Consider the following 72,089-nt stretch of genomic DNA (forward strand, 5'->3'; position numbering starts at 1 on the left):
TAATTATTAGTAAATATTAGTAAATAATTTATAGGTAAATATGTATAGGTTGGGAATGTAAATTCAAAAAGGTCTTTATTGATAAGGATGCTCAATCGAAAAAGCTTGGAGACCACTGTTCTTAGACCCAAAGCCAAAGATGGGGTGCCCACATGCATTGGTAGATGGATTTTCTACATAATGTCCACTTCAAAAAAAATTAATACCACCTCAGTGGGTAGATATGAGGCACGTATGAAATATAGGCAGTGGCCTTTGAAAACCTCAAAAGGCTCTAGGAATAGCAGCTGTTGTTATAATTATTTTTTACAAATTAATTTATAAGGATGTATCTGAGAGTTATCATAGTCTAATACCAACACCTCCACCAGCAACAAAAAAAAAATAATAATACTAGAAAAAAAACTGACACCTGCTGAATACCCAGAAAGACTCAAGCAAGGGGACAGGATGATACCCCAAAAGCCCCACATTCTTCACAAACTAACATATTACAAAACTATCCTTGAAAAAGTTGCAAATATGGTATTCTGCAACCAGAGACTACCATCGATAAAACCATTGTGTACAATTGCCTAGACATAACCTTGACCCATCAAAATTTAAGAACTTTAATTTTAATAGTCAATATTGTCCCAAATATACAATCTCCAGCTATGAGTAAATGAAGCTCATAAAATTTCTTGAAAGATACCAAAACCACAGGGCAGCAGGATGAGGTGCATGTTAGCCCCATTGTCCAGAGGACAGAGAAACAGACCATATATTTTTCACAGCTATGGATGAGTGAATTTTTAACAAAAAAAAAAAAAACAGGCAATTAAAAATTATAAAAGAGTATGTAGATCATTCCAGTTACATGGAATTGAAAAGCTTTTGCGAGAATAAAATTAATGCAAGTAGATTAAAAATGAAGCAGCTGACTGGGGGGAAATCTATCAAATATTTCTGATAATTCAGATACTGAATATATAGACAATTGAAAGAAATCTATAAGTTCAGAAGGAGTTCCCCAATGATGAGCAATCCCAGTTCTTCCTGAAGTCATTTTTTAAAGACAAATGTTGTTGGCAAAGAGGCCCTAAGGCACATAGTCATATGGGGAAGATAATCCAGAACACTATCCCAAAGAAAGAGACCTGTGGGCAACCCATGCCAAGGCCATGGTAGTGGGATAGGAAAGAGAGGATGGAGATTCTGGGCCATAGAGAAGGACCCACTTCAGATGCAGCCACCAAACAGAATGGAATGGCAATGGGCTAGACTAGGGAGGAAGTTCATGATTTGGCAGATTCTTGTTTTAACTAATTATTCTTGCTAAGGTGCTAAGCTCAGTTCTTTCTAAGCTGCCAAAGAAATATAAGAGCTGTCAGCACCCTCTCAATGTGAGTCCCCTGAGGCAACATTCTGTCACCCATCCTAGTTATGCTTCTGACTACTAGACACAGCACAATTCATACGCAATCCATAGCGCAATGAATTCTGCTACAATGTAAGTCCATAATTTGGAGCTATAATTCATCCCTAGTAGAGTTTAGGAAGGTCCAAAGATGGACTATTGTCTAAGCAGGTGATTAGTGATATCAAAAGCCCTGCACAACTCCCTAAATTCAATTCAGTTCATTCTCATCCTACTATTCAATCCTGGGCTTAAACCTGCAGATGAAGAAACTGAGGCACCCAGTCAGACTACGTTGATGGACTTCCCATCCTGCAGCATGCCACCATCTAGGCAATGATCACCTTTTAAATGCATGTTTTTTCCAGGGTAGATTGCATGACCAAAGTCCTTTGCCCCGCTACAGATTTCATCAATTGGGCTTTATAGAGATCTGGGACTTAATGCATTACTCAAATGTCATCTTGGAGCAGGTACATTTGAAGGACCTCCCCACTGATAAGGAGTTCTTCAATTTGAACTCTATGGAGGATACGCTCCCTAACAATGGAAAACACCTTAGATAGGGACATATGTATTCTCAAGTGGTGACAACAGTCATGAACCAGTCCAATCAACAAGCATTTCTTAAGTACCTACTGTGTAATGGGAACTGTGTGAAGCACTGAAGATACAAAGAAAGGAAACAACAAAATAAAACAATCTCTACTCTCAAGTTACTTACAGCCTAACATGGAAATCTATGCAAACAATTACGCACAAACAAGATGCAAACCAGATAAACTGGAGACAATCTCAGAGGGAAGGCACTAAGATAAAAGAGGAATAGGAAAGTCCTCTTGAACAAGGTAGGGCTTTAGCTGAGATCCAAAGAAGCCCTAGAGCCACAGCCAGAAGAGGGAATGTGCTCAAAGAACAGCAAGGAACCCAGGGTCATGGGATTGCAGAGTATGTGAAAGGTAGTAAATTATAATCGTACTAGGCAGCTAGGTGGCACCATGGTGGATAGAGCACCAGGTCTGGAGTCAGGAAGACTCATCTAATTCAAATTCAAATCAGATCAGATTCAAATCTGGCCTCAGACACTTACTACCTGTGTGACCCTGGGCAAGTCACTTAACTGTTTGCCTCTGTTTCCTCATCTGTAAAATGATCTGAAAAAGGAAATGGCAAATCACTCCAGTATCTTTGCCAAGAAAACCCCAAATGGGGTCAGGGAGAGTTGGACATGACTGGAATGAAAATGACTCAACAACATAATACTGAAAAGACAGGAGTAATCCAAGGTTTATAAAAAGCTGTATGTGTGTTCTCAGAATGAGACATGATGCATATTGGGATAATAGATTCATGGGATAATAGACTTACAGTTAGGAGGGATCTCAGAAGTCTAGTGTAAGCCCCTTCCCCCCCGGTAGATTTACACTTGAGGAAACTGAGGTCTGGAGTGAGCAGGTGATTTCCCCAATGTCGCACCAGTTTTAAGTGGTGAAGCCAGGATTTGAACCCAGGTTCTTTAAAACCACATTGAGCAATCATTTCATTGAATAGCGGATGAGCCATCTTTTTATGTAGAATGTAGAATTCTCCTCTCCCTTAGCTCCAGGGAAGGGAGAATACAGTCAAGTATAGGAAACTTTCTCTTTTATTGATGCACCTACCCCCACATGGGCGATGGAGAAGGACAAACAGGCGGGTAAGCACTGACACCCAGAAGCCCTTCTAGACCCTTGTCTCTTAGGGCCTTGATGTAGGTTTCTAGCTAGGCTTAAGCTAGGGCTTAAAATGCAAAAATGTTATCATCCAGTAATTCATAAATTTATCACAAATTGGTCCATATTGGCTTCCATCCCATTAGGATTCCCAGCTCTTTCCCAAATTCTCATGAGTCACCCAAAAGGAAAACACTCAAATTATAGATTAAAGTACATTTAGAGATAGAGACTAGACCAGTGACTTTACTGATATAGAGAACTCCCAAATGAGGAAAATCAGCACCTTCTCTTTGACAGCTGTCTGTAGAGCACTAGGTAATGCCCAGGGTCATACAGCCAGCATTTGTCAGAAGTAGGATGGTCTTCTTGGTTTCAAGGCCAACTATTCACTACACTGAGGGGTTTCATCTTTCTTGTGTCAAGCTACTTTGGTAGTCTGGCAAAGTATATACATACAAATGTATGCATGCATATTGTATGTATATATACATATGTGCGTGTATGGAGTGTATGCTTGTATGTGTGCATAAATATACACACATGTATATATACGAGTGTGTGCAAAGATGTGTGTGTGTGTGTGTGTGTGTGTGTGTGTAAACGGCAAACCATTCCAGCATCTTTGCCAAGAAAATCCCAAATGGGGTCACAAAGAATTGAACATGACCGAATAACTACACTTACTAAGCAAGTGACTCTGGGAAAGACATTTAACCCCTATTTGCCTCAGTTTCTTCAACTGTAACATGGAGATAATGATAGTACCTATCTCTCAGACTTATTGTGAGAATCAAATATCTGATTTTTTAAGTTCTTCGCACATAGTAGGTGCTTAATAAATGCTCATTTCCTTCCTTCATTGCCTCCCTTCCCCCTGCTCTGAACCACCTCTTCTTAGGGCCTCTCCTTTCCTTTTCTTTCCCAATCATCCACAATCCACACCAAACAATAGTGACCTCCCTCCCTTAGACTATCCCTGAGGGAGAGTGGTTTCTAAATGAATCCAGAGAGAGCCCTCAACCTCCTTAATAGACCCTGGAGCATGTGCTGCAAATACCCAGGACTATCACTTAATCCTTTAATTAGTCCCTGAGGTATGTACCCCTGAGAGCCTTAGTTTCTGCCAAAGAGCTAGGAAAGTCTGGGCCACAGGCTTTTGGTCTAAACTTCTCGGGCTGGCATTCAAGGCTCTCAGTGTTCTGATCTGCTCCAACTTTTCAGTGTTCTCTCCCAGTTGCAGAGGGGCAGATTTAGGCTTGATGTAAGGAGAAATTTCCTAAGGATTAAAGCCAGACAAACATGGGATGGAATGCTTGGAGAGTTAGTGGCTTCTGAACTGGAGGTCTTCCAAGAAAGACCAGATAACTAATTGTCAGGGATATCAAAGTAAAAATTCCTATTCCTGTATGGTTTGTACTAGAAGAAGGAAGAAGGCAGAGTGAAGAAAGAAGAGAAGAAAAAGAGAAAAATGAGAGAGCAGGGAGGAGGAGAAGGAAAAAAGAATAAGAAAAAGGGGAAGGGGAGAGCTCAAGCGTGGTTATGTTTGTAAGATGCTTTATAATCCTTAAAACACTATAAATGCTAGCTATGATTATTACTAGCCCATCTGGAGACCGCTTTATCACTCTGAGATTGAGCAGAAGTTTTCCTGGAAGGACAGGGAGAATGTTTTCTTGATCTCTGTAACCTCTCCCCAAACCCCCCAGCACTGGATAGAGGGATGGATGGATGGATGGATGGATGGATGGATGGATGGATGGATGGATGGATGGATGGATGGATGGATGGTAGGGATGGTATTTTGCCTTTTTGTATCCTCAGTGCTTAGTATAGTGCCTGGAACATAGTAGACAATAAATGTTTGATGGGTGGATCGAATGGACAGAGAGATGGATGGATGGATTAGTTGGAAGATAGATGGATCTACAGATGGAGGATGAATGTGTGAATGCTTTGGAACTGGGAAGTGTAATGGGAGTCTGAGCATACATGGTACAGAAGGAAAAGACAACACCCTCTTCTGAGTGACAGGCATTCAAACACTTGAAGGGGTTGATGAATCCTTCCCCTCCATCCCCACCATTCTTACAATGACCATCTTCTCCTATCTAGACTAAGCATCATTTGCTTCAATTGCCCTTTGCATAAAATGTTTCCCTTTCTATCTTTTTCCGGCACTAACCCTTACCCCTCTCCATTTGTCAAAGTCATTCCTAAAATATGGTGTCCAGAAATAGACAAAAACCTCCAGATGGGGAGGGGTTCCCTAACTAAGTGTGATTGGAGCAAAAGTTCTTCAACCTCAAGGGGTCCTTGGATAGATTTCAAGGGATCATGAACATGGATAAGAATTTTTCCACTAATCTTTGGTTTCCTTTTTATTTTATTTTATATATTTAAAAATATGGTCCTAAAAAGGGACCTACACACTTCCCTAGGTTGCCCAAAGAATCCAAGACACAAACAAAGTGAATCCCTGGCTGGATGATCTCAGAGGTCAAGGACTAGGTCTCATCATTTTCCTATTCCCATCACTACCAACTGGGGCACAGATAGGTCCTCAGGAAGCGGGGCGGGGGGTGATCTGGAGGAGGATGACCCAAGCTGTCCAGGAAGAGCAGCAGCATCAGTCCCCAGCACTGCATCTTTCTTCAGGATATGGAAGAGATCTCCAGTTTCTGGGAGGAGGCAGGAAGAAATTCTTTTGAATTTTTCTCCCAGGGCCAGAGGCACAGAGCTTCAGAGATTTTTCACTGGTGATTATCCAAGACAGTGTTTGTTGCCTGCCCAGGGAAAAGAAAGGAAACCTTTAATCAGAAATCTGCTCAGCAAGACACAGGAAAGGGGTAGAAGAGAGAGGTAATGAGAGGAAAGGGGAAGAGGAAAGGGAGGAAGAGGAAAAAGAGGAGGGAGGGGGGAGGAGGAGAAAGCAGAATAGGAGGAGTAAAGAATAGAAGAGAGGAGGAAGAAGATGAAGTGAAGAAAGAAGAGGAGAAAAAAGAGAAAAGATGAGAGAGCAGGGAGGAGAAGGAAAAAAGAATAAGGAAAAGGGGGCGGGGAAAAAGAGATCGAGTGTGGTCATGTTTGCAACATGCTTTATAATCCTTAAAACATTATAAATGCCAGTTATGATTATTACTAGAAGGATAGGGAAGGAAGCGGAGAATGAGGAAGACCATCAGATAAGGAGAGACTGAGGCAGAGGGAAAAGAGAGAAGGGGAAAGTGGGAGGGAAAGGGGCAGAGTGAAGAAGGGGGAGAGGAGAAAAAAAAGGGGCAAGAAATGAGAGACAGAGGGGCAGCACAGACATAGAAAGTTCTAGTTTCACCCCATCTGATCCCAGGTCCCTGAGAGTGAGGTTGAGGCCAGGCTTGCACTCTACAGATCCCCAGTTTCAACATCTTTCCTGGTCTTGGAGTGCCCCCACGGCTGTTCCCAGCTCTCAGTGTAATGCCCGCCCTCACTATCATCCACCTCCCCATGTTCCCTTGGTCTCAAGTTTTCTACTCCCTCCCAACTTCTCTCTGTCTTTAGACTCAGTCCACTCTCTACCTTCACATATTACTTTTCCTTCCTGTCCCTCTACCCCCACCAAATCTCCCTAGAGCTCCCATAGAGCCAGAAGGAACCTTAGAGGTCACTAATCCATACCTCTCACTTTACAAATAACGAAACTGAGGCTGAGTGAAATTAGATATCTTGTCCAGGGTCACACAACCAGGGACTACAGGATTTGAACTCATATCTATCTCCAAGCCCAGCACTCCACCCTCTAAGTGCATGACTGTACCACTCAGCCGCCTTGCTTCTCACCTGCCTGCCATTCTTCTGCCCCCCTGTGCCTTTATTCCCTTCCTCCTAACCCTATCTCTACTTCCCATCCTCCCTCTTCCTCTCTTCTTCACTCTCGCCTCACCTCCCTGACTTTCTCCTACTCTGCTTGGCCACCTGTCTCTGAACCTCCCCCTCACACACAATCTATCTCCCCCCTCACTCATTCCCTTCCTCCCAGCCCCCATCCAGCTGCTGGCAGTAGGTCTGCCAGGAAAGCGAAGATGATCAAAGGCCTTCAGTGCTGCCTGGGAGTGAGCCAGGAGCAGGGCTTGGCAGATTGGGCTCTTCTCATCTTGGCCCATCAATCACTCCAGCCCCCAGTCCCCTAATCAATCTGTTGTTCTTCTCCAGGCTCCCTCCCATTTGTCTCAATCCCTACAGAGCCACAAACAGCAGGGCAGAGTGGGCAGAGCCTCTGGGCCAGCAGGGGAGAGGGCTCAGCAGTGGCAGGCACAGACAGCCCTGTGTGCCCTGTGAGGCATGGACACTGCCCTCCAACACTGTCCTCTGCAACTTTCCTTCCTCAACACACACGCTCACACGCACACGCACACGCACACTCACATCCACCCCCACATGTTCAAACACACTCACAGGATCTGAGGATTTAAGCTGGAAGCCCTCAGAAAGCATCTAGTCCAACCACCTTATTTTACAGAGGAGTAAACTGAGACACAGAGGTGAATAACATGCCCAAGGTCACGCAGCAAAGGCTAAAAGCTCGTTCCCTGACTCCTAATCCAGAACCCTTTCCACTCTACCACACAACCTCTCCCTCATACACACACACACACACACACACACACACACACACACACACATGCAGATCCATGCTCAGGTTCTCTGAGACATACCCACTGAGATACATACACACATACCTTCAATGCTCCATAATCCCCCTACATAGAGCTCTCATCTTCTGTGCCAACAACCTTCTCCCTGAAGACAGGGGCCCATAGCAGGAAAGAAAAACCTGGAGAAGAGAGAGGAAGAGCTGTCCTCTCTCCTCCATCCCTCTAAATTTCCAGATTCATTGTAGAAAGACTCAAATGCTTGGGATCTAGTCTTTTCCCTGTTGCTAACGTACTCTGGGACCTTGGATTTTAAAGGATTGAACTAGAGTCAGCCTTCTGAGCCTGGAGTTCATAAACTTGTATTCTGATAATTGTATTTCACTATAATTGATTTCCTTTGTAATTCTGTGTGCTTCATTTTATGCATTTAAAAACTTGATTCTGAAAAGAGATCTGTCCATAGGCTTCATCACACTGACTGTCCAAAGAGGTCTAGGAAAGCTTAAGTAAGAATGCTTGGACTAAATGGTCTCTCCCTCCTAGTTCTGACTTTCCACATTCTAAGGTCTCCCACCAGCTCTGATATCCCTGTTGTAAGGTTCCCCACTCCCAACTCTCACAGTCTAGTTTAAAGGTTTCCTCCAGCTCTGACAGTATATCACTTGACTTTTTTAAAGCAATGCATCCTTCCCTCTCCTATGGCCCCATAGAAGCTCTGATTTCTCATAATACCCATTTTACAGGTCCAGAGACATCATAGGGTCATAGAACTAGAATTGGAAGGAACCCCAGAAGTCGCCTGACCCAACTCCTTCACTTTGCAAGTGAGGAAATTGAGATCAGAAAGGTAGGAGTGACTTTCCACAGTCACATAGGCGCAGTAAGTGGCAAGACTGGGATTTGAACTCACCTACTCTGCATTCAAATCCAGAATTTTTTTTACTGCATCACACAGCCTTCTCCTAGCTCCCCAGACATATTAGGAGCATTTGTCTTCACTGGTATGCCCCCAGTATTACCCTGACTCACTGGTCCAAGCACCTTGTTCTAAAGGGACATGCCAGGGTCCCATGCCCAGGAGCCCCATCCAGCCAAATCCTAAGGGGTAGAGGTGAGGGTGGAGTATGTGAATTTTGGCAGTGGGAAGGGTGGGGTGGGGCACAGTATGTTTATCCTGTCTCAGGTTTTCCCAAACCAGGGGAGGGGTCCAAGCTGGCTGGAGCCTGCCTGCTTGCCCGCCTCCTTCCCTGCCTGGCTGTTTCCCCCACGGCTGAAGCTGCTGATGCTGCTGTTGGTACTGCTGCTGCTTTTTTATTCCTTCTCTACTCTGCTTCTGCCCTCCCTCCTGGCTTGCCCCCTGCTGCTTTTTTATTGCACCCTCAGTCTGAGGTTCCTCCTTGCTCCCCCTCCCACTTCTTCCTTTTATTTCTCTTTGGAATAGCAGCTCAGAAAGTTCATTTCAGAAGAAATCGATTCCCAAACTGCTCTGAGCTGAGACCTGGCTTTTTCATTTTGGAGAAATGAGCGTTAGAGGAAAGTTTGGAGACTTAATCACTTGGGGACTCTAGAAATCAAGGTCAAACCTCAGAGACCCATTGTCCTCTTCTCCCCCTTTATATCAACTCACACACACACACACACACACACACCATCTCCTCACAGGCAGCAAAGAGTAAGCCAAACCACAGAAGCATCAGCAAGGAAGGGAAAGAAATGAGTAGTTGAGGCCAGCCTGTGTAGTACCCCTTGGCTAAGGATCCTGTCTAGAGTTGAAAAGGGTCCCAGAGGCCATCCAGCCTCCCTATTTGATAGATAAGGAAACAGACCCAGAAAGGGGAAAGGACATACCCACTGTCATACAGGTAGTAGTAGTGGATGAGATTTGAACCCAGGTTCTGCCACTCCAAATTCAGTACTTTTCCTGCTGTACCGCCATCTCCTTTTCAATTACACATTTCCCTTATGACATAATTTATTCATCTTCTCCACTGAAATTCTTGCAAAATGGGGAGAATAATCTTTTGACTTCCTCTCTCATAGGTTCACAAGTCTAGAACTGGAAAGAACCCTCAAGAAATGGCACCCAAGAAAACTTAAGTGACTTGACCAGGGTCACCCACCTAGTAAATATGGGAGACAGAATTTGGACCCACATCTGTCTTCCTGACTGAAAGTCCAGCACTCTACCCGCTACCCCATTCTGCTTCCCTCATAAATAGAATTTTTGTGAGCAAGAGGTTTTGTGAGTCATAAAGCTCTATAGAAATTAAAGTTTTATTGACCTTCTTCTGGGTTAAACTAATCTCAACAGAATGATGTTTCTCAAGAATTTCTCTGACTAGGGCACCCTCCTACTCAGACCTTCAGTGCCTCTCCACTGTGTCATCCTTATAGAGATCAGAGGTTGTTGTGATCTCAAAGCAGGAGGCTGTTCCCAAAGCTTATCCCAGACCACAGGGTCCTGTCACCATGGTGTCTCTCTTCTGGAGGACCTTCTTGCACTTTACCACTGGGGTGGTAGGAATCTCTCTGGAAATCCCTTTATCTGACAATTGCAGTCAATGTTGGACTGCCCTCTACCCTACTGCTGCCAAAATCCCTCCAACTCCATTCCATGGCTCCATGGGACTATGTTCTACTCTGAAAATGACCTGCCCCAGGTAAATTAATTTTTAATTATGGCTTTGTCAGGGTAAACACTGAATAGACACTGACTGGAAGAAATTTAGCAACTGGAAGTTATAGGAAAATACATGGATTTTCTGACCCTAAGTCAATACAGGACAGAATTGCTATCCTTGGTGATTCAGAAACAGAATTTTAAAATAATTTTCCAGTACACTTAAACCTAAGGGCACTTGTTTGGCAAGGCAGTTGTGTTCCAAAGATCTGGGCATATCAGGTGAAGCATCTCTTCCCAGAGAGGAAACTCAGTCCAACCAGCAAAGTCTTAGAAAAATAGACCCCATGTTGGACATATAAAAGTCACTGAGAGTTTTCCCATTGACCAGCTATGTTAGATCTTCTGTCTTTTCCAAAAGACCCAAGGCTTTGGGATTTAAACCAAAAAGCCAGGAGAGAGCCTATTCCTCCCGATCTCAAGACAAGCTGACTAACCAGAAGATATTGGCAGTCATGAGAACCCAGAGTTGTCCCTCCAGCTATGTGCCTTGGGAGAGAGCAAACAAGCATTCATTAAGGACCTAATATATTATGTCAGGTGCTGTGCTAAACACTTTACAAAAATTGTCTTATCTGGTCTTCACAACAACCTACAGAGGTAAGTGCTTTTATTATCCTCATTTTACAGTCGAGGAAATTGAGTCACACAGCTTAAGTGACTTGCCCAAGGTCATCCAGTCAGTAAATGTTTGGTTTTTTTTTTTTGGATTTTTGAACTCAAGTCTTCCTGACTCTAGGTAGTTCAATGGATAGAGCACTCATCTCTATGATTTTTCTTCATAGTTCAAATATGGTCTCAGACACTTACTAGCTGTGTGACCCTGTTTGCCTCAGTTTCTTCATCTGTTAAAAACTGGAGAAATAAATGGCAAACTACTCCAATAACTTTGCCAAGAAAACCTCAAATGGGGTCAGGAAGAGTCAGACAAGACTAAAACAAGTGAACAACAATTGCCTCACTCCGGGTCTGATGCTCTGTCCATCGTACCACCTAGCTATTCCTTATTAGTGTTCCCACCTCACACACTGGACACACGGCTCCTTAGGAGCATACTCATCCATCTGTGTGCCAGGGCCATTGTCAACTAATGGCCTGTGTATTTATGGGACAGTGTGTCCCAGATTTACAGGTGAAATATTTTATTACTACTTTTATTTCTATGTCATTGCATTAAATAAATGCTTTGCCTTTGAATTAATTGTGCCCTGTAGCTCATCAGAAAAGTAAACACATTGTCTGGGACGTGTAAGCTATGGTTTTAAGTGGGCACGAACCAGCACAGTAACCTGAAACTGGAATTATCTGGTCTGGCGGACAATCAATTTTGATGTCGATTCTATACTTAGAATCTCAGAGCTGGAAAAAAACTTCAGAAATCATCAAAGCCAATCTGTATCAAAACAGGAATCCCCTCTATGGTGTCACGGACCAAAATAACCATTCGCCTCTTTGAAGACCCCCTAGTAGGGTGAAATTGTTACCGTCTGAGGTGACCCATTTCATTTTTGGACCAGCTCTAATTCTTAGGAAGTTTTTCCTCATATCCAGCCTAAATCTGCCACTTTGCACATCCCACTCACTGTTCCTAGGTCTGGCTCTGGGACAAAAAAACAAGTCTAATCCCCTTTCCATGGCACAGTCATCCTATATACTTAATCTTCTCTTCTTCAGGCTAAATGTCTCCATTTCCTTCTAGTCAGTTCTCATATGGTATGGTCTCCAGGACCCACAATATTTTCCTGTTTACTCTTCTCTGGGCTTGCTACCCTCTCCTGACCTAGCCATGTCCTGTTGGACTTATAAATCCTTTCAGGGTGGGTATCATGGGGAATGATGACAAGGAAGAAATGATAGTGGACTGTCCCTGAGATCCCAAGCTTTCAAACAATGTGGTACAGAGCTGAAAGTACGTCAAACTTAGAACCAAGAAACTTGACTTGGAATCTAAGCTCTAACACTTATTAACTGTATGACTATGGACAAGTCACTTAATCTCTCTAAACCTTGAATTCCTCATCTGTGAAATGAAAATAATAATTCTTGCATGCCCCATATTTCATATAGTGGTTGTAAAGCAAGCACCAGAAAAGAACAAGTTATTTTCTTTACTATGACTCTCCTAACATAAGGCACTCCTCCAAATATAAACCAATGAGAAGAATGGGAAAAGTTCATTGGTCAAGTTCAGGGTCAGAGTGTGTAGAGTCTGTGTGGAGTCAAGTGGCAGGAAGTGAAGCTTGCCTGTTCACATACTGGCACCATATTGGTTGGTTCTGTATGTTTCCATCACATAATGATTAGACTGCCAATGGTACCAGGACTTCTGATAGATGTTATCACCAGCTGGTGATGGACCAGAGTCCTAGCCCCAGTGGTTCAGAATCTTTGTCCTCACTATCATGGAGGCCAGAGCCCCTATACAGCATATGAGAGTTGTAAGAGATAATCAAAACTTCACAGTCTATGAATTCAAAGCCACTCCTAGCTCTGATATTCCATGTTCTAAGATACATCTCAATCTGACAGTCTATGTTCTAAGTCCCTCCTCAGCTCTGATATTCCATGGTCTTATACATTATAATTATCAGAGCTAAAATTTTGAAAGGAATGGAAATGGAGGTGTGGGGGAGGCTGTTCTCTGCAAACCAAAAGGAAAGATAAAGATACCCAAAATGCTCCAGTTGTTAAGTCTTTCGAGAATTTGGAGTTTTCAATTCCCCTAATATAGGCCTTCTTCTTCTTCCTTCTTCTTCCTTCTTCTTCTTCCTTCTTCTTCTTCTTCCTTCTTCTTCTTCCTTCTTCTTCTTCTTCCTTCTTCTTCTTCCTTCTTCTTCCTTCTTCTTCTTCTTCCTTCTTCTTCTTCTTCCTTCTTCCTTCTTCCTTCTTCTTCTTCTTCTTCTTCTTCTTCTTCTTCTTCTTCTTCTTCTTCTTCTTCTTCTTCTTCTTCTTCTTCTTCTTCTTCTTCTTCTTCTTCTTCTTCTTCTTCTTCTCATGCCTCCCTAAAGAATAAATTGAGCTAAGGTTTTAGAGAATTGAACAACTGAGACAGATATTCTCCTCCCTTCCACCAATACACCACCTTTTCTCTCTCTGCACCCTCACAGTCACCATCCACTTCAGCCTAATTGGTCTATTCATACATGATAGCATGGGAGTCAAAGATCTGAAGCTAGAAAAGAGTTTTGGAGATCATCTGGTTCAACTCCTTTATTTTACAAATAAAAGACCAAGACCTAGATGGGGAGAAGCAGCTTGCCCAAAGCCATACCAAGACTTTGTGGCAAAGCCAGTATTCAAAGCTAGAGTCTTCTGACTCAAAAGACAGGACTCTTCCTACTGCACCACTGAGTACATTGTGAACTTTACCACCTCCAGCCTTTTGATCTTTTGTTTTTCTATACCTGGATTACTTTTACCCCATATTCATCATCTCTCTCTATGGAAATCTCCCCATCATTCAAGGCCTAAGTTAAATGCCATCCCTACTCCATGAATCATTCTGTAATTCCCTACAACTATAAATATCTCTCCTTTCTCTTAAACTCCATAGAACTCTGTATTTCTCTTCTAATGCCTTCTGCCTTGAATTATAATTATCTGTGTCCACAGAGTTGTAACTAGGAATTTTTGCATGTGGGGAAAATGACACGAAGCATGTCTTTCGTTTGGGCAGAGGAAGGAGACAGAGAACCCTGGGGGCAGGGACAGCAGGGCAGGGCAGGGAGCTCACCCTAGCCTGCCATCTGGTAGCTTTCTAATTGAACTAATTGTTTTTACTAACTAGGTTCTAATCTCTGTTGTTTCTATCCTGCTAAAGGATTATAGCTGACATTGGTACCCTCTAAATTCAATATCCTCTAAATTCCTGACATTGGAGGAGAGCCCCACTTGCCCTGCTGTAGCTGCAGCTCTGATCATTCTTGTCTTGTTTCTCCAATTTGAATGTAAGCTCCATAAGGGAAAGATCTATATCTTACTTATCCATGTGTACTTCATGTATCCTGGCATAGGAACTAAGTAGGAACTCAAACAACATATATTGAATGGAACCAGGTGGGATGTCCAACAAGGATCATAAGATAAATGGCAGACCCAGGAGCTGGCAAGTACCATAGAGATTACTCAGTGTAAGCCTTGCATCATACAGATGAGCTAAGTGAGGTCCATAGTGGTGAAGCTACTTCTCCAAATCACCAAGCTAGCAAGTAGCAGAATTGTATTGCAAGCCAGGACACTGGGTTGCAAGTCCCGTGTTCTTTCCACTAAGCCAAGAAGCCTTGTAATTGTCTACAACTGCCAAGTCACCTAAGCTCTGCTGAAAGGGCATTTTCAATCTGCTTCCTACCTCAACCATGCCACCCCTGGAGGAATATCTGACTCATTAACACTTTCTCCCATAGAAACCTGGTCTAGTCTTGCTGAGTTGTCTATCAAGATAGTGACAGAAGAGTAGAAAATCAAGAGAACTCTTATTTATAAGGAATAATGTACAAAATGTGTTGTTATTATCTCTGCTTTGCAGATTAGGAAACTGAGGCTGACAGATTTAGAGGATTTACTGAGGGTCACAAAAGTAATAAGTATCTGAGACTAGGTTCAAGGCTAGGTCTTGCTGACTCTAAGGCTGGAACTCAATTCACTACACGCTCTAGATGCCAGCAGTCATTATCTACATTTTACGGGGGGGGGGGGAAGACACGCCCACAATCACACAACTAGTGAGCATAAGAACAGAGCTTTGAATTCCTGACTCTAAGCTAAATATCCTTTGAACTCAAACATTAATTTTTATTTGCCTCTCCCTCGTCCCCCTTTCCCTAACTTCACCTCCAATTACAGAGGATGAGAAGCAAGAAACATCAGTCTTAGATTTGCAATTCCACTCTGTATGTAATGAGAGCAGTGTCTGGTCTTGATAACCTTTAGGGAGAATCTTGCCCTACCCTCCCCCCATCAAAAAAAATCCTCCATCCTAAGGAGCACAAGCTGATCTCCATCATTAGTGAGCTGGGTCTTTGTACATTACTTGGCCATTGGGGACTAAATGACCTCATGTCCCAGATCTGCCAGGACTGTCCCAGTTTAGGAAGAGCTTCATTGGCTGGGGCTGGGGACAGCTCTTGGCCTATTTCTGTCCAACACCCCTTTGGGGTGTCCAGGCTAGATTTTGCAATAGCCCTGTCTTGTCATCTCCCCCTCCCCAGTTCACAATCCCATCCCATCCCCCCCCCACACACACACACAGTCCTTACCCTCCACCAACCAGTCAATATTTACTGAGCACTGATGAGGCAGTTTGTGGGCGGTCCAAAGATTCATCCCACAAATACTTATCCAGGATCTCCTGGAATCACAGAATGTCAAAACAAGAAAAATACAGATTTTCTAGTACATATTTCCATTTTTGCAGAAGAGGAGATTGATTCCCAGAAAGGAGACATGACATCCCAGGTCACAAAATCATCTAGGGGAAGAGCCTGGCATGATGGAAATGAATTTGGAACCACAGATCTGGGTTCAAATTCTGGTGCTGCCCAGGTGATTTTGGACAAGGTACTACATCTGCAGAGGATCAGTTTCTTTACCTGTAAAACTAAAGGGGTAGAGAAGATGGCCTCTAAACTGCCTTTTAACCTCTGATCTATGTTCTCATGATTTGAACTGAAAGCTTCTGACTCCCATCCAATCCGGGGCTTTCTATGACCCTATGTAGTATAAATTGTGCTCTCCTGGGTGCTAATATAATGCTAATTTACAGGCTTTCTCTTCCTGTGTGGGTTTCCCAACAGTTCTATGAGATGGTTAGGGCAGGGATTATTATCTCCACCTTGAGAGGTTTACTAGGGTCCAGAGAGGGGAAATTGGGTAGTCAAAGAGCTAATATGAATATCTCCAGGTGTCTGAAAAAAGACACAATCCCTGCCCTTTCAGGTTTATAGTCTAGTTTGGGAAATAGGAAAATACATGTAAAATATTAAAGACCAGCACAAGGTCATATTCCTTCTTGCTCTGAATTAACAGACAAGAGCTTCTTGTTTCTTCCCTTTCCAACCCTCACCCTACTACTGTAGATTCTGTGTCGCTTAGGAAACCTTAGGGTGGCTTTTGGGAAGTCATGCCACAGTCATGCTACTGTCTAGCTAAATGACCCAGAGCAAGTCACTGAACTTCCCTGGGTCTCATTTTATTCATCTGTAAAATGGATATAGACTAAATAGCCACTGAAGTCCCCTCTGTGCCTAGTGTCATAATGCTAGGATCTGTAAAAGGAGGATAATAATCCCAAGGTGCCTATATCACAGTTGTGAGAGTCAGAAGATAAGTTTGATGGGGCACTCAGCAAACCTGAAATCTTGTATAATTATACATAGATAAATGTTCATTATTATTGTCAGCTACATGGCACAGTGGATAGACCACCAGGCTTGAAATCAGGAAGACTCATCTTCATGAGTGCAAATATGTCCTCAGATTTGTAACTGTGTTTCCCTGGTCAAGTCACATAACCCTGTTTGCTCAGATTCTTATCTGTAAAATGACCTGGGGAAAGAAATAGCAAACTACTCTAGTATCTTTGCCAAGAAAACCCCAAAAGGAGTCCCAAAGTGTTGAACACCACTGAAACAACTAAACAACAACTTGTCAGGGGAAGGGGCAGGGAACAACTGGAAAGAGGTCACCCATGTTTTCTCTCTCCCAGCCCTCCAATTCTTTATTTCTCCAAAGCCCTCGTCCTGCCTAACCCCAGCAGAAAGGAAAGAGAACTTCTCCTCCACTTTCAGTCCACCATAGCCCCAGGCTACTGCCCCTTTCCCCAGCCACAAGAGAGGACCATAGCAGCCAGTGGGGCCTCCTTTCTCAGCTAGAGCACCTTTTCTCCTGTGGAGATCTGGAAAGGGGGTATTATTCTCACTGAGGCTGTATGGCAACAGAGCCCCCTAATCCTGTAATTAGACCTGATTGCTTCAATCACCTCCCAGTGGTAGCCGATTCCCTTGCAACAGATAGTGTCAAAAATACCAATTATCTCCACTCAATAACACTCCATAGAGGGAACCATGGAGAGATAGCCAAGGCTCAGAGGCAGGAAGCCAAGGGCCAGGGGGCCAGGGGGCCAAGGGACAGAGGCCAGAGGCTAGAGCCAAACCTCTCCCTTTATCCTTTATGGCCCCAGTGAAGGGGAAAGGGGAGTCAGCCCCAAGGAAGGGAAGCTGCAAGGTATAATAGAATGCACAATGGTTTGGGAGATGGAGTATCTTGTGACTCTGCCACTTGTGACCTTGGGTAAATCATTGCATCTCCTGAGGCTCACTTTCCTTGAGTATTAAGTGTATTAAGGCCCCTGAGTATGTCTCTATATCTAGGCTATAAGGCTGTGCCTGGCTTCTGGCTGGTAAGAATCACAAAGTATAAGACATGAGGAAGCCTTTAGGGCAACTGGGCCATTGGGCTTCCCTAAAATCAATGTTCCCTCACCCACTTTAAGAATTCCCAAAGGCTGTCTGCCAAAAACCCTCTCTCCTGCCACCTCCTCCAGAAAACCATTCCAAATCTCCTAATTAACATTTACCTTTCTCTCCTCAGATTTTCTTAGAGGGTGTCCTTTGTCTCCTTCCTCCCCATCATGCCTTTCCTTGCATGTCATACTTACTCATGAACAGTGTGACCTCACTAGATTGTAAGCTACTTGTGGGCAGGGACCGTATTGTTTGAGTGCAGAGTCCGTCGAGTAGTATAGATAAAAATTGGTAGGATAAAAACATTGATGGAATGAAATAAAAATTCAGAGCTGGGAGACACCTTAGAGCAGGGAATGTCAAAACTAGGAAGGACTTTAATAATATGGAATGTCAGGATTTGGAGAGGTAGATGGACCGACTCATCTTTTTAAAGAGAAAGGAAACAAGACCAAAGTGGAGAAAGGATTTGTCTGAGGTCATACTATTAGTTTCTGGCCAGACTAGGGTTGGAATCTAGGCCTTCTAACTCCTAGTCCAGAGGCAACTGCCCTAAGAATATGACCAGTTGTTTGCCTGCACTGAATCCGTGGGGGATTGCTCCCATGCCTGGGACCCACAGTTGTTTCAGAGATACCCATCACCAGGCTGGCCAAGGGTAATGGGCTCTTACTTAGCAACCAAAGATTTCAAAGTCCTTTTTTCACAATAATTCATTGAGGACAATGGTGGAGAAAAGGCAGCAACTTGCCTGTTCTCCCCAAAACCCATCTGAATACCTGTAAATAATGCCATAAAACAATTCCTAAAGCAGCAGACCCCACAAAAGGACAGGGTGAAATAATTATCCAGCCAAAGACAACTTAGAGAGATAGGGGGCGGCTAGGTGGCACAGTGAATAGAGCACCAGCCCTAGAGTCAGGAGGATCTGAGTTCAACTCCAGCCTCAGATACTTAACACAAAAACTAGCTGTGTGATCTTCGGCAAGTCACTTAACCCCAAAAAGCCCTCCAAAAAGAAAAAAAAAAGACAACTTAGAAAGGCAGTGGGAAAAGTCTGTGGCACCTGGGTGAAAGTGAAGCACATTCCACCTCTTCAGGCCCCAGAAAACCAGGAGCCGTCCTTGGGGGCCCCTGAATCAGCAGCAGCAACAACTTCCAGAGCTCTCAGCCCACAGATGGTAAGGGGGGAGGGTCAAAAAACTGGTCAGGTGATTACAGGGGTCTCTTTTCCATCAAGGAAGCAGGACTCCATTGCTTTGCCCACACTCAGATCTGGGTCACAGACCTGGATGAGGAGGAGAATTAGCACATTTGCAGCCACCTTGGAGCAGAGACCCTGGCCATAGCTCCAGGGCAGAAAAGAGTGCTTGTGATCACTCATAGACCAGAGCTTTTCAGGAGAAGAGTAAACACACTTATCCTTAAATTATACCACCTTGAAACAACTGAAAACTTATAGGTCCCTAGAAGCATCTCTGAAAACAGCTGGACAAAAGCATAAAGTTTGGGACAGTGCTCCCTCTACCCTAGAAGCAGAGTCCTCCTTAAACAAAGAGTTAAAAGTCAAGAAGTAGCCTGGGAAAATAAGCAAGCAACAACAAAAAAAAAAAATTCTGACCATAGAAAGTTACTATTGGGGTCAAGATGGAAGAGTAGAAGCAGGACCTCGGCCCGGCTCTGGCTTCCACCTTCCCAAATCCATGTAAAAAGGGGACTCTGAACAAACTTTGGAGCTGCAGAACCCACAAAATGACACAGAGAAGCTAACCTCCCGCTGAGAACAGCCTGGCAGGATGGCAGAAATTGGCCAACACAGCACTCTGGGAGCTGAGCCCAGCCCCACGCAGAGGCTTTAGCCCCAAGGTGGGCCTGACCAGCTGCCGGCCAGACGGACTCCAGATCATCAGCAGCTGTGGCCACTTCCAGATTTATCAACACATAGATGCGAAGGACAAAGTGAGAGGTCAGTGCAGTCTGGACTTTAGGATCCAGTAAGTGGGAGTTTGTGGCTTTTGCCCCCAGGGTGAGAAGCTTCTGAGATGCTGGCACAGCCAGCCAGTGCCACATGGCAGCTTCAGCTCCTGGCCTGCAGAGTGTAGGGGGACCAAGCACCAGTCTGAGGGGTAATAGCTCTTGCTTTAACCTTCTTGGATCTGGATTACAGTCTAGAGTGGACGTCCTGGCATGTGTGTCCAGCTTGCCAGAGTGTGTGGAGGCCTCAGAGAGGGCACCCATCTAATACCTATAGCCACTGAGAAAACCCCAGTGATTGGGACGAAAGCTCCCCTGTCTGGTGGCAGAGTCCTACTGTGGCAAAAAGCCCAGGTCAAGTGACTGAGGGGCAACGTGACCAGGCAAAGGAAACAAAGCAGATAGAAGATTCCAACATTACACTCCTATTTTGGTGACAAAAAGGAGCAAAGCACGGAACAGGAGGAAGACAATGAAGTCAGAATTCCTGTACCAAAAACTTCAAAGGAAAATACGAGCTGGTTACAGGCCATAGAGGACCTTAAGAAGCAGATAAGAGAAGTGGAGGAAAAATTGGGAAGAGAAATTAGAACAATGCAAGAAAATTACGAAATGAGAGTCAAGAGCCTGACTGAGGAAAATCATACCTAAAAAAAAAAAAAAAAGACTAACTCAAATGGCAAAAGAGTCTCAAAAAGGCAATGAGGAGAAGAATGCCTTAAGAAGCCAAATTTTCCCGATGGAAAAAGAATCTCAAAAGCTCACTGAGGAGAATCATTGCTTCAGAATTAGATTGGAGCAAATGGAAGCTAATGACTTTATGAAAAATCAAGATGCTATTAAACAGATCCAAACAAATGAAAGAATAGAAGGCAATGTGAAATATCTCATGGGAAAAACCACTGACCTGGAAAATAGATCCAGGAGAGATAATTTAAAAATTATTGGACTACCTGAAAACCATGATCAAAGTAAGAACCTAGAAATCATCCTCCAGGAAGTTCTCAAAGAAAACTGCCCTGATGTTTTAGAACCAGAGGGCAAAATACAGGTTGAAAGAATCCACCGATCACCTCCTGAGAAAGATCCCAAAAAGAAAACTCCTAGGAATATTAAAGCCAGGTTCCAGAATTCCTAGATTAAGGAGAGAATATTACAAGCAGCCAGGAAGAAACAATTTGAATATTGTGAAAACAGAATCAGAATAACCCAGGATCTGGCAGCTTCTACACTGAGGGATCGAAGGGCTTGAAATATCATATTCCGGTGGTCAAAGGAGCTAGGATTAAAACTAAGAGTCACCTACCCAGCAAAACTGAATATCATGTTTCAGGGGAAAATATGGTCATTCAGTGGAATAGAGGACTTTCAAGCATTCTTGCTGAAAAAAAAAAAACAGAGTTGAATAGAAGATTTGACATTCAGATGCAAGAAATGGGAGAAGCATGAGAAGGTAAATAGGGAAAAGAAATCGTGGGGAACTTGTCAAAGTTAAACTATTAACATTCCTACATGGAAAAACAATAATTGTAACTTATGAAACTTTTCTCAGTAGTTGAAGGGAATATATATATGTATATATATATAGTCTATATTGGAGGGTACATGGGCATATGAATACATATGTGAATGTGTGTATATGTGTTTACAGGTATGCATAGATAGAGGGCACAGGACCAATTTAACAGGAAGGGATGATACTTAAAGGGTGGAGTTGAGAGGTGAGAGACGAATATAGTGAGAGGAGATGGGGAGAGACAGAATGGGGTAAACTATCTCATATAGAAGAGGCAAGGGGAGGTGGTTGCAGTGGAGGGGAGGAATGGGAAGGCAAGGGGGAGTGAGTCAACCTTATTCCTGTTGGGTTGGGTTTGAGAAGGGAATGAAGTGCACACTGAATAGGGTGTCTCACCCTCCAGGAGAGTAGGGGAGGAGGGGGGATGATGGAGGGGAGGGAAGTTGGGAGCACCCACTTTTGAAGGGGGATGGGATCAAAGTGGAAAGTGGAATGGGTGGGAGGTGGGATAGGAGGGAGGGAGGCATAGTCAGTCTTTTACAATATATCTATCTACTATGTTATTGTTTTGCATTAGTCACACATGCGCAGCCTATGCTAAACTGCTTGTCTTCCCAGTGGGGGTGGGTGACAAGGGAGGAAGGGAATGAATCTGGAATTCAAAGTTTTAAAATCAAATATTTAAATATATATAGATACACTATTATTAATACTATTTTACATGTGATTGGGAAGTGAGATGTGTAGGCACTGGGGCATAGAGATCCACTGGAGAAATCTAAAGGGGTATGGGAGAGGATATGGGAGAGAGCAGATTGGAGGAGGGGATATCCTGTGGGACTGCTGTTTGGGGGCGGTGGGTAGAAGAAAAGCGGGGAGAAAATTTGTAACTCAAAATCTGGCGGAAATAAATGATGTAAATCAGAAGTTAATAAAGCATTTGAAAAATGAAAAAAAAGTTACTATTGGGGTGGCACAGTGAATCTCTGGCCCTGAAGTCAGGAGGACCTGATTTCAAATCTGGATTCAGATGTTTGACACACTTACTAGCCATGTGACTTTGGGCAAGTGACTTAACCCCAATTGCCCTCCAAAAAGAAAAAAAAAAGTTACTATGGTGACAAGACCAAAACATACAATCAGAAGATAATAAAGTCAAAGCTTCTGCATCTAAAGCCTTCAAAAACAATATGAATTGGTCTTAGATTATGAAGACCTCAAAAAGGATTTTGAAAATCAAGTAAGAAAAGGAAGACAAATGATAGTGATGTAAGAAAATCATTTTTAAAAAGAGTCAACAGCTTGTTAAAATAGACACAAAAATACCGAAGAAAATAACACCTTGAAAAAGACTAGGCCAAATGGTAAAAGAGGCACAAAAAGGCAATGAGAAGGAGGATTAGCCAAATGAAAAAAAGTCACAAAATTTCACTGAAGGAAAAAAACTCCTTAAAAAGTAGAATTATTCAAATGGTAAAGGATATACAAAAGCTTACTGAAGAAAATAATTCCTTAAAAATTAGAATTGATAGTGGTGGCTAAGTGGCACAGTGAAAAGAGCACCAGCCATAGAGTCAGGAGGACCTGAGTTCAAATCCAGCCTCAGATACTTAACACAAAAACTAGCCGTGTGACCTTGGGCAAGTCACTTAACCCCAACTGCCTTCCAAAAAGCAAAAAATAAAAATTAGAATTGAGCAAATGGAAGCTAATGACTCTATGAAGAATCAAGAAACAATAAAACAAAACCAAAAGAATGAAAAATAGACACTGTGAAATATCACTGGAAAAACAACTGACCTGGAAAATAGATACAAGAGAAATAATTTTAAAATCATTGGACTACCTAAAAGCCATGATCAAAAAAAGAGCCTAGACATCATCTTTCAAGAAATTATCCAGGAAAACTGCCCTGATATTCTAGAACCAGATGGTAAAATAGACATTGAAACAATACACTGACCACCTCCTGAAAGAGATTCCAAAATGAAAACTCCCAGGGATATTATAACCAAATTCCAGAGCTCCCAGATCAAGGGAAAAATATTGCAAAAATAGTCAGAAAGAAACAATTCAAGCATTGTGGAGCCACAGTCAGCTTAACACAAGATTTAGCAGCTTCTACATTAAAGGATTGGAGGGCTGGGAATATGATTTTCCAGAGAGCAAAGGAGCTAGGATTACAACCAAGAAACACCAACCCAGCAAAACTGTAATCCTTGGGGGGGCGGGGGAGGGGAGAGGACACGATATTAATAAAAATAGAGAACTTTCAAGCATTCTTAATTAAAAGACCAGAACTGGATTTTTTTAAAATGACTTTCAAATACAAGACTCAAGAGAAGCATAAAAAGGTAAACAGAAAAGGGAAATTGTAAGATACTTAATAAGCTAAAACTGCTTACATTCCTACATGGGAAGATGTTATTTGTAACTCATAAGAATTTTCTCATTATTATGGCAGTTAGAAGAAGTATATAAAGACAGAGGGTACAGGTGTGAGTTGAATATGAAAGGATGATACCTTAAAAATAAAGTTATGGGGTGAAAAAGGAATGTCCTGGGAGAAAGGGAAAAGGACAGGTAGAATGGAGCAAATTATTTCACATAAAAGAGTCAAGATGAAGCTTTTACCATGGAGGGGAAGAGGGGGAAGGCAAGGGGAAGTCAGTGAACCTTACTTTCATCAGAATTAGTTCAAAGAGGGAATAACATATACACTCAATTAAGTATAAAAATCTATCTCACCCTATAGGAAATTAGGAGAGAAACAGGATAAGAGAAGGGGGTGATAGAAGGGAGTGCAGATTGAAGGAGGGGGTAGTCAGAAGCAAAACACTTTTGAAAGTAAAGAGAGAAAGAATAAATTGTCGGTGGAGAGGATGGAGGGAAATGCAGTTAGCAACAGTAATGGTAACTGTGAAAAAAAATTGAAGCAAGTTTCTATGATAAAGGTCTTATTTCTCAAAATATAGAAAACTGAGTCAAATTTATAAAAATAAGTCATTCCCCAATTGATAAATGATCAAAAGATATTAACAGTTTTCAGATGAAGTAATCAAAGCTATACATAGTCATATGGGAAAAACTACTCTACCTCACTATTGATTGGAGAAATGCAAATTAAAACAATTCTGAGGTACTACCTCATACCTATTAGGTTATGTAATAGGACAGAAAAGAAAAATGACAAATGTTGTAGGGCATGTGGGAAAAATGAGATATAAATGCACTGTTGGTGGAGTTGTGAAAAGATTCAACTATTCTGTAGAGCAATTTGGAACTATGACCAAAGGGTTATAAAACCATGCATACCCTTTGACCTAGCAATACCACTACTAGGTCTGTTTCCCAAAAGAGATTTTTAAAAATAAGGAAAGGGATCCATATGTACAAAAATATCTATAGCAGCTTTTTTTCTGGTGGCAAAGAACTGGAAATTGAGGGTATGCCCATCAGCTGGGGAATGCCTGTGGTATGTGGTTATGATGGAATGCTTTCTGCTATAAGAAATGATGAGCAGTAAAATCTGGAAAGTAAAAAATCAGTAAAATCTGATTTACTCTCAGAAAAATCTGGAAAGATTTTCATTAGCTGATGCAAAATGAAATGTACTGTGTACAAAGTAACAGTAATGTTCTAAGATGATCAACTATGAATAACTTAGCTATTCTCAGCAAAATGATCCAAGACAGCTCTGAAAGATTTATGATGAAAAATGCTATCATTCCCAGAGAAAGAACTGATGGGGTCTAAATGTAGATCAAAGCAGATTTTTTCTTACTTTATTTTTGTGTGTGTTTTTGGTTTTGGTCTGTTTTCTTTCACAACATGACTAATATGGAAATGTTTTGCATGACTACATATGTATAATCTATAGAGAATTGCTTGCCTTCTCAATGGGGGGGAAGGGAGAGAATTTGGAACTCAAAGTTTTAAAAACAAATGTTAAAAATTGTTTTTACATGTTAATGGGGAAAAAATAAAATACTAAATATTTTTTTTTAATTTTTAAATAACACATTGAGTTCTACCTTAAAGGGATTATTACCACTGTATTATGGATCAGGAAAATGAATCTCAAAAGGGTGACATCACTTGGATCCCACAGTCAGATCCAAAGTCAGATCTTTCTGGGTCTAAGCATAGCTACTCTCTATATATACCACACTGCTTCACTACCTAAAACTCTGTAAAAGGAGGGTAGGAGAAGGAAAGTAGATACTTTTTATGGTCTTTTAAGTGGTCTGGATTCAGAGGCCCCACCCCCAAAAAAAAGAAACACAAGTCACTTCCCTCTCTCTCTGGGCCTCAGTTTCCAAACCTGTAAAAGAAGGGACCTGATTACCTCAGAGGTCCCTATGTTGTTCTAATCTAGACCTATGATGGTAAATGTTTCTTCTGCCTCGAGTTCTGCAGTTTTAATTTTGCTCCTCCCTACTGAAAGGTTTGAGAGAACAGAATAAGACCATAGCTATGAAAGGGTTTTGTAACCCTATGGAAATTTGATCTAGTGTTATCATGCTGGTGGGGCTGCCCCAGATGGCCCCTTCCCCTCTCCTAGCTCTCTACTCCCTCAGGGCTCCCATATGTTTCTGGGTAACAGGACACAGGAATCACTCATCTGTTTCCCCTCCCCCAACCAGCTTCCCCCAGTGATGGCCCCAGCATAGGTCAGCTTCTGTCCCCCTCGTTGCTGCCATTCTCCTGATGTCAATTAGACCCAGCTCTGGCCAGATCAGAGAATGGAGAGCAGGATGGACCACTCAGCTGGAAAATTGGGTGGCAGGCGCTGCCATGAATTCCTAATGCACTCCTTCCCAATCTGGGGTGAGGTTTAACCCACAAACAACAGCTTTACTGAGAAGAAAAGGATGGAGAGTTATAGGAAACCTGGAAACAGGGAATTCAGAGGGAGAACCTTAGAAAAGAATGGCAGAGCTGGGAGGGGCTTGAGAACAGAAGATGCCAGAGCTGGGAGGGCCCTTAGAACAAGGAATGTCAGAGGGGGGAGGGGCCTGAGAACAGGGGATGTCAGTGTGAAGAGGGAGCCTTAGGGATCATCAGGTTCAACTCCCTGATTTTTCATATAAGGAAACAGACCCAGAGAGTTTTAATGACTTTCCCAAGGCCACACAGGCCTACTTGAAAGCAATCATTGAACTCAGACCCAAGGGTCCCAGAGTCATTCTTCATTGCCATAGATCACAGTGACTCTTCTCCTGCCAAAAGGGCCCCTGTGTCAATAGCCAGGACCAGAGAACTCCCCTACATCTAAGCAAACATCTTCAGTCTCCTCTTCTCTGCCCCTTCCCTCCAACCCCCCACCACTATGGGCCAGTGACATGAGGAAGGCATCTCTGGCTGAGAGTCAAGGGCTGGGAGCAATCAATGACCCCCCAGCAGCCCCTTGGTTATTGTCAGTGAGCTCAGCTTAAGGTTTAGTGAAAGAGCACTGGTCTGGGAGGGAGGAGACTGGAGGTCCTGGCACCATTTTTGTTTTTTTAGCACCTTCATTTCCTTGGTCTATAAAAATGGAGAGAACCACCCCTGCCTCACCCCAGGACTGGGGGAAGAACTCTACCAAGTCAAGACTGTAGAAAATATTTTATACCTATAAATATATGTGTCTATGTATATGTGTGTGAGTGTGTGTGTATGCACATATATTGTCTTCTATTGTTGTAGGGAACTCCAAGTAAGAAGACTCTGCTAATGGAGGGCAGCACCTGCTTAGCAACTAATACTCCCAGGGAGTTTCCTGGGAATAAATGATTCATTCAAAGTCACACAATGTATTTCAGAGGTAGAATTCAAACCTGACCCCACCCACTACCACCACCAAGGCCTCTATAATATTCAAATACTAAAGCAATAATAATAATGAAGCAAGGTGGCTCAATGGATAGAGCACTGGCCCTGTAGTCAGGATAGACCCAAGTTCAAATCCAACCTCTGACACTTACTAGCTGAGTGACCCTGGGCAAGTCACTTAATCTCTCTGTATCTTAGTTTCCTCATCTGAAAAAATGGGAATAAAAACAGCAGGGCTGTCATGAGAGTAAAAGGCAATAGTATTTGTGAAGTTCTTTGAAAACCTTAACACACGCTTATAATTAATTATATCTCACATTCAAGGTTACTGCATGCCTTCCTTTTATAGACTTGTATTTACATTTATAGCTTATCCCTTAATGGAATGAAAGGAAAGGCCTTGAAGACAAGGTCAGCTTCAGTTTGGTCTTTGTGCTGAGCCCATCATAGTCTCATTGGCACCTAATAAGTGCTTATTTGTGTATTGATTGAATCTTGTTAGCATTTATCTAGCACCTATATGTGTCAGACATTGTGGACACAGAGTTTATGTCGCACTTTAAGACTGACAAAGCAGTAATTAACAATGATAACACTAGCTAACATTTACATAGCACTTTATGGTTTACAAAATTCCCATTTATTTGATACACTGATCCAATGAGATAGGTGCTATTATTTCACCCATTTTACAGATGTGGAAATGGAGACCCAAAGAGATTAAGGGACTTGCCCTAAGGGTCAGAGACAGGTTCATGAATGCAGGTGTTCCTGACTCTAGGTCCAATGCTCTCTCTACCCACTGAATGACCTAGCTGTCTGTATAGATGCATTATCCCATTTGATCACCCCAACAACTCTTTCAAATAAATGCATTTTACAGATGAGGAAACTGAGACCCAAGGAAGGCAAATAACTTCCTAATGGTCAGACAGTTGGTTTCAGAGGCAGGAGGAAAAGACAAGTCACTACTGCTTCCAAGTCCAACCCTGTTTCCATTATGTAGTATTTCTTTAATCAATAAGCATTTATTAATCAGTTTAAAAAATTTTTAACTTTATTAAATTAATTTAGTCAAGTTACTATGTTTTTAAATGAGACTCATGACTATGGATCAGTTGACTCTGGGCATTCAGGGCTTTCTCTGAGAAGTTTCCCAAAAGTTTCTCCAGGTGTGGAGAGTGCACATGGAAAAATAAACAAATAAAGGGAAAGGGCTAGAGCCAAGGATCCCACCATCATCGGTCATGCCCAGTGTGTGGGGGGAGTTACAGCCAAAGACCAGGGGAGGGGCAGAGCATTTGACTATAACCACCCACTCCTAATTCTCAGTGCTCATCCTCTCCCAGGTCTTTGGTTGGACTGCTCAGCAGCCACTCTTCCCTTGATTGCACTCCATGCCAAAACTTTCCTCCTCTCCTCCTCCCCCCAGGTCCCACTCTGGCAGCATATGGCTTCTGTTCCTAGTATACCAAAGGGACAGAGGAGCACATACATTGGCTTCTTCAGGGCCATTTCTCAAAATTTTCCTGAATCATCACCCTCTCTCTCCTCCTCCTTCTCTAGGGTTACCAAAGAAAACATCTCTATTACTCACTGAGGCTTAACTCTCTACCTGCCCTGCTCACCTCAACATCCCCTTATCCCCTCTAGCACCTTGGTCAGCAATCAGAGCCTCGCATTTCGTCTCCTGGAATTAGGAAGACTGAATTCCAATTCTCCGTCAGACACTATGTGGAGTCATCATCACTCTTGGTTCTTCACTGTCCTTACCTGTAAAATAAGGGGGTTAGGCTTGACCTCAAAGGTTCCTTCCAGATGTAAAGCTGTGATCCTACGACCCCTTCTCTCCACTCACCAGATAGCTCAGACCCTTCATGCCCTTTTGCCTTGGCGATTGCAATAACATCCTAATTAGTAATAGAATGCATATTTCCCAGGGGCAGGAGTGTTTTCTGCTTTTCTCAGGATCTCAAGCACTAAATACAGTATCTGACCTGGAGAACACAATTGAACATTAAGTGTCTATTGATTAATCTTGATGCCTCCAATCTTGTCCCTATCTGATCCCATCCTTCACAGAGCTGCCAAATTGATATTTTCAAAGCCTAGGTTTTGCCATGTCATTCCCCTGCTCCAGAAACTCCTGTGGCTCCCTACTTCCTATAAGATGAAATGAAAATTCTTCTGTTTGCCATTTAAACCCTTTCACTCTCTGGTTCTAACCCCTTTCCAAATTAAATCCCCCATCCTTCTTTACTTCCTCCCTATTCCAGACAAACTGTCCAACCTGACATTCCCAGTGCCAGCCATTCTGTCTCCTTTCTCAGTTCCTCTGTGGGTCATCACCATGCCCGGACCAGTCTCCCTGCTCCCCCTAGCCCCATTCATGTCTCAGCTTGGGTTCCACCTCCCATACAAGACCCTTCCCAATTCCCCCAATTCTTAGTGCTTCCACTGGGCTACCTCCATTGAAATTCGTATTTGGAATAAAAATTAAGAGCTGGAAGATGACCAACTAGCCCAATTGTGTCACCTTACAGATAAAGAAACCAAGGCCCAGCATGGGTTTACATGTCTTCCCCAAAGTCACATTTTATAAATGTTGTGCTTATTTCTCTGTGTGGTTGTCTTTGTTAAGATGCCTGGAATAGTCTCTTCCCAAATCCGCCTGGCTAAATCCCCATCCATACCTTAAAGTCCAACTCAGATGCCTCCTTGTCCATGAAGTTTTCCCAAATCTCCCTCCTCGAGTCTCAAATAGCACTTTGCTTTGGTGTAAGCCAATTAAAATGTAATCTTGTACAGTTCAGTTATCAGTGTTTATGTCTGGTCCTTCTACTGGACTCGGAGCTTCATTGGGATAGGAATCCTTTCTTCCACAAACCTCATTGTTCTTCCAATGCCCAAGGTGTCCAGAACAAGGAACTCTGTACACAGTAGGTGCTTAATCAGTGTCATCTGACAATTTCAGAGACTACCAGCAATTCTATCCTGTTTGGCCCTTTCCAAATAAACTCCTCTGTTTTCTTGTTTGCTGTAAGAAATTTGGAGATAATAGATGCTTGTTGAATTTGAATTTGTTTATTTGAATTTGAGTAAAACTTGGCTGAGGACAAGCCTAATAGAGCAGAAAGAACTCTTGGAAAAGGGAGCCTGGGTCTAAATCCCAGTCCTAACTCTGCTGCTATTCACAGTGTAGCCTTGGGTAAGACACAGCTCTGCCTCGGGCCTCGTTTTCCTCATTGGCAAAATGAGGGGGCTGGATTAGGTGGTCTCCAAGGCCCCTTCCAGCTCTAATGATCCCTGTGATTCTATGAGAACCCAACAGCACTGGGATCCATGCCCAGACTGAGGACTCTGCCCACTCCACGCTGCATGTGCTGCTCTGCCAGGTTTCACCTACGTGGAACAAGATGTCCCCTGCCACCTTCCCTTTAGATTGTAAACTCCCTGAGGGCAGAGACTGTCTTTTCATTAACCATATCCCTAACACTTAGTACAGTACCTGGAACATGTTGTTCAATCATCTTCAGTCTTGCCTGACTCTCCATGACCCCATTGGGGATTTTCTTGGCCAAGATACAGGAGTGATTTAACATTTCCTTCTCCAACTCATTTCATAGATGAAAAAAACGGAGGCAAACAGGGTGAAGTGACTTGCCCAGGGTCACACAGCTAGTAAGCATCTGAGGTTTTTCCTGGCTCCAGGCCTGGAGCTCTAACCATTGTGTAACCTAGCTGCCCATGACATTTCAACATCGTGTTTTAAAGTTTATAAGGAAATTTTTACAGATGTGGTTTCCTGTGATCTTCACAACAGTCCTGTGAAGATGGCACTCAGATACTTAAGGAGATTTCATCCATGTGGGCACTCCTTCCAGTGATCTGCAAATTGCAGCCCATCTATACCCTCCCTATCCCATGTTACTCTGTTCATGTCCCCCTCCCATGGGTCAGCCAGAAAGCATCCTCTGTGCTGGGGGCTTTCCCATCTTTCCAGGCATGAACAGATTATTGGCAGTTCTCATGAGTTACCCCTCCCTCCCACTACAGGACCAGCTCATCTTTCTAAATCACCCATTTCTCTGATGCTATTCTTTCCTAACACTAAGCCTGAATGCATGCCTGGACAATGTTCACTTTCAGTTCTTCAGAGACAGTCTCAATGCCACCCAACAAACCCAGAAAGAATATTGGTATGGGAAAGATGGGCCTTTGTTTCAGAGAGAAGTTTGGGGGCATGCAAAGAGCTAGGCAGTTTCCCAAAATCTCCCCAGGCCACTGTTCTCCTGTTCAGTTGTGGGCCCAACTCACTGCTCATTTGTAGTGTCTGTCCAATTTATATTATATATAATGTGTCTTATATATAAGTATATACATATATATAGTCCTATATAGAGAACTATATACATATATACATGTGTATATGTAGATGGAGAGAAAGAGACAGACAGACAGAGAGAGAGAGAGGAGAGAGAGAGAGAGAGAGAGAGAGAGAGAGAGAGAGAGAGAGAGAGGCCAGCTCCATGGGTTTTCCATTCAACTCCTTATCATAGGAATATCTAAGGACTAAAGCTGTAATTTTATTAATAAAAGGAGCTCCTAGGAAGGGAAACACCCTCCACCAATGCAGATTGACACCTTCTCTGCAACATATAGTCATAGAGTTGCCTAAGTACTAAGAGTTTAAGTGACTTGTCAAGGGCCATATCTCTAGTATTCCAGACTTCCTCTCATCCATTTGGTCTTCTCCAGGTGGATAGTCAGTCCAAACACTGAGTGGTTATGAATCTCAATCAGGAGATAGATATAATGTCACCACCACCACTACCCTGCCCCCCCCCACACACACACACACACTTCTTTTTTTACTAGACCTGTGGTTTACTAGACTTGTGAAGGACCAAAACAATGCAGTACCTGCCCTGCAATTTTGAGTGGTAAAGAGTTGCCTAGAGGTACTAGGGGTAAAAGGGACTTGCCCAGTGTGAGAGGCAGGGCTTAGACCCAGCTAAGACTTCTTGCTTCAGGAGACCAGCAAGTATTCAGATCACATAATTAGCAAGTGAATGAGGCTGGATTCAAACCCAGGTCTCTCCTGCCTCTACACTGTCCTCCCATCTCCTTTAGAGCTACCTCTAAAGTAAAGTAGGGGGCATGTGTTGCTTTCAAGAGGCATCAAAGTCCAGTGGCAAGGTCAAGATAAGTGGTGATGGCCCAGTTTTCAGTGGGTGCCTTCAGCCTTTCTAAATTAAGGTCCTCCCCACTTTAGGCTTCAGTTTGTCTGCAGCAGCACCCATAAGGGCAATTTCAGAGAGATGCTACTCTCCTCGCTGCTGCATCTCCTTTTGCGCCGTATTAGTGGTCACCTTCATCCCCAAAGGCATCCTGGCCTTCCTCAAACTTGCCTCCAACCAGTCCTGGCCCACTTCTCCCTAGCTCTCCTCCCCTTCAGTTAATGCCCCTCCTGCTCTTGTCTCAACCCTAGTTCTATCCCTTCTCCCCTCCCTGCCCCCAACATCTACTCTATTACCTGACTTTCTCCTCGAAGACGCCAACCATGCCCATGGGCCCCATCTGAGGTGCTCAGCCATTCCGGGAAGAAACCCCTCAAGGAAAGAGAAGGAGAGGGAGGGAGGAATGGGAAAGACCAGGAAGGACTGAAGAGGCCTGAGGAGGAAGAGGAAGATGGATGGGGGAAGGAGCAGGAAAAGGAACAGAGGAGGGCACACAAAGATACTAGAAGTCATCTGGGTTCATTTTTAAATAAGAAATTTATTGCAAATATAGAAATTGATTTTCTCCATACAGGAATCTTGGATTTGAGGAAAACGATTTCGTGCCATTCAGTTAAAATAGGAAAAGGAAAAAAAAAAAAGGTGGGGTGAGAGAAAATAAATCAACAAATGGACAAACCCAGAAGAAAGAAAACAAGAAAAAACAAGTTCCCCCCCCCCCAAGGAGGGGGAAGGTTCGTACATGACCAGGAGTCACAGGATCTTCACTGGGGAGGGGGCCCACCAGCCCCAGAGGACCCAAACTGGGGCATCAATCCAGGCCACTGCCTCCCTGGCCCTCACCCCCTGGGCATCTACATTCTGGGGATGGGAGTGGGCAGGACCACCCTGGCCTTGCATTATGACTCCTCTCCTCTGCCCCAACCCTGTGCTTGTTGGGGGGAGAGGTAAGGGAAGAGGAGGCCAGCCCTCACCCCATTCTACCCATTGCCTCCCATCTCCATCCCTCCCACCAGGGATCAGGCTAAGAAGCTGGGCTGAAGACTGGAGCTTGGGGGAAAGACAAGGATATAGGCTAAATGAGGGTGGAATGTGCAGTTGTGTGTCTGTGTGTTTAGGGGGTGGGAGGGGATCGGTAATGTAAAAACCACCCCCCCTCCAGGCAGGAGGGGGAGTGGAAGCATTGTCTAGGGGCTAGAGGAAGGGGTCAGAGTTGGCAGAGGGGAGCCAAGGTGAGAGACACTGGGAAGGAGTCTTGGCTGATGGCTTCCAGAAGGGGGACAGCTAAGGAAGTCAGAGAGAAGTCAGAGCTAGAGTGGGGAGCCTGAGCTGGGAGGCTGGGTAGGGCGGAATCCCTTCTTCTCTCCCAGGCCCTAGGCTCCTCAGCTGTAAAAAGGAGAGCATTGGACCAACACATCTAGCCCTAAATCTCTGGAGTTTCAGAAAATTATTTTTTCCCTCAAGCCTCAGGTTTCCTTTTGCCTTCTCCAGAAAAACCACTCCCTCCAACAGACATGCTAGAGGAAACCCCAGCCCTGGGATAAGGAAGGCAGCTGGGTCCCATGGAGACCCCAAGGAAGCTCACACTCCCCTCCTAAGCCCAGAGCTATGCACATTTGTTCAAAAGGGATGAACCCCAAGCCTTCACCATGAAGTCTCATCACTCTACCTCTCCACATAGGATAGGGGTTCCCCCATCTTACTGAACCCCATCCATAGCAGCCTAGATAAGGCACAGGGAGAGCTGGTAGTCCGGAGGCTCATGGGCAATTACAGCAGGAAGTGGGCTTCAGAGATGATCTAGGCCTCTCCCTTTACAGATGGGAAGACTAAGGTCCAGAGAGGAGGAAGCTGAGGAGTGAAGAGAATACACAGAGAGGGGCAGGGAACAGGGAGTGTCTTTCACGGGACATCTCTAAGCAAAAACAAGTCCCTCCCCAGCCAGCAGTAAACCAAGGTGGTATCAAAGGATTTCAGACTGGAAGGGATCTACCAGAAAGAGGGAAAATGACTTGCCAAGGTCATACAGGTGGTAAACAGAGACAGAATTCCAGCCCAGGACTTCTGACTACAGGTCAAATGCTGTGTGGCTTAGCCCATATTGCCTCTACTCTTGGCCTCTCCCAGGAAGGCTAGATAGTCCCAGATCTAGAAGTGAGAGACCTCAGAAGCTATATTGTCCAAACCTCCTTTTTGAGAAGAGCCTGACTGCCTGCAGCCACATAGGCAGTAATCATCAGAGGTCCTCAGAAGCCGGAGTCAGGTGTCCTTCTACTGTACCTTGCTATTTCCCTAGTTATACTCACACCTGTTCTTTTTACATCCCCAGAAGCCCCTTGTCTCAGCCTCTCAGAGTTCGAGTTATTGGAGACTGGCCCCAGTAGATCCCTCTTCAAACACACCTGAATGAGGAAGTCAAGGGAATGAGTTCCTTTTGACAAAGGGCAGACTCCTGATCACTGGCCTCACTTCCCCTGTCTCCCAATCCCACCCTTGTCCTCCTGACTCTTCTCTTCGTAATCCAAAACCAACTTGCCCTCGCCTCCCTCTCCAAGAAAATCAGAAGCTGGAAGTCCTTTTCCAAAACTATATATTTAGGGCTGGAAGTAGCCATATATCAGCTAGTCAAAGGAAAGAACCCTGAATTGAGCAGTCTGAGGACCTGGGTACAAATCTCAGCCCTGCCACTTACTAGTTGTGTGACCTTGGACAAGTCACTTAACCTCTATGGGCCTTGGGTTTCCCAACCTCTACAACAGGAGGTTTGGACTAGGTGATTTCCAGCTGTGAATCCCAATCCAAATCCAGATCCAGGATTCTCTCCTAGACTTGTAAGCTTCCTCCTTCTCCCGAACTGGCCAGGGCTGTATAGTTCCAGCTGGGAAGAAGGCTCCCGAGCTGATTAGCATTGCAAACACAGGGACTGGAGGGGCCCCAGCCAAGATTCCTTGACATAAATTTCCATTTGTCATTCATGAATATTTCACTCCCCGCCTCAGGAGGAATTATCCAGGGCCGGCCAGGACACACACTGATGGCGGCAGGAAGGGACTGCAGTGCAGCTTACATGATCCGGGCCCCACCCACCCCCTGCTTGCTGGGAACCCAGGGAAGTGTTGGTGCCAAGAGGGCAGGGACCCAGAGTTCTTCTTGGGGAACTGAGGGAGAACCAGCTCTGGCTCTTCCCATCTATCATCTCAGGGGAGAAATTGGTTTTAGGCACGGGGCATCTTGAGCCGGAATGGACCTGAGAAATCGCCAAGTCTGACCCCTTCATTTTGCAGCCTATGTAGGCTCATAGCTAGAAGGGAACTCTCAAGTCCAGCTAGTCCAGTCCCCTCATTTTAAAGAAAGGGAAACCAAGGACCAGAACTGTTAAGCAATTTCCCTAAGGTCATATTGGCAATAAATGGAAGAGCCAGGATTTAGACTCAGATTCCTTCCATTGTTACACTCTGCCTAGGGAAACTGTGGTCAGAGGGTAGCAACCTGCCCCTGGTCACCCAGGAAGTCAAGTAGCTGAGGCAGAATTTAAACTTAGGTCTTCCTACTCCAAATCTACCATACCCAACTAACTGCTCTCTCATTCTAACAATGGTCAGCTCCCCAGAGACCATCTTCATCAGGAAAAACTCCTATTCTCAGAGGCATTCTATTTGCCAAATATATATGTTATTCAACAGTGAGGGTCCAACTAGGAGAAGAAAGCTGCCCGCTCCTACACCCCCCAACCAGAAAAGTCATAATGTTTCCATTCAACAAGTGTTTCCACACCTAACCCCTGACAATAGCTCTAAGGACCCACAGGACTTGGGTTCAAATCCCAGCACTACCATTGCTTTACATTTTTGACTCCAGAGTAAGTCCCTTGTCCTCTCTGGCTCTCAGTGTCCTTTCCCTTTAAACTAAAATGAGCCCAGATGTTCTCTAAGATACCTTTTCATTCTAAAGTCCTGGGATCCTAGCACAGTGCCCTGGCATATAGTAGGCGCTTAATAAATGTTTGTTGAATTGACTTGAACTGAATTGAAACCACTTCATGTCCCTTCCCCTGCCTTGAGACAAGCCACAGCCACCCCAGGAATAGTGCCCTGTCTAGGGGTCTCTACTGGTAACCCACATGAAGCAGTCCCTCTCAGCACCTCTGCCTGGACAGCTCCAGCACCTGCAGAAGCTGAGAGAGGGGAGAGGGAGAGCAGGGATTACTTGTGAGACCACTACTGAGGTGGAGAAAGGCAGGGCTGGCCTAGTGGCAGCACCAGGTTTGGGTCCTCTGCAGAGACAGTTCCTTCCCGGGTTTTAAAAGTTGCTCATCAATTCACAATGGAGGGCAGCTGAGAAGGGAGGCAGGGGGCGGGCGGGGAGAAGAGAGGAGAAGAGAGGAGAGGAAAGGAAGCAGGGGGGAATCTCGACAAACGGGCACATTCACAACAGATGTTTGCTCAGAAAAATACAGTAAAGAGCGTCATGCACAAATAGAACAGGAATTCTGTTTCTGACATCAGTGGCTTCTCCCTGACTCAGTTTTCTTGGGTTCTCAAAACAGGCCTGGGGAGGAGGGAGTGGAAAGGAGAGGAAAGGAAGTGGGTTGGGGGGTAAGGGGAGAAGGCAGGCCAGTCTCTCCCTCTCTCTCCCCACCCTACCCCCTCTCTTCCCTTTTCTCTTCCCATCTCCCACTCTGAAAGTCCTTTCTGTGCAAGTCAACCCCCCCCAAAAAAAAACAGTCTGTACTCCAGGATTGGGGGGGGAGGGGGAGACAGTGACTTCCTGTGCCCTCCCTATCTTACTGTGACCCCCCTCCAACAGGGAGAGCATATGAACCCAAGGAAGCATACCCTTTCTGAGGTCCCAGCACCTTCTTGAACACTTGGCTTTCTGGGACACTAACTACCCACAGGTCTCCATGCCCTCAACTCCCCCAGGTCCCTCTGACCCTAAGGATCCAAGGCTATATGACTGGAAGGGAAATGGAAGGATTAGGATCTTTAAATTCAGAGCTGAAAGTGGCCTAATGCCCAGGAAGACCATAATGGCCTAGGGCCAAGGCTGGGGGAGGGAGGAGGAAAGGGAAGGAAGAATGGATCTAATCTTACTTTCTCTGGTCCTGAGACAGAAGGGAGGGAGTTGGAAGTCCATACAGTCAAGGCTTCTGGTCTTACAACCCATTCTCCTGCCTCAAACACACCTAAGAAAACTGGACAGGCAACAGGTAGGAAGAAATTAGGTGACCCCAAATTCCATTGAGGTGCCAAGAACTTAGCCAGAATCTCCCAGGAAGCTTCCTCAGAAACTCTCTTGAGAGACTCTGTCTAGAGCCCTTTTTCTTGCCCCTTTCTTCCTGGCACCACTTCTCTGGGTCAGCCTCATACTTCCATATCCATGCCCTCACTCTGCCTTCTCCTGTAACTCCCACAAGCTTCATCTCTAACCACCTCCTCCCACCCCCACCTACTCCCCAGGGACCATAGCTCTCTCTTTTGCTGGCTGCCTGGAAGGGGGTTGTCATGGTGACCACAGCTGGCCAGAGAGTGGGGATAGAGTCCAGGAGATGGGGGCCAGTCACAGAAACGGTTTGTTTCCCCCACTCACACCCTGGGAGCTGTTTGTGCTTTGTCTGGGTGTCCAATGGAGGGGAGAGGAAAAAGGGGGGGAGAGAGAGAGAGAGACTTGCAGTTCCCATGGAAACCTGGTTCCCCCCACCCCATCTCTACAGGGTAGAAGCAATGAATGTAGCTTAGATTTAAGGATAGAAGATGGGGAGGGGTGAGGGTGGGGGGTAGATACGGAGAGGGGGAATAAACCTCTTTTCCATTCAGAGGCCAGGATCAGATACTGGGTCTTTGACTTGCTTCCTTCTGTCCCAGGTCCTTGGTGCCCCACATCCTTACAGAAGAATGGAAGAGGGGGAGGGAGGCAGGGTCTGGGGGTATACCAGGAGGTGACAAAGAGGGTGGGACATCCACACAGCTCACCATATTTGTGGTTTTCCAGCAGTTGGCCAGTCATTCACACACTCACACATACATCCTATCTCAGGGTGGGGGTAAGGGCAGGAAGCCAGGCTGGGGGGAGGCACAGAAGCATTCAGGAGGCTGGCACAGTGGGGTGGGGGAAGGAGGGGCCACCCCCATCTCCCCAAACCTGGGGGGAGGGACGATGCACCTGAGATACACTGGGAGCCCCTCATTCGCTCCCACCACCCTATCCATTCAGTTCCAGGATCATTCTCTCCCCAACCCACACCCCACTCCCTGCTCATTACCTGGAAGACACTTAGAATTTTCTGACAGGGTCACCACTCCCCATTCCTACATGCTCCCAAGGAGTGAAAGCCATCCCTGCTGGCTTCACTGAAATGAACAGGGCCCTGGAGGATGGGGAAAAGGAGGACCCCTAACAGCTGGGGTCATCATCTCCTCCTTGGATACTGGCCCTGAAATTGGAGCTTGGAAAGGGTACCAGCAGGCAACCCCCTTTCAGGAGAACTTCCCAGGAGCCAAATGAACCAAAGCAACAGGGCTTTGGGGAAGAGGCCTTGAACCAGAGGGATCCCAGGAGATGCAGAGTTCCCTTCTGAGAGATGAAGGAGAAGCTGCAAGTCCTGTATCCCCAAAGTCCTTTGAAGGAGGAAGGTGGAGTTTAAGAGAGGGGGAAACTGACCCAGCCTCCTCTTGAGACTGAAGCGGTCCCCTCCCCCCTGGACTCCCAGCCTCAGCCTCCAAAGTCAAGAACCACAAAGAAGGCCTATGGGCTGTGTTCCTGGTCGTGGCCCTAATCCCCAGACTTTCTTGTCTCTCCTTTGGAACTCTCCCAGACCCTGCATATATCGGGTCACCTCCTGAATTTCCCTTCTTCCCTCAACCTCTCCTTCCGCAGCCCTGAACCTCTCCAACCTTGGGAGAAAAGTCTAGGAGGAATGGGTCCCCCCGCCCCCGGGCAGCACAGTAGAGAACTGGTTACGGTATCCGTTTGTAAACTTTAAAAATTGTGTTTTTTCTGTCCATTTACGTCAGGTTTTTGTTTTTGTTCACAGTCAGGTGGTGGTCAGGTGTGTGCATTGGGTGCGTGCGTGCGGGTGTGTGTGTGTATCCATTCCTTGGCCTCCTCCTACCCCATACCCCACCCCCCAGGCCTCCCGGCCCCCCCAGTCTCGGTGTCCCTCCCCAGCCTGCCCCCTCTCTCCGCCCCCACCTCACCGGGGGCGGGGAGGAAGGAGAGGGTCACAGCTTCTGCTGAGCTGAGACCCCCTTCCAGTAATCCAGGATGTCGTGCAGGTCCTCATCCTTAGCGAACTGGACCTTCTTGCGCAGGGCGTGGCCAGCCGCCATGTACACTTCCTCCCGGTGATGCTTCTTGTAGGGCCGGAAGCGCTCCCAGATCTTGTGGGTACTCTCGGACGAATACTCGGGGCTGGAGGAATAGCCCGAAAAATAGTGTCTGGGGGAGAGTTGAGAGTACGCGGAGTCCCGCTTGGAGCGGGACAGGGGCTTGAGGAAGGACACCCTCTGGCTCAAGGTGTCCGCGCTCTCCTCGTAGTACAAGGCTGGGAAAGAGTGTCGGTGCTCACTGCAGTGGTAGGAAGGCTTCACCTCCAGGTGATGGATGGCGCCGGGAGACACCAAGGGAAGACGGTCCAAGGGGCTGTTGAGTGGGCTGCCCTTCTCAATGTACTTCGAGTCCCCCTTGCCCAGCCCCGGGGGTGCTGGATGATCAGGGACGTCCAGGCTGAAGACCTTGGCACTCTTGATAGAACCACTAGATGAGACGCTGCAGGTCTTCCGGGCCACGGCAGCATCAGCGCTCAACTGTCGCTGCAGGGGATGGTGAGAACTTTCTTTGTAGGGAGGTGAGAGGAAGCTGGGCCGCTCCAGCCCACCGGTGGAGCTGGTCGGGATGGACTGGCACTCAAAAGCCAGCTCCGGATCTGCTCCACCTCCTCCCAGGAAGGAGGCTGTGTCCAGCTTGAGGGCGTCAATGCAGTTATTGATAATCTGGTTGACTTTGTCGACCTCCTTGGCAATGGTGGAGATCTCTGCTGCCGAACCCTGTCCATTGTCCAAGTCTGGCAGGTCATCCTCACCCCGGGTCAGGCCGTCCCCGCCTCCACCACCACCCCCCGTCCGTACCTCCATGTAGTTGCCCTTGGTGGCCACCTTGGGTGTGTCTATGCCAGCCTCCAGGCCCTTGGGCTGTGGCAGCTTCTCCCCGATCATGGAGGGGATGGAGGACATGCGGGAGACAGGGAGGACCGGTGGCTCCCCCAGCTTCTGGGCAGAGTGGACTATGGAGCTGGTGTCCACATCTGAACCGTAGCGCATCTCCAGGATCGTCTTTTTCACGCTGATCGACTTCTGCTTTTCCTCCTGCATGCGCCGCTTGCGCAGGCAATAGTAGACCGCCCCCAGGACGATCACCATGCCAAAGAGGCAGCCCAGGATGGTCATGATATAGTGCGTGGTGGTGGACGTGCTGGGGGGCACGTCCCCCTGGATGGGCTCCCGGGTGGCAAAGGTCAGGCAGGTGTGGTTGAAACGGCGGGAGTTGCGGATGGAGGCCACGCAGAAAGTGTAGTCGGTGTGGACTTTCAGCTTATTGAGGGTGACGATCTCCTTTTTGTTCTTTAGCGTCATGACGTCGGACACGTAGCTGTTGTTATACTGGACCAGAACATAGAGCTTGCTGAAGGGGGACGGAATCGTCACCACCAGCGTGGCTGACGTGAAGGTGACGTAGTGCAGTTTGATGGTGGGGCTGATGGAGGAGTCCGTGGTGGAGGAGGCCGGGGGCTCCACGGAGAGGAAATCCACGGGGTTGAAGCCCGAGTTTTCATCCGGGTCCTTCTGGGAGTCGGTGGTGTACGGAGTGGGGTGGCTGACGGGCCTGGACGGCAGGGTGCCGTCGCGGCACATGGACTGGAAGACGGTGATAGCGTTGCGGCTGTGGTGGGGCCGCGGCACGAGCAGCGGGTAGCCGGCGAACTCCCGCGGAGACTCGCACTGCAGCCGGTCATAGTTCTTGGTCACGTTGTTGAAGACCACGAGCCAGTTGAGGAAGCCGTAGAGGCCGCAGTCGCAGTTGAAGGGATTGCCCGCCAGCTCGCACACCATGAGGCTGCTGAGCCCCACGAAGGTGGTGCTCTCCAGGCGGCTGAGGCGGTTGGAGGACAGGTCGATGCTGATGAGCGCCGGGCACTCGGAGAACGCCGCGGGCGTCACCACCTCGATGAGATTGTGCTGGACGAAGAGAAACTGCAGGCGGCTCATGCCGCGCAGCATGCCCTCCGTCAGATTGCTCAGCTTGTTGTAACCGAGCTGCAGCACCTGGAGGTTGGCCTGGCCCAGGAAAGCGCCGTCCTCGATGTAGGAGATCTCGTTCTTGGTCAGGTTGAGGTCGGTCAGGTTGCCGAAGCGGTTGAGGGAAGAGTAGAGGACCACCTTGAGCTTGTTCTCATTGAGGCGGAGGTCGTGCACCGTGCTGTTGATGTGCTGAGGGATGGTCTCGTAGGGGGGCTGGTTCTGGCTGCAGATGGCCAGCCACACGTAACCCTTGTCGCCCTCGATGAGCCAGCAGTCGGCCCGCACTAGGTCCGGCTGGCAGGCGCAGAGCAGGGCTGCTGCCCACAGGCCCAGGCGCAGCATGGCAGGGGGAGGCCCAGTGGGCAGGAGGGCTGGATCGAGGCAGACCAGGGGCAAGGTGGGGCTCCGGGACGGCAGGGATCTGGGAAGGCCTAGCGGCCGAAAGCCTGGCCCATCATCCCAGTTCTTGCCGGGGCCACCAGCATTTTGAGGGATGCCCCCCCAGTGCTGGGGTGCAAGATGGGGCTCCCGAGCTCTGGTCCACTTTGCCTGCTGTCCAGTTTCGGGGATCCCGGCAGAAAGGGGACCCGCTGTGTACACGTACTGGGGACACCTGGCTCTCCCTGCAGCTCTGAGGAGTGGTCTTTGCTGCAGCACCCCCCAGCTCTGCCCTCTTCCGTTAATCCCTGCCCAGGCAGAGCAGGGTCCTGGGCAGTCTGGAATACGTCTCTGTCCTCTTCTTCCTCTTCCTCTTCCTCCCCCTTGTTCAGGTCTGGGCCTTTCAGAGGCGTCTCAGAGCTTCAGAGCACAGGCAAGGCGGGAAGATGCAAACAGGCAGCTAGACAGAGGCATGGTGAGAGACACACGGAGCCGAAGATCCATCTGTCACCCAGAGCCTGGAAGAGAAGCAGAGAAGACAGAGATGGATCCATGGGAAAAGTCCAGAGGCAAAACTCTGATGGGGGGGGGGGGGAGAGATAGAGGGACAAGCTCTGGGGGAAAAGGGCCAGTGACAACTCAGCTCCAAGGCAAGGTCCCCCTAGCGGTCACCAAAAGGGGGCTTCCTGCTTCAGCAAGGACTCTGGGTCCCTGTTATATAAAGGAAGGACAGCCTAGTGGGTGGAAGAGGAGACAGTAGGAGGGGAAAGAGAGGCAGGAGAGGGAAGGAAGAAATGCTGGGGGGGAGGGGGGTCTAGAACAGTACAGAAAAGGAATTCAGAAATCTCAGCAGAACCCACAAGATCATAGGAAAACAAGCTAGAAGGACCTTACACATCACCTAGGATCTTATAGAATCAAACATTTAGAGCTGAAAGGGACTATTGAAGCCATCCTGTCTGACCCCTTCATTTTACAAGTGAAGAAACTGAGGCTCACCAGGTGAAGTTACTTGTCCAGGGTCACACAGGTACAAAGTGACAGAAATAGAATTGGAACCCAGGTTCTCTAACACTACATCCAGCCCAGTCTAGTCCAGCCCCCTCCGGTTTACAGATGGAGACACTGAAGCCCAGAGTGGTTAAGTGATTTGCCTAAGGTTACACAGGCAGAACGCCAGGATTTAAACCCACGTCCTATGTCTCTAAAGCTTTACAACATCAAACCCACCCCACCCCCCTGACAGACAGGTTCAGCTCCTGGCACCTGTATACCAACCTGTCATGGGTGTGCGTAAACACAGGCAGACATGCTTAAGGCCTGAGGCTTCCAGATCTATGGCAAGAAGGGACCTCAGAGGTCAGCTGTTCACTTACCACCCCCACCCCCCATTTCACAGATGAGGGGACTGAGGCCCAGAGATTCTCAGTGATTTGTCTGAGGTCACACAGGTGGTCTATATCCACAGGTATGCAGGGATTTGCCTTCGAGAACATAAAGCACTCAAGAAAAAACAGATGAGAGGCCCTAAGAACAAAACGCCATCTCCTCTCCATGCCAAACGATAAATAATTCATTTGTTGTGTAACTGCACTTGTTCCAAAAATAATTCCCTTGTCTCAGCTCTGGTGGGGGGAGGGGGGAATAGGGCCACCCAGTCCTGAGCATGTAGTGGAAGGGGGCAGAGTGGGAGTCTCCTGAGCTCTGCCTGGGTCCAGAAGGTGGACAATAACCCTGAGGAAAGAGCCAGGCCCTGGGCAGCAGCAGACAACGGTGGAGAGGAAGCCTGGAGCTCAGCAGGCATCACAGGAGCATGAGTGAGTTGGAAGGGAGCTTAGAGGCAGTTTATTGCATGCTTTTCATTTTATAGATGAGGAAGCTGAGGCCCGTGGTGGCTAACTGCCTTGGCCTCCTGAATACTCTCTCCTCCCTGGGTTTCCAAGCCTGTTCTCTCTCAGTTCTCCTCCTACTTCTGTGACCACTCCTTCTCCGTCTTCTTGGCTGGACTTTCATCTATGTCACCCCCACCAACTGTGAGTATGCTCCAAAGCTTTCTGCTGGGCTTTCGCTTTTCACATGGGGAGTCATGACCCAAAAGGAACGTTTTGGCCTTGGAAGTCACAGGCATTGAGAGATAGCTTTGTTTGGTGATGTCATCAGCTCCCATGGGTTTAATTTGTATTTCTATGCAGATGATTCCCAGATCTATATATCTAGTCATAATCTCTCTCTAGTCTTGAATCATAAGCTGCTTATTGGATATTTCCATCTGGAAGACCCATAGGCATCCCAAACAAGCTATCCAGAATGAAACTCATTACCTTTCCTCCCAAACCAACCCCTCTTCCAAATTTTCCTGCTACCATCAAGTGTCCCACCATCCTCCCAGTCACACAGGCTCACAACCTGGAAATCACCCTCAATTTCTTACACTCAGTCAACACACATATCAAATCAATTACCAAATCTTGAAATTTCTTTTTCTACATCTCTCCTATATAACATACATGTTTGTTCAGGCATTTTTCAATCATTTCAGATTGTCTGTAACCCTATTTGGGGTTTTCTTGGCAAAGATACTGGACAGATTTTCCATTTCCTTCTCCAGCTCATTTTACAGATGAGGAAACTGAGGCAAACAGGATTAAGTGACTTGCCCAGTTTTCCATAGCTAAGGGTCTGAGACTGGATTTGAACTCAGGAAGACTCATCTTTCTGACTCCAGGTCCGGCAGTCTATCCACCGCACCACCTAGATGCCCATATAATATATCTGCCCTCTCTTCACTCACGTGGCCACTGCCCTGGTTCAGACCCTCATGACCTCTCTCCCCTGGACTATTTTGATATCCTTTTGATTGGGTTCCCTGTCTCCAGTCTCTCCCCACTTCAATTTTTCCTCTGCTCAGCTGCCAAATTTTCCTAAATCATAGGTCTGATGGGGTCAGATCTATTCAGTACTCCCCTACTCAGTAAACTGCAGTGGTTGCCTATTTCTCCAGGACTGAATATACTAAGTTTAGCATTTAAAGTCCTCCACAGACTGTGCCCTTCCTATCTTTCTAACCTTTGAACTCATACCTCTCCTCTATACACTGTCCAGTCTAGCTATGCTGACCCACCCGACGCTCCTCACACATGACGTCATTTGCCCTGGCTTCATGGAATGCTCTCCCTTCTCACCTGTGCCTGTCAAGAGTCACTGGCTTCTTTTTTTATTTGGAGGGGAGAAGGTAGGGCAGTTGGGGTTAAGTGACTTGCCCAAGGTCACATGATAGTTTTGTGTGTGTGTGTGTGCGTGTTAAGTGTCTGAGGTCGGATTTGAACTTAGGTCCTCCTGACTCCAGGACCAGTGCTCTATTCACTGCGCCACCTAGCCGCCCCTGGCTTTTTTTTTTTTTAACACTCAGCTCAGATATTAACTTTCCTAGTCCATCCAGTACCTTCCCTTCCAAGGTTACCTTCCATTTACTCTGGCTATCTCTTCTATGGACCTATTTATAAACATGTTCTCTCTACAACCAGAATGTAAGCCCCTTGAGTAATGTAAGCTGGCTTGGGTTCTTTTTTTCTAGCCCCAGAACTTAGCATGGTGTCTTAGCATACAATAAGTGTTTAATAAATGCTTGTTGATTTATTGCGCAAGGCCAGATAGATAATAAATGGCAGAACCAGGATCTGAACCCACAGAGTTTGACTCAAAAAATCTCCCCATAGAACCACAGTGCTTCCTGTCTATGGCCCTCCTATATCATAAGGCCAAAGAGGAGGAAGGAAAAAAAAAGTCCCAAATCCCCTCCTCCCTGATCTCCAAAGTAGCATAGTTTAGTGAAAACACCAATGACCTACCAGGCAGCAGACCTGGGTTCTGGTCCTAGTGATAAAAGCTACCCAGAAACAGGTAGGCTGCCTCGGAGGTAGTGAGTTCCCCGTGACTGAAGTTATTCAAGGAGAAAATGGATCTTACTGAGAATTCTATAGACTTCAGGCAGGGGTTGAATGAGTCCTAAAATGATGATTCCTAAGGCTCAATCCATTAGGATTCTAGGATGTCACTTAATCTCCAGATATCTCTAAAGGTTGTCTCTGGCAAATGGAATCTTCTTAGCTCTGACTACTTGATGAGATAATTTCAGGAATTTAATGATGTGTCTTTGAAAGAACTTTAAAGCAGGGACTCTAGAACCAGGAAGGATGTGGCCTCAGTTTCCTCATCTGTGAGACGAAGGGACTGGAGCAGATGAGGCCCCTTCCAGCTCTGGTTCTATGATCCATACCTAGAGCCCTGGTGCCTGCCCTGGAGCTTCACAAAAATCCCTTCCTGACTCAATCTCAACTTCCTCACCTGTGAGAATAGGAGGTTAGATGAGGAACCCTAAGGACCTTTCCAACCCAAAGTCCCATAAAGAAAGGACCCAGCCCTCCACTGATTCTCTGGAGGATGCCTCCTCCAGGTGTGGACCCCAGTTCAATGTTCAATTTGAACCCAGTTCAAACTCCAATGTCGTCATCAATCACAGATTCTAAGTTCTGGAAGGGCCGTTGGCAATTTTTCATCTCAGTCTGCCCTTTTCTCAAGGAAGATCACACAGCTAATAAGAGTAAGAGGCAGAACCATGGTCTAGAATCCTCATGCCCCAATCGCCACTCTCTGTAGTCCTACAGACTCACTGTAGGAATGCCCCTGGCTCTCAAAATGGCCTAATGTTCTCAGACCTGGAGACCAATTGAAACCTCAGAAATTCAAATCCAGCATAGGATTCTGCAGGCCTTTTTCCCCAGATCCCCTCCCTTCACCACTCCTTGGGGAAACTCCAGGAAGAGAAATTGCTTAATTTTTTTTAAACCAAAAAGAAAAAAAACCTTACGTAGTTAAAAGCAAAACCAATTTTCAGCATTGTGGCCCCAAAGGGCTGAAACAGAAGGAAATGAGCAGGAAGAGAGGAAAGGAGAGGCTCGGGACAGCTGGAAGATCTGGAAGACAGCGAGAAGGGAACAGATCTGGGGTTTGCAAATGACCAGGCAGGTGGGTGAAGGTCTTAGACCTTTGTCAGAGATAGACTTGGCATTCAATCACTCTGGAAGGAGGAGGAGGAGCAAGACTTGAGGGAGTGAGAAGCTGGGCCTGGGGCTCTAAAGGGACATCCTCAGGGTTTCTACACCCTTACAAGCCAGGCCAAAGCTGGGTGGGCCCCCATTCACCAGACCCAGGCAAGGTTGGGTGGAGAAAGGATAGCATCACCCTAACCAAGGGCAGAAAGGGAAGATCACTATATGTAGGCTTGAGAAAGGACTTGAGTTTGAAATATGACCTTGTTCCTTAACTACCTGGATTGCCAACCCTACACACATATATCCCCACTGGGTCTCAGTTTTTCTCATCTGTAAAATAACAATAATAATCCTTATATTCTCAAAATTAGAAGGGACGATAGATACAACAGCAGTGGAAAGGCTTTGGAATCAGTGATTCCAAGTATACATTACTACTTATTGATAAGTCCAAATATATATGACTATATATGTGACCTTTCACAACCCCCCCCCCGCCTGTTTTTCAATCTCTAAAAAGGGGGTGGGGTGGAGACCTAGACTCAATAACACCTTAAGGTTCCTTACCCCTCCATGGAGAGAATCCCCCTTCAGTTCCCAATAAGTGCTCAGCTAGCTTTGGCTTTAAGACCTCATTGTCTAGTGTAGTAGATAGAGTGCCAGGCATGGGGATAGGGAGAGCTGAGTTCAAATCCTGCCTCAGATACTTCTGAGTTGGGTGACCCTAGGCAAGTCCTTTAACTTCTCAAAGTTCCTCTATCTGTACAGTGAAGAACTCAGAGTCAGTGGCTTCTCAGATCCCTTTCGGCTCAGAAGCTCTGGTCCTCAGACCTGACGATTTGTGTGAACAGGCTGTAACAGTTACCTCTCCCCCCCCCCCAAAAAAAATAAGGAATCTGGAAGGCCAATGGGGGAAGGGGAGGGCAATCCAGTCCCAGAAGCCCCCTGGCTTCTCACAGACAGCCCAGGAGAGCCTGGCCAGGAGTCCATCCTGCTCTGGTACATAGGACAGTCCCCTACTCCCAATTCCCCTCCCATTGGGGAACATTGAGGGAAAAACAGGTTTGCAGGCAGGTGTGTTTTGTGAATTTACACGAGTCTGCAATTTGCTAAAGAGGGAGTGTTTACCTAATCTGCTTATGTGTATGTTTATATGTGGAAGGATCTGCATGGTGGGGGTGGGGGTGGGGGTAGGGGATGAGACGGGCACCTAGAGAAGTCTATGGGATTTGTAGATTTGTGTAATGATGCTGGTTCTGATACTTCCTAGCCGTGTGACCCTTAGAGAGTCATTTTCTCTCTATGGGCCTCAGTTTCCTCATCTGTAAAACAAGAGGACCAAACTAGAGAACCTTTTAGGTCCCTTCTAGTGCCAAATCTATGATCCTAGATCCTGAGTTCAAATTCTGACTCTGGTCTTTGTGTGAGTAGGCTAGAATGGAAAACAGATAGGGAAGATTGCCTTTATGATGACTTGTATTCCCTTCTCCCTCCCCCCTCCACCTGAGACCTCAAGGTGACCCTCTGTCACCCTCTCTCTCCTCAGGGTCTCCAAAGCCCAGGGCCACTTATGAGTCAGAGTCAGGCAAAGGGAGCCAGGAGGCCTCCCCACTCCAAGTAGGTAGGGATGCGTCAGCGTGCCTTGTCCCTGGAGCTACCGTCACTAGCTGACGCATCGAGAATCAGCCAAGGAGAGGGGAAGAGATGTCCATGCTTCTGCTGACACCAGCAGCTGGCCCTCTGCCTGGTGCTGCCTCGAAGAGAGCTCACCTGGGCTAGAGCTGCACAGAAAGGAAGGAGCAGAGAGCTGAGCAGGGAAGGAACGGGGACAGAGAGCAGCCCGAGAGGGCTCCACTATCCAGGCAGTGTGGCCATGGGCTGGGGGGTCACAGTCCTCTCCTCCCTGCCTTTGCACGGTGGAAAGGACTTAGGATTTGGAGTCAGAAGATCCAGGTTCAAATCCTGGCTCAGGTTATTTAATATTTATGTGATCATGGGCGGTCTGTTCTAATCTGAAAAATGGCAAGGGTTCTCTAGGATCTCAAGGGTCTATTCTAAGATTCATCCATTCCTCTGTTCAGTCACTCACTCACTCGACCACCAGTTACCAAGGGGCAACTCTCTGCTGAATATCCGTACTGGAGGGAAGCAGGAAGAAAGGAGGTCTGCAGAGTGGTCCAAGCTTAATCAGCTACCTTATTAACATGCAGCCCATGTCTGTCCCAGGGACAGAGGCTCTTCGGAATCAGAGATTTACTCTCCCACAGCCTAAATGGAGCTAAGAGCTGCCCCTTTATGAAATCATGCACGTAGTGTCAAGGGAGCTCTTCTAGATGGCTCAAGGAAATAGACACCAGCCTGGGGTAGAAACTCTTTCTCCTTCTCCCATCTCTACTGATGTCCCAGTCTCCTGCTCGGCGCTGTCTAGAGACAGGCCTGGCCCATTCCATGAAAGAATCTTAGAACCCTAGATTGAGAGGAGATTTAGAACCCCTCGATCGCAGCCCCCTCATTTTACAAAGAAGGAAACAGAGGCACAGAGATCCAAAGGGACTTGCCCAGTGCCAAGTAACTACTAAGTGATGGAGTATGGATTTTAACTTAGGTCATCAGATTCCACATTCAGAACTCTTTTCACTGTGCCAGATCTCCTGGTTCCCAGCCCCATGCTCCTTCGAATCAATCAGTCAACAAGCATTTATTAAACACCTACTATGTACCAGGCATTTTGTTAGAGACACCAAAAAAGGGAAAAGACAGTCCCAGTAGCCTCAGGGTACCCAGTATAATACCACCTTTAGGGAGGTTTGACACCTTTGATTGGCAGGACAGGGAGAGGGCATCAAGGTAAGAAAGAGTCACATGTCCTTGGATCTGTATGAGGCCAAGGTGGGGAGGGGGTGGGGTGGGGAGGGAGATACAGAAATCCCTAGTGAGAGAATCCAGAGATGAGAGGTTTCACCTCCAGTCCCAATGATAACTTGCTCTGTAGTCTGTAACAAATGCTTACATTGTCTGGGTTTCAATTTTCTCATCTGCTAAATGGGAATAATGAAGAAAGTCATAAAATCATAGCCAAGGAAATGCTGTATCTTAGAACCATCTTGTTCAATCTCCACCTCCCACCCTCATGTTATAGATAAGGAAACTGAGGGTCCAAAGGGGTCAAATGATTTGCCAAGCATCAGACACTAGTGAGTGTCTACACAGGGATTGGAATCCAGGTCCAGTAAGTATGGGTTCAAACCCCAGCCTTGTTTTTGGTTATCTCTATGACCTGGTCATGCCCCCTCTCTGGGAATCAGTTTTATCATCTTTAAAATGAATGGGTTGCTCTTAAAGAGTTGATTGAAGTGTGTAGATGAACATCTATTTATGCAATCTATTAAAAGAACTTAATTCTACTAAAAAAAAAATGAATGGGTTGGATTAGAATCAGTAAGGTCCCTCCTTACCCTGACCTTCCCTGTTCTAAAGTCCCTCCTAACTCTGACATTTCCTGTTCTGAGGCTCCTCCCAGCTCTGGCTTTGTTCTAAGGTCCCTCTCAGCTCTGACATTCCCTGTTTCAAGGTCCCTCCTAGCTCTGATATCCCATTATCAAGGAGCTAACAGTTTAATAAGAAAACTCAGCCCTGAAGTCTAGACACCAACCATCGGGGGTGCAATGTAGAGACCCCACAAAGGAGACTGAGAAAGAGCAAACGGTCAGACCAGTAGAAGGAGAGCCAATAGAGAACAATGTCATAAGAAACCCAAGGAGATGGATAGATTCAGGAGAAGGGGTTCTTCAATATCAAAGGCTGCCAAGATCAAGAAGGATGAAGGATGAGAACAGGCCATTGGAACAAGCAGTAAAGAGAGATGGTAACCTTGGGCTATGGGGATCAGTAAGGTGGCAGGATCAGAGGTCAAACTGCAAAAGACTGAGAAATGAGTAGGCAATGAGAAACCCATTGACGATCTTTCTAACTTGACGGGAGGTGCCCAATTTTGGTTCCGGGGAGTAAATGATGACAGCTTCTTTTTGGTAGACAAGTTGGGGGGTGGAGAGGCTATGGGTGTAGAACCTTACATCTGATTGTTGAGGAAACTGAGACTGAGTCACTTGTCTGAGGTCACAGAGGGAGAAAGCTGCAGAGTCAAGATTCAAACCCAGGTCCTCCAAGCGCAAAATGCAGCTCTCTTTAGATTGAAAGGTGCTGCTTTCCAGAAAGGGTATTGACTGATAGTGAAACATTTCTCTCCCTCCCAAAAAGTGGTGGATTACAGATGCATAATGAAGCATATATTGTCAGACATGGTCAACCGTGTTGGTTTGTTTTACTTAGCTAAAAGGCAAGTTGGTTTTATTTAGTTTAAAAGGGAAGGTTCATCATATTAAAAATAAAAATAAAAAAAGGAAATAGAGAAGGCAAGCCCAGGGTCAGCAGGCAAGGAAACCAAGCAGAAGGTGAGAATCCACAAGCATTTGCTCCTGGTGGGAAGAAGAGAAAAAGGCCCCCATCTGGCACTACCTCTGGGAAGCAGGGGTGTGTGAATCACCAGTGTCAGGCTGAGCTGGGGAAATCTTATTTGCAGTGGCTGATAAGCCCTGGCACCAGGAGCCTTCTCCTAGCCTGCCGGGCTGCTGGAAGTCCCCCCTGCTTTTCAGATGTGCCATTGTTATGGTCTGTGTTAATATCATTATTCAGGATTAAGGAGGATTTGTAACCACTGTGCTCCAGCCGGAGTCCTGGGGGAGGAGGGGTTGGAGATGAGAGAGGAAGAGAAGGAGGGGCAGGGAGTAGAGATATACAAACAGTAGGCAGGAAAGAAGGGTCCTTCCAGAGAACCAGCCTGAGTCTCCTCTCCAGCAGGAGAGTTTCAAAGGTGAAGCTAGCTCAGTATCCAGAATGATCCAGTGCAAAGAGCTGGGAATGGGAGATAGGGGACCTGGGTGCTAGCCCTAGACTCGACTCCCTCTGTGACCTTGGACTAGTCATGTATCCTTCTGGGGTCTCAGTCTCTCTATTCATCAAAGAAGGAATCATAGAAGCCTACATTTAGATCAAAAGAGATCTTTAAAGGCCACCTAGTCTAACCACTTATAGATGAGGAAACAGGCACGTGGTTAAGTGACTTGCCCAAGGTCACAGAACTAGTAAGTGGAAGGACTGGAATTCGAACTGAATCCTCAAACTCTTATCAATTGATCAAATGAGATAATTTTTGTAAAGCACTTAGCACAATACCTGACACACAGTAGGTGCTTATTTCCTCAAATAACATCATCATCATCAATGCTTATTCCTTCCCCACTCCAGCCCACCCTCATTGTAGCTCCATAACTCCCTAAGCAATTAAAGTGCAATGGAGTCAGAAGACATGGCAAGTGCACCACTTACTACCTGTGTGACCATAGGCAAATTTCTGAATCTGTCTGGCCCTCAGTTTTTCCACCTGTAAAATGAGAAGATTGGTTCTGATGCCCTCCAAGTTTCTTTCCAACTCTAAAGTTCTTGTGATCAAACGAGATAAGCCAGAGCACGCAGATGTGATGTCCAAATGAACCTGGAGATGGACTGAATTCTTGTTGACCAATCTGTCCTGTGATTCCCTCCTCCCCACCCCCAACACACACACACACACACACACACACACACACATATCTCCCCACTTGGTAGTTGACTTCCCAGGAGCTGGGACCATTTAAAAATGCTTTCCATGGAGTAAATGATGTCTGAGAATAAATTCTAATACATATTTGAAAGGACCCCAGCTGAATAATAAGAATAGCTGACATTTATATAGGGTTTGACTGTTACAAAGCATTTTATAGCCATTATCTCATTTGATCCTCAAAACAACCCTGTGAAAGAGAGAGTCTGATGCCTGGTGGAATGCAAACAGCTGCTGGCTTAGTCAGATGACCAGGGTTCAAGTCCAGATACTGACACTTGAAGGCTGCCTGACCCTGTGTGACCCTGGCTAGGCTTCCCCCTTCCCTCCTCAGAGTCTTGGTGCCCTCATCAATCTGTCAACATGCATTTATTAAATACTATTTACTATGTACTAGTCACTGTGTCAGGCACCAGAGAGACAAAGACACAATGGGGAAGAAAATTCTGCTCTTAAGAAGAAACATAGACACATAGAAGAATATATAGAAACCATAGACAAAATAAATACAAAGGAGGGGATGTGCCCTCCAGATATAAGGAAAGGGTCCATGTAGGATGAGCTATTTGAGCTGAGTTTTGATGACAATTAGGGAACCTAGGAGGGAGAGGGAGAGAGGAGGATATTTCAGGCATGGAAGAGAGTCTCTGCAAAATAATGGAAACAGGAGTTGGAATTTTGTGGAGGAATTCAGAACACCAGAAAGGTCAAAGTGGCTGAATCATAGATTGTATGAATGGGATAATGAACCCTGGAGATTTTAAGATGCCCATGGGGCATGCAGACAGAGCTGTCCAATCACCTATTGGAAAAGTAGTTTATGAAGATCTTTAAAAGACAGAGAAGTTTGCATTTGATCCTTGAGGTAATGGGAGGCATGGAGGTTGGTTGAATGAGAGGAGTAAAGTGCTCAGTTCTGGTATTCAAGAATATCACTTTGGCAACTAGGATGAGGCTGGATTGGAGAGGGAAAAGACTATAGGCAGAGAACCAAAGGAGGAAGCTGGTGGAATAATCCTAGGGAAAGGCGGTGAGGGAAAGAAGGTGGAAGATGTGAGGAATGAGAGATATTGTGGAAACAGATCGACAAGGCTAGAGAAATGATTGGCTATATGGAATGAGGAAGGGGGAGAGTCCAGGACGACCTCAAGGTTAAGACCCTGGGTGACTGGAAATCTTTAACTGGATTGGGGAAATGAGTAAATCACATAAAAAACTCAGTAAATCACTATTTGGGGCTTGTCATTATACAACATTTAATATGTTACTTGGTACACAGTAGGTATCCATTAAATGCTTATTTGACTCAGAGAATATCAATGATTGCCCAACGTCACACAGCTAGCAAGTGGCAGATGTGGTAAGAACCACATGGACGAGCTCCAAGACCAATGCTTTCTATTATTTCACAGTGTCCTTTCCTGTTAATAGTTAATAGCTACCTTCTCCTCCACTAATGTACTTTGTCTCATGTCCGTGACCACACTGGCCATACCCTCAGTCCCCTAACCTGCATGCCCTGTCTCTAGAGAAAGCTAAAGTCATAGGATCATAGATTTAGAGGTAAAAGGGACCTCAGAGATCATCTCTTCTAATTCCATCATTTTCAGGTGAGAAAACTGAGGCAATTTGCCCTAGGTCTAGAAGGTAGGGAGCATCAGAGCTCTGACTCCAGTTGGGATACTTTACACAAATCCATAACTCCATAGTCTGTATGTTTTCCATTCATGCCACAGCCGTCTTCTATGCCAACCCAGGTCTCTGTGAGGAGTCATAAGGACAGTAGCCCCACTGGGTTAAAGGGTCCCGCCTACCAGTGCCCCTTTGTGTTCCTGTTCTGCCACAATGGGCCATGGCAGGAGGTCCCAGAATCTCCATTCTGGAAGGGAACTCAAAGGGAATTGTGTCTAGTCTGCCCTTGATCAAGAATCCATTCTGCAGACCATGAGAATGGAGGCAGATTGAAATAAGGCAGTCAGAAGGGTATATACAATAACTACCAAACTGTAAGGGAAAAAAAAGGCTTCCATTAAGAGGAAACCCAATACTGATCACCTGAAGAAGGAGTTACAGAGAATGAATAACAAAACGTACCTCCCTCCTGTCAGCAGAGTGGGTGGTGAGCTAGAGGAGCAGAACACCATATACATCATCAGTGAGGTCACTCTATTTGGTTGGTTTTGCTTAATTGATTTTTTGCTACAAAGGAGAGTTCAGTTCTAGGGGTCAGGTGGTGGTGGGAATAAGGATGGAAGAGTTGGACATATTCAAAATGATTGATATAAAAACAAGTCAATAAAACATGTTAAAAATGGACGTTCCTTTGTGACCAACACCTCCAGAGAGGATCCTAGATTCCAAGCTAGAACCCCAGAGATCCTCCACTCCAGCCCTCTCATTGGACAGAGTTTCCCAGGTGTGGCCTCCATGCTGTCTCTGGCCAGACTTCACATTCATCAAAAGCAGGGTTGTAGCACATCCAGGGAGGAGGGGCCACAGGAGACAGGAGTCCCTCCATCCTCGGTCCTGCTCTGAGCCCAGTAGAAGCATCGAGATCACCTCTTAGGCAGGAAGGAGGACGGGACAAGCCGGGGAGTGGCCCCGAGGTGATCTCAGCCTCTCGACTCCTCTCATCCAGTTTGCTGCTCAGTCTTCTTGTCAAGTCTATCTCCTTAGCATCTCTCTCCTCTCAACTCCCACGTCCAGGCACTCAGCGCCACTCCCTGACTCACTTCAGTGACTTCCTATTTCTTGATCCCAGGCTCTTCCCTCTCCAAGACACACTCCACAGAGCTGACAGGATTATCTTCCAAAAGCCTAGGTCCCCTCAAGATGTATCAGGGGCAAAAAAAAGAACCATCAGCGGCTCCCCATTCCCTATAGGACAAAAGACAAACCTCTCAGCTCGGCATATGAGGCGTCTGCAGTCTGGCTCTCGCCTCCCTTTCCAGCCTTATTTCATGGCAGCTTGATACAATGGAAAGAATGGTTCCTGTGCAAAGGACCTGGGTTTGAATCTCACCTCTAAGGCTTACTCCCTGGGTGCCCTTGGAAGAGGAAGGACAAAATACACATTTATTAAGTACTGGGCTAAGAGCTTACAAGTATCATCTTATTCACTCCTTGGGCAAGTGACTTTCTCTCTCTGAGACTCCTTTTCTTCATATGCAGAAACTCTTGGACTAGCCGACCTCTGTGGTCCCTTCCACCTACAACCTCTCAGTCACATTCTCTTGCATTTGTACATCTGCTCAGGGCCATCCCACAGGCATGAGATGCATCACCCCCTTCCTGGACAATTCCTGGATCCCTTCCTTTCACTCAGGCGAAGAGCAGCTCCTCCTCTGGGAAGCCTTCCCTCATCTCTCAGCTTTACAGGGCTCTCTCCTTCCCGAAATTACCTTCTATGACCCTGGGGGTGGGCAGGCTGTGCCCTTCCCCCAAGAGAATGTCTATATGCCTTCGAGGGCAGGAACAATTTCATTTTTCTTTGGGTCCCCAGTTACATTTCTAGATCTCTCTACCTATCCATCTAGCTAAACCTTTAGGGTTTGGAAAGCACTTCACATATATGCATCTCTTCCGAACGTCTAGAACTCTGTGAGGCAGCCACTATTCAGATCCCCTTTTTACAAAGGAGGAAACTGAGGCTCAGATAAGTCAGGCTAGTAAACCGCAGAATCAGAGCCAGAGCTGGAAGGAACCCAGAGGTCACTGGGTCCAAACTTCTCATGTTATGGATGAAGAAAAGGAGGTGATCCAGAATCATGCTGTGTCAGAGGCTGCATCAAAGTGTCACAGATGTAGGACTGAGAGGGACCACCATAGTGGCCCTTTTACAAATAAGGAAACTGAGGCAGAGAGTGTGGAAACGGCTTAGATGAAGATCACCAATTTAGAACCAGGATGTTATCCATTATCCCACATTGTCTCTTTGTGTTGAACTGAAATGTATTGTCATTTAATAAACATTTGCTAAATTAAATTGAATCCAATACCGGTTCTACCTGTCTACCTCCTAGGGTGGTGGAAGCATCAAATTAGATAATGAGGTTTATGAAGAACTTCATAACCATAAAGTAATCTCTAAATGTGCCGCTACTAGTATCACGATCACCATCTGTTATTATAAGTATTATTGAGGCTTCCTGGAGGAGGAGACAAAATTCAGGCCAGGCCCTGGAAGGTGAGGATTTGCATGTGGGAAGGAAGAGAGGGGGAGGTAAAGGATTCTGGATCCGATAGCACAAGACCTTGATTATTGATACTGCACTTACTATGGACCTGCAACATTGATATTGTCCCTACTATGTGCTAAGCATTTTATAAATATTCTCTCATTTGACCTTTACAACAACCCTGGTGCTATTACTATTCTCATTTGAAGATGAGGAAACTGAGACAAACAGTGGTGAACTGACTCACCCAGGGTCACACAGCTAATAAGTGTCTTAGGCTGGATTTGAACTCCGGTCTTCCTGACACCAATCCTGGTGCTCCTAGCCACCTATGAAGTGGGAGAGGTGGCTGGATAGCCAGGGTGCCTGGAGGGCTTCATGGAATTTAAATCGGAAAGTGACCTTAAAGATCATCTAATCCAATCCTTTGGGAAGCAAAGACCTAGGGGAAGGGAAATGACTTGTCCAAGGTCATACCACAACACGTAATATTTTTGCCCCAGGTCTCTGACTCCAAATCCAGTGTTCTACCCAGAAGAGCCCCACTTGGCCTCCCAGGCCAGTCTATGACTGCCTTCTCTTCTGAGGTTACAAATCTTGTTTGTGCCTTCTTATTTCCATACTGTCTCCCCTGTTCAAATGAGAGCTCCCTGAGGGCAAGGACTAAGGGCTTTCTTTACTTCTCTAGTTTATCATGGTACCTGGCACATAGTGAGAGATTACTAAATGCTTGTTGATGGATGGGATGACACAAGGTGAGTCAAATAGTGCTTGGAGTGGGGAATTTACCTTCCCAATCAACTTGGACAGCTAGGAGCCAATGTGGATGGAGTACAGGGCTCTGAATTCAAATCCTGCCTCAGACCCTTCAGCTGTATGACCCTAGGCAAGCCACTTCTCCCTTACATATCTCAGTTTCCCTATCTGTAAAATGAAGGGGTTGGATTAAATGGCCTCTGAGGTCCCAGGCTTAGGACCGTGACTCAAATATATATTAAATCACAACTCTGGGAGGATTTGCCAGTGACTCTCACCCAGGGTCACAGTTAGTTCTTCTGTACTAAGACCCCACTGAATTCCCCTGGACCCTGCTGAAACCCTCAGATAAAACATTCCTGGCTCCCCTTGGGGAAAGGGCCCCTCTGGACTCCAAAAGCTTATAGCCCTCAATGAGCCCTAGATGCAGACTGATGGGCATCTCCCCAGACTGATTGTGATTTCCTTGAGGGAAGAGGCTGGCTTCTTCTGATTCTCTGGCCTTAGCTCATGGCCCCTGCACATGACCCCCACCCTCTAGAGTCACTGAAGAGGGTTCTTAGCTCATGGCCCCCACCCTCTAGAATCACTGAAGACAGTTCGAGTTTCTTGACCAATGGAACCAATAATGTTTGTGCTTCCTCCCAGGAGCCTTGGCAGGTAGGGAAGTGCCTGACAATCAGCTTTAAACAGGCGAGAAAAGCTGGGGTCCACAGGTACAGATTGATGCATACACTGTCCCATGTGGTTGTTATATAAAAGTGCTTTTACTAAAGGACTTTTTTATTATAAAGATTAATATCCCCAGGAGTGAAGGAGAAGCATGTATATCCAGAAATTACTGTGATGTTCATATGAGAGGTATCAATAAAACTTTAATTAAAAACATTTTAAAGGGATAAGAGCTATTGTAATTTAATCATACAATCCAAGAGTTGGAAGGGACCTCGGAAATCATTGAGTCCTCTATCTGAATCAGGAGTCCCTTCTACAAAGTCCATGACAAAGATCCAGCATAGGCCTGGATACCTTCAGTGATGGAGAACTTATTACCTATCCACAACCAACTGGGTGGCACTCACTAAAAAGTGCCTTGCTAAAGACTCAGGTGGAGGGGTCCAGTCAATCTTGACATACCCTCACTTGACTCAGTCCCCATCTTCTTTCTCTCCAAATCACCACCCCCTTCAGCCTTCTCCCCAAATGTTCAAGTGCCTGGGTTTCTCTCCCTTCACTAAAACACAATGACTATTATAATTAACAGATTATCTCAGCTCGACAGCTGTGGTCCTTTGAAAATTAGGTTGAATAACAAGATTCTGGCGTATGGTAATTTCTTTTCATCTCTAGAATATTTCCCTTTCTCCTCAGCCTTGTTATGCATGTGGGTTGTTGGGTGATTTTTTTTCTCCCCCTTTCTTCCTAAAGTCTCCCTCCTCCAGAGTGTTTCCTGGGAGTGAGAAAGGTGAGAACTCTCTTGCCTGCTCGCTCACAGACAGGATAACTCCAGAAGGTGAAGGGCGAGGAGGATGTCAGAGAATTTCAGGACTTGGAAGATCCTTAGGACAGGGGATGTCAGGGCTGAGAGGGAGCTTAGAATATGCAGTGTCAGAACTGAGGGGCCTCAGAACAGGGAATGTCAGGGTTAGGAGGGGTTTTAGAACAGGGAATTTTGGAACTGGGAGGGGCCTTAGAAAAGGGGATGTCAGAGCTGGAGGGGTCTTAGAACAGGGGATGTCAGAGCTGGAGGGGTCTTAGAACAGGGAATGGAAGAGCTGGGAGGGGCCTTAGGGCATAGACCCTCTCCAAGGCAGGAGTGATCAGGAACCTCCTCTTCGGTCTCCTGATGCCTCCCTCAGCCTTTGCTCATCACCCCTCCTGCATGGTGCAGGCCTCAGAGCCCTATCCCTCTGCCTCATTTAAACCCCTCTGTCTCTGCCAGTTCATTCATACCCACCTGCTCCATGGTTTCTCCCCCTTCCCTTGATGGATGCAAGATTCACATTTCCATAAACAGTGACTCACGAACCCCTTCCCATGGCCATCTGAAATCTCATTAATCATTTAGACACACCTGCATATTCATTATCTGCTTTATTAATACAGGCCCTGTTATTACACCAGGGCTGCTGCCTGCGTTCTTGACACTTGGACTTCATTCATTATTGAACTCCCCTGACAGATGAGCATATCCCTCCTTCACTGATCGGAATGGGGAGACAGCCTGCGTAGGTCCCCTGGCTACACACCCTCCCCCCGAATGGCCATGTGGTCTCCCTCCCTTTATTCCCCTGCTCCCATCCTCCTGGCTGCCACAGAGGCAAAGACTTCCCTGTGCTCCTTGGGGATGCTGAGGGCAGAGGTCTCGCCAGACCCAACATAGCCTGTATCACCTTCCCTCCCTTCTCAGGATTGATGAGAAAAAAAACACCTGACTCCACATCTTTATGTGATAACCTAGGAATATGGAAAGAGTCAGAGGACGGTGGGGTCAAATCCTGACTCTTCCACATGCTGCCTGGGTGCCCTTGGGGAAGTCATTGAAACTCCCTGGACTTGCTTCCTCATCTGCAAAATGATCTCGTGGGACTCTGAGGTTCCCCCCGCCATAAAAATCTATGATTCTATGGTCCTGAATCACTTCTCCTCTGTGGGCCTCAGTCTCCTCATTTGTAAGGTTGGATTAAATGTGATCAAGTGGGAAAAGGAGGAGGGTTTAAATGACAGCTGTTGGTGTGTGCCATTGGGCAACTCACTGCTTCTCTAGGCCTCCCTCAGTTTCATTGATCTGAAAAATGAGTGGGCGGAATTAGGGTCTAGCCCTGAGTCCTAGCTGAATAACCATAGGCAAGGGATTTAACCTCTGAAAAATAGTCTATAAAATCATCTGTAAGATAGGGGTGAAAAAGAGATAACAAATGTGGTTTCATCATTAAAGGGAACTCCCAGGTGAGGAAAGTCCCTCTACTAATGAAGACAGCACCTTCTCTGGAACAAAGTCTTAGACAACAGCTTGAAGAACTAAAAGGTTAAGTCATTTGCCAAGAGTCACCCAGCTCACAGGTGACAGAGGTGGGACAAGCCAGCCTCAGAAAAGACCCAGTAATGTCCTGTCTTAAGAAGCCAAGCCCTGTCTCAGGAAGATCCATGATAGGAATAATGATTCTTTTCTTCTCCGCCTTACAGCATTGTCTCACTTTGTAAACCTTAAAGCAATATGGAAATGTGCTATTCTAATATATGTTAAATAATGTCCCCTACTGAGGTCATCCTCTATTCTGCAGAGCTGGACCAGAAACTAACCAGGGCTTAGAAACATTTCTATTTCCAGTTAATTCACCAAGAAGTCATCGGCCATCTAGTCTAAGCCAGGTTATAAAGGGCTTTAAATGCCAAGTCAAGCAGGTTACATTTTATCCTCAAGGCAATAGAGAGCCCCTAATAGTCCTTCAGTAAGGGAAGTGGCATGGTCAGATTTATTTACTAGGAAGCTGGTTTTGAAGGCAATATGGAGAATTAGAACAGAGTGGGGAGCTTGGGGGCAGGAAGACCAAACAGGAAGCTGGAAGGAAGTCCAGGCAAGAGGACCTCAGTTAGACTGCGGCAGGGAGTGGGGAGAAGGGGACAAAGGTGAAGCTCCTCCTGGGATCCTGAAGACTATGCTAAGCTTTTGAAGCTTCTCCCAAGTTGGGAAATCTTTGTAGAGACCCAGGTCACTTTCCCCATCACCCCAACTCTGTTACCAGAGGCTCATCATCGGAGGAAAACGTATTAGGGGAACCATTACAGCCGCTGCTGGATATGATGGCCATCAGCAGGGGAGTGCCCGGGCGGATGAAACCCAAGCTTCTCGAAGTATTGATTTATTGGAGAAGCAAATGAATAGATTTGTCTCTAACACTATAATATAATAGCAGCTAACCCTCATCCAGGGCTTTCCAGGCATTTTACATACATTATCTAATTTGACCCTTACAGTAGCACTTCGAGGAAGGGAGAGAAGGCCAGTGTTATTAACTCCATCTGACAGATGGGGACATTGAGGCCCTGAGGGGCTGAGTGACTTGCCCATGGTCATACAAGGACTTAGTGCAAAAGCTAATAATGAATGTTTTAATATTTACAGAGTATATTACAATCATTATCTCTTTGGAGCCTCAAAACAACTGGGAAATAGATATTGTTAATTACCCTCCCACCACCCATTTTACAGATGAAGAATAAAGCACAGGAAGGTTGTCATTTGCCCAGGGTCAAAGAGTCAGGAATGAAATATACATACATATATATTATAATACACACATATATATGCACATAAATATATATATATATATACATACATACATGTAAATATATAGAGATAATGTGTATATGTGTTGTGTGTGTTGTCTTGCCCATCAAATGTGAACTCCATGAGGGACCATGTTTTTGTCTATGTATGTCTTGCTTCCAGCACAGTACCTGACACATAGTAAGCACTTTTTTAAAAGCTGACCAACTTCACTAATAGCCTCGAACCCACATCATTTAACCATCGAATTTCGGGGTAACTGAGTCCAATCCCTTCCTTTTACAGTGGAATAAACTGAGATGTGAAGAAACGTGATTTGGCCAAGGTCATGCATCAAGGAGACAAGGGAGCCAGATTCCAAGCCTGCCTGGGGCTCTCTGCAAGCTTAAGCTCATCCAGGATGAGAACAGAGCGCCTGGAGTCCCAGCCTTCAGCACCACTGAGGAGATCAGCTCCCTCCTCCTGCTTTGAGGCCCTTTCAGCAGAATCCATCCCTATCGATTCCTTCATATACCAAGTTCTACTTAATAGGTGCTCCATAAAAACCAGCTATCGATTCTGTCTCCATCCCAGCCGACCCCCTGCTCTATCTTCATTATGGCCAGCCCTGAGCCTTAAGTATCCCTATTGGATTCTGATCACAGCACTCAGTACCCCACTGGCTCTGACCCTTCCCACAGTGTTCCTATTTCCAAGTTCAGCAGTGTAGCCAATGAAACCTGCATCAATTGCTCCCAATGATTTCCTTCCATCCCTGGCCAATCTACCCACTCATTCTTTCCTTCCAGGGTGGGGTGTGAGGTCCCTGCTCCAGCTTCATCAATGACTCCCCTTCTGTTGCTGCTTTGTTGATTCCCCAAAGTCTTGGTCAGAGACCTCTTGGATGTGGGACTGTTCAGCCCACAGCCATCCTTTGCCCTGCTGCCAGTTCCTCAAGATCAATAAGATGTGGTCATTCTCTGCCTCCAGAATGTTCCTCCCCTACTCACACACCCCTCTCCCTGCTAGCTGCACCCCATTAGAGCAAAGGGGGTGGAGGTAGAGAAAAGTCTTTGGGGGAAGGGGAGTGTGGGGGCAGAGAGGAAGGAAAACACAGAAGGAAGTGGCAGAGAAGAGTCAGAGAAGAGAAGTTAGCCTGGAAAGCCGGAGGCTGGACTTCCACAACCAGTCAATCACTGACCATTTATTAAGAATCTACTCTGTGGCCATCATTATTCCAGGCACTGGAGACACAGAGACAAAAATGAAACCATCTGCCCTCAAAGAGCTCATTTTATTGGCAGTAAGCAGTGTCAACATATGTGAGTCAATATAAAGTATATGCAATGTAATGAGGAGAGGCAGGAGCAACTAGGGGAACCATGAAAGGCTTAATATAGAAAGTGGTTCTTAAACTGATCTTTGAAGGAAACCAAGGGAGGGAGGGCATCACAGTTATGGAGGAGAGCCTGTACAAAGGCACAGAGATGGGAGATGTGATGTAGAACATCAGCAATTGAGAGGTTCTCCTATATGACTACAGAAACAATAGATAAGTGATAATGATTTATGATTTTCAAAATTATTCATTCCCATTTTCATTTGATCCTCACAATAGCCCTGGGGAGATAGGTTCTACAAGGGTTATCTCCATTTTACATATTAGGAAACTAAGGCACAGAGGTATTGCCCAGACATCTTTCAATATGCACCCAAGTACCCTCTGCCCACTCTCTTGGGACTTGCCCAAGGCCACTGTAAAGTTGTGGAAAGCGTCCTGGACTGAGGTCAGAAGACCTGAGTTCAAATCTCATATCTACTCCTTACTTACCTGAATAACTCTGGGCAGACCTCTTAACTTCTCTGTTCTTCAGTTTCTCATATGTAAGATGAAGAGGCTGGACTAGATGTCCTAGTGTCTTTCGAGCTCTCAATCTATGATCTCTTCATATAGCACAGTACAATTTGTTTTTAATTTAATTTTTTTATTCAGTCATTTTAGTTGTATCTGACTCTTTGTAACCCATTTGGAGTTTTCTTGGCAAAGATACTAGAGTGGTTTGCCCTTTACTTTTCCAGCCTGTTTTACAGATGAGGGAACTAAGGCAAACAGGGTTAAGTGACTTGACAAGGGTCACACATCTAATAAGTATCTGAGGCTGCATTTGAATTCAGGTATTCCTGACTCTAGGTCTGGTGCTACAGTCATTGTTACCTAGCTGCCTTACTTAAAAATTTGCCCTGCTCTTTATATCCATAATCTATTTTTTCAGCCTCATGATAACCCTCTGAGACAGATACTACAGGTATTATTATCTCCATTTTATAGATGAAGAAATTGATGCTCAGAGAGGTTGCCCATGGGCACTCAGCAAATAAAAGTCAGAGGCAAGAAGGAGCTGAAGCCAGGTTTCGCTGACTCTGTCCTATACTCAATCCAATATACTGGGCAGCCTCTTCATCACGACCAAACCGCAGTTATCTCCAAGGTATAAATAGAAGGTTGGATTAAGTGTTGACTAAGACTTCTTTCAACTCTAGATCTTATGAGTGTCCATTTTACAGATGAAGATATTGAGGTTTAAGAAGTGAGTCACTTGTCTTTGGCCACAGGGCTGATAGATAAGTGGCAAAGTCATGATCTTTGAAACCCAGGGTTTCTGACTCCAAACTACAAACAACGTTTAACTTTGTTGGGCTACAGTTTCCTCATCTGTAAAACAAGAGAACTAGACTAGAGTTCCTCCAATTCCAATATTCTCTGACTCTGTGAATAGGTCACGAGAGCTGGGAGAGCAGCCCTGCCATTGACCATGGCTCCAGCCCCATCCTGGGTGATGTAAGAGTGATGAGAAATGGTACCCTTGTCTTCAGGGGCTCACAGAATGAGGCTCCCCTGAAAGACAACAGTTGAAGGGTGGGAAGGAAGTTCAGAGTCAGAAGAGTCCAGGGAGTGTCCTGGCTAAGAACTGGACCCGCTATATGATAGAGGAAGAGTCACTTGCCCTCTTGGGGCATCAAATTCCTTGACAGTAAAAGTAAATCTTGGGATTCTGAGCTGAAAGGACCTGAGAATTTATCTAATCCAACCCACTCATTTTACAATAGAGAATGGTGCAATGTCTCTGGGGTCTGGGTTGGAATATTGCCTCTGAAGCTTAGTACCTATGTGACCTTGAGCAAGGCCCTTTACCTCTCTCGGCCTCAGTTTCCTCATTTGTAAAATGAGGAGGTTGAACTGACTGGTTTGTGAAGTCCCTTCTACCTCCAGGATCCTATGAGGTAAGCCCTCCAGGAAGTAACTTGCCCAAGGTCATAAAATGGCAGAACTGGGGTTCAAACTCAGGTCTTTTGAACCCCCAAACCACTGCTTTTCTCCCTACACTATGTTGACAACAATCTCTACCATGCCTGACTCTCAGAACTGTTAGGGGGGAAAGTGCCTTCTTTATAAAGCTTAAGGTATTAAAGAAATGTGCATTATTAAAATGTTGAAAGAGACAGCTCTCTCTCTCTCTCTCTCTCTCTCACACACACACACACACACACACACACACACACACACACACACACAAATATGACTAGAGTGGGCATGATCCACACCCAGGGCATGGCACAGTGTGTGAGGACCACAGTAGCTCAGAATAAGGACAAAGTCATCCCTAGCCCTCTATGGTGACGTGGTCAAAGGATTTGTGAAAGGAAGGAAGAACAACAAAGAATTTGATAAGCTACATGAGAGCAATGTTTTTCAATCCAAACCCCTTCTTGCCACTGTTAAAATACATAGGAAAATTCTCTGTGGTGATCTGTTCAGCCTTCAGCACCTGCACTCTGGATGGATCCCAGGTTAGGGAGAGGGGCAAGAGTCAGCGAGAAAGAATGAACCTGGTGTGAGGAGGAGGGAGCTCAAGGAGAATGAGGAGGAGAAAGAAGAGCCATCTTTACATTTATGGGCTTTCAGAAGATAGGCCCCTTTGGTAGTAAAAGTTTTGCAGATGGTGGATAAATATTTGCTGCGGACAGTCCTGTTTTCCCAGCCGGCAGCTGGTAAACATGGCTCAGGAAGATGAATGAAGAAATAACGTAGAGTTGCAAGGTCAGACAGAGAGGGAGTGGAGCCTCCCACCAGCAGCCTGGGAGACTGCGTTTCTGGACTGCAGATGGCAATGGCCATCGGGTAGATTATCCCTGACACGATTGAAGGTGGCAGGATGGGAGGAGGGGCAAGGAAAATGTTCCCACAGGAAAGTCAAAGACCCCCAAATATGATATAAATGTCAAAAAGAATGAGTGTGACAGTTCTAGAGAGGGGTTTGAAAAGCAATTCTGTAAATGTCTTTCTGTGTAACTCTGTGCAAGACTGACCTCAGTTTCCTCAGCTGTAAAATAATAGCAGCTGCCTCACAGGAGTGTCAAGAGTCAAATGAGAGAATATACAAACAAACCTTAAAGTATGTGTTAAAGTCAGTTGCAACCACTCTTATTATTGTTATCATTATGAATCATCTGGTCCTACCCCCTCTGAGAAAATTGAAGCCCAAAGATGGGATGTAAGGAGTGCAAGGTTATACAGAGAGGCAAGGATACAGCCAGGAATCCAACAGCTTCCTGACTCCCTATCCAAGGCTCTTTCCATCACTCTCACTCTGCCTCCCACAAGTCTGCTTCCAGCTTGGCCTTCCCCCAATTCCCAAATATGCACCTGGGCCACCTCTGCCCACACTCTGTCTGGGTGAGTTTATAATTATTATTAATAACAACAATAATATCATTTCTCAATGCCCTAACAACTACCGCAACCATTATGGTGATGCTAACTGTTCCCATAACTACCACTCTCAGTTTCATCCTCACTCTTCAGGCTGGCCCCTAGGCAGCAATGAGTCACCAAATCTCAGCATCAGAAGGGACTTTTGAGGTCATCTTGTACACCCTGGAACTCCACTGGAATCCACATCCTAAACAAGTGGTCACCTGGCCTTTCTTGAAGACCTCCTGAAAGGGGAAATCTCACTACCTCCCAATAGACCCTTTGGTCTTTGTGGACTTCTCTCATTGTAAGATGGAGCCAACATCCTCTCCTTTCTATTCCCACTCATCGCTCCAATTTCTCTCCTCTGGGACCAAAGAAAACAAATCTAATTGGCCCTCACCCTTTTGTTTCTGCAACATGATATCCCATCTCCCATCCCTGTGGCTTTGCATGGGATGTTGCCAGAATCACAGCATTTGAGATTTGGCAGTCATCTCATCCCATTCAATCATCTGGTGAAGCCCATTCACAAAAGCCTATTTCCCCATCCTGGAAATGTATGCTTTTCCCACCTCCACTTCTTTGACGCCCTAGTCTTCTTCAAGGCTGAGCTCAAGAGTTGCCTTATACATGCGGTCATTTCTGATCCTCCCAGACACTAGAGTCACATGTTCACACACATAAAGAAAATGAATCACTTTGCATTTATTTCATTGATACTTATTGTCCCTTCCCTGGTAGAATGTATGCTCCTTGAGGTCAACGACTGTTTCATTTTTGTCTCTACATCTAGCACAATGCTTGGCTCATAATAGACACTTGATAAATGCTTGCTGATTAATTCCACATCAGCCTTTCAAATTTGAAAAGAGAACTATCATGAAGAAAGTGGTATATACTAGAAAGATTATCAGACTGAAATCACAGGAAGGTTCTGGGTTCAAATTCCAGATCTACCACTGGGGGACCTTAAGTAAATTATCAAAACATGATTGGGACTCAGTTTCCTCATTTATAAAATGAACTGGAGAAAGAAATAGCAAACTGCTCCAGTCTCTTTGCCAAGAAAACCCCAAATGGGGTCAGAGAGAGTTTGGACACAACTTAAAATGACTGAAAAGCAACAACAAATGAGGTTAATCTAGATGGCCTCGAAGTCCCTTCCAGACCCAGAGCTATGATTTTATACCTACTGTTGCCCATACCACACCTTCTCTTCTCCAGGATAAGCACTTTAAGTTCTTTCGATGAGTCCTCATGTGGAATAGTGTTCCATTCTCTTCATCTGGTCAATTTCCTCTTTACACTTTCCAAGTGGCCAGTGACCTTAACACAGTCCTCTAGATAGAGTCTACCCTGGGCAGAGGACAGGACTGTCACCTCCCTAATCCTAAAAGCCATACCTTTCTTAATGCTGTCTTAATGGGAATCAGTCCTCACCTTCCCCCTCACTATCCTGAATTGTGGCTAAGGCATTTAGTATAGAGAAGGGTGGGGTTGGTAGTTGCCAGTGAGTAATTTGAGGAGAGAAGAGAGCTCTATGACTGGGGCCAGTTGAGCATATCTTTGAGAATGGGAAGCACCAATGGATCAATTATTCAGGAAAGTGATTCAGAATTAAGCTAAAAAATATAAAGTGACTAAAGCATCCTGTGACCCTGGAGATTCCACTGTTAGGCATGCATCATAGCATGTGTCATAGCATGTCAAAGATGGAAATAAAAGGCTCATCTTCACCAAAATATTCATTGTAGCCCCTTTTGTTGCAACAAAGAACTGGAAACAAGGGAGATGCCCATCAAATCAGGAATGGCTAAACAATTTTTAAATACATGATGTAATGGATATATTATAATACATGAATGTAATGGAATAATAGGATGTAAGAAATGGGTAATCTTAATAAAATTAAATTTAAAAAAAGAAATGAGGAATCAGAAGAATTCAGAGAAGCATAGGATGATATATATGAATTGATGCAAAGGGAAGTAAGGAGAACCAGGAAAATAACATATGCAGTGACTACCACAGTGCAAATGGAAAGGACGATAAGACCAAATTTAATGCTCTGTAATTATAGTGACCAAGAGAAGAAGTGAGAAAGTACACCTTCCATCCCTCTACAGAGGTAGAACTCTATGGATGTGGCATATTAGATATTCCATCAGACTTGATATTCCAATCAGACTTGGTTTAGGCCCCATTGGTTTTGCTAAATTGCTTTCCCCTTTCTCCTTACTAAATCTCTGTTACAGGAGAGGGAGGGATATTTTTTAAATGAAGATGATTTTAAAAGAAAAGATATCAATGAATGTAAGATAGGGTGTATTTGTTTGTTTTTTAAAAGCAAAGGAATCAGGTTGGGTTCTAGATCCATTTTTGCCGCCAACTCACCATGTGATACCATATACAGCTAGGTGGCACAGTGGATAGAGAACAGGAACTGCAGTCAGGAAGACCTGAGTTCAAATCCCACATCAGACACTTACTAACTGCGTCATCCTGGGCAAAACATTTAACCACAACCTGCAACAATTTTCCCATCTTTAAAAATAAAAATAACAATAGCACTTACCTCCCATGGTTGTTCTGAGGACAAAATGAGAGCTAGATATAAATGCTAGCCATTATTATTATAATCTAGGAACTTGGATCCTCTAAGTTCCCTGAGGGTGGTGAGCATGTCCTTATCCATTTTTCCCACCAGGAACCATGAGCAAGAGTGGGTGTTCAATACACTTTTGTTGACTTCCTCAAATTCTAATACCATGATTATGGTACTTCCTCCATTCTACTTTTTGAGGTGGGGAGGGGGTTAGGGAGTAAAAATAATGATGGCCTGAGAATCAAGGCACCTGGGTCTCAAGGCTGCTCTGTGCCCTTTCTCTTCTCCCTGAACTCAGTCTTCTCTATGTCAAATAGTTACTTTGCAGCATTGTCATAAGGAAAGGACTTTGTACACTGGAAGGCACCACATACCAGTGAGCCACTGTTAGTAATCTTTTCTTTCTCATTGGTAAGTCAGTAATAACAACCTATTTTGAGGCTGGTCATCTTGATCACCATGAGGGCTACTTGCTATGAACTAGATTCTGATCCGCAATTACAAGGACCCAGAGGAGACATAGAATCCAGCCTGGCCTTAATGAGATCCCTCTATTCTGGGTATTTCTGAGGAGCCACAAAGGTCCTTCCTGCCCATCTTCATTCCTTCCTTCTACATTCTCTTACAATGCCCTGCCCCAGACTTCCTAGGATTCCAAATCCATGCCCCCTCTATGGCTGGCTCATCCTGGGTCTTTCTTCCATGCCTGAGGTCTCCTGGTCCTAGAACAGCTTACCACCCCCTGGCCCACTCACTGTGGAAGGAATATCCTTCCACAAGGCCCGGCCTCTTTCTCCCTTTGGTGAGTTCTTCCTTCAGCTTCCATTTTGTGGAAGTCTTGTCATTATTCTCCTCTTCTCCCCAGCTCCCGACTTCCCCAGGACTTAAAAACCCTGCTCCCAGGTCAGGTATCTTTTTTTTTTTAAAGCAATTGGTGTTAAGTAACTTGCCCAAGGTTACACAGCCAGTTTTTTTGTGTGGGTGTTAAGTATCTGAGGCCGGAACTGATCCCAGGTCCTCCTGACTCCCAGGGCCGGTGAGCTTACTCACTGCACCACCTAGCCGCCCCCCAGGCCAGGTATCTTCATCTCCATCCCCTACTTTTCAGATCCTTTTTATTAATCCTCTTCCTCCTTTAGAAGGTAAGCTCCTTGAGGGCAAGGACTATCTCTTTTTGTTTGTATCTATATCCCTGGAGCTCAGCATGGTACTTGGTATGCAACAAGTGCTTAGTAAATGTTTCCTTCCTGATTTCAGTCAAGGTTCTTTGTCCCCAGACAAATGCCATCTCCTCTATCAGAGCTAAGAGGGTCCTTAGAGGTCACCTTTGAGAGGCAGCATTCAATGCTGGGCAGACCACTGGACTTGGAGTCCATTTTACAGAAAAGATCCAAATCCTTCCTTAGGTACTGACTTACTTTTTGACCCTGAGCAAGTCTCTTACTTAGTTTCATCTGTAAAGTGTTGGACTGTAAGTCCCCTTCTGGCTCTTAATCTAATATCCTAGTGCCAAGTCCAATCCCCTTGTTACATAGATGAGGAAACTGAGGACCACAGAAGGAAAAGGATTTGCCAAAGGTCATATGAGTACCAAGAGGCATGGCCAGGTTTCCATTTCCCCAGGACCTTGGACTTCTAGAGTTCTTTCCACCATACCATGCTCTCTGCAGGATATGGCTGGATGCCTTGGCACTGGAGACAGCAGATCCCAGGCTCAGAGGGCTAGCTAGAGCATTTTTGGTGACTGACTCTGCTGTGTCTTCCCCTCCCACTACTCAGGGCCATTGGGGATAAGTGGGGGAAGGGAAGGAAGATGATGGGACATCTTCCTAGGCTGTAGACTTTAGCCAGCAACACTAGCCTCCCTCTTGAGGAGTGAGTCATCAGCAGAGGCACACTCAGGCCAGGTGTTCCAAATGAATCATAGGCTCCCAGAGTTGGATGCAACCCCAGAGGTCACAAGAGCTTCGAGGTACCTTTGAACACAGAACATTAGAGATGAGAGAGACCTTAGAACACAATGTCAGAGCTGGGAGAAACTTATGAAACTTAGATGTCAGCTCATCCAACCACTTAATTTTATAAATGAGTCAACTGAAGTCTAAAAGGTCAAAAAGAAGGAAGGTATCTCTGGTCTTGGTAAACAATGACTTAGGTCACACAGGTAGGAAGAAGTAGAACTGAGATCTGAATCCAGGGCCTCTGGATGAAAATCTGACATCTCTGAGCTGTATTATATACCTGTATTATCAACATCAACTTTATTCTTCCTCCCCACCTACTTCAGCAGGTGACTCCTCTGTTCAAAGACCTTTAACAGCTCCCAGTTTCCCTTCCCTGGCAAGTCAAAATCCTACTCTTCAGATCCTCTGACCATCACTGATTCCATCCTTTTGCCCCCACCCTGGCAATCCATAGCTGCCCACCACATCTTCTATTTGAGCTCCCTTCACTGTTCCACAGACAGGCTACCTTTGCTGATTCCCACCTCCATGCCTTTGTTTTTCCCAGTGGAATGTAAGTTCCTCAAGGACAGGAATGGTCTTGATTTTATATATGGATCTCTAGCACCTAACATAGAACCCGGCCCTCATGGACCCTAAATAAATGCTTGTCGATGGATAGATTGTTCACCTAGACCAGAAATGTCTCCCTCCTTCTACTCTACACAACCACATCATTCACAGACAACTTTGAAGACCTCAGAGGTCACC

The 72,089-nt window shown here is 45.7% G+C and overlaps 1 protein-coding gene across 1 annotated transcript; it reads right to left on the reverse strand.

Moving 5' to 3' along the window:
- Window positions 1-39,604: 39,604 nt before the first annotated feature.
- ELFN2 (extracellular leucine rich repeat and fibronectin type III domain containing 2) lies at window positions 39,605-42,610 on the reverse strand. Its single transcript, XM_069082186.1, has one exon. It carries the CDS (start codon window positions 42,062-42,064, stop codon window positions 39,647-39,649), a length of 2,418 nt encoding a protein of 805 aa, XP_068938287.1. The 5' UTR covers window positions 42,065-42,610; the 3' UTR covers window positions 39,605-39,646.
- Between the last annotated feature and the right edge of the window lie 29,479 nt (window positions 42,611-72,089).

Source organism: Petaurus breviceps, unplaced genomic scaffold (assembly GCF_028583685.1).
Source record: "Petaurus breviceps papuanus isolate PSGF00001 unplaced genomic scaffold, PetGlider_PUasm1.0 156, whole genome shotgun sequence".
In the NCBI taxonomy this organism is placed as follows: domain Eukaryota; kingdom Metazoa; phylum Chordata; class Mammalia; order Diprotodontia; family Petauridae; genus Petaurus; species Petaurus breviceps.

Excerpts from the sequence above, each read along its gene's own strand:
- ELFN2 (XM_069082186.1), bottom strand. The coding sequence starts at position 42,064 with ATGCTGCGCCTGGGCCTGTGGGCAGCAGCCCTGCTCTGCGCCTGCCAG.